Source organism: Pipistrellus kuhlii, unplaced genomic scaffold (genome assembly GCF_014108245.1).
Source record: "Pipistrellus kuhlii isolate mPipKuh1 unplaced genomic scaffold, mPipKuh1.p scaffold_m20_p_14, whole genome shotgun sequence".
NCBI lineage: Eukaryota > Metazoa > Chordata > Mammalia > Chiroptera > Vespertilionidae > Pipistrellus > Pipistrellus kuhlii.
The window spans coordinates 6094122-6166210 of NW_023425449.1; the positions used below are offsets into that span (position 1 = coordinate 6094122).

Sequence of the window (72089 nt, forward strand, 5' to 3'; positions counted from 1 at the left end):
CTAACATACCCCAATGAATATTCAATAAATGCAAGACTGGGCTAAGTGGAAGCTATATATACAGAAAACCCCCTATTTATGCTATCACAATTTTGCATTTTCTCATTTCCCAAGCCATGAATTTGTCTGTGTTGCTAATGTACAGATTTCCTCCCATTTGCTATCATTTTCAGAAACTGTAAAAATATAATCCCATGTTTGCTGTGAAATTACCCTTGAAATGAAAGCTGCTGAAGAGTACATAGCACCTTCTTGAGTAGCATACACCTCCCCGATTCCTCCTGCCTTCCCATTTGGGTAGAAAAATATACTTTTCCTAATCAGCGAACAAGCAGGCATTAATAACACACTCTATTCTAGGCCCTGTGCTGGAGACAGGTACCAGGATTCCCGAGGCAACAGCTTCCCCCAGAAGGCCATTCAGAGGAGGATTGTTCTGACTCAGGTTGTGAAAGGGTTGCTCTCACTGCTGTATGACTGTGCCCCGGGTGGGTGAGCCAGAGGAGGGAGCGAGAGGGAGGACAGAGAATCCTGTCTATGGCTCTTGTGGCAATCCAGTGTTAGGACAGTGGCTTTGGTTAAGCCATTATTAGTGAATATTGTGAGAAGTAGTCAGATTTAAGAAATACCTTAGAGGGGGAAATCTATGTGAGAAAAGGATCAACCACGGTAATATGTTTTTTTTCTCTGTCTGAAAATGAATGGTGAGGTCATTTACTGAGATGGGGAACATTACGAAAGAGGACTGTTGGGGAGGAACATTAAGAGGTTTGTATTGGAGGTGTCTCTTAGATACCCACATGGAGATGGTAGGTAGGCAGGGAAGAGGTGGGAGCTGGACATCAGCTTTAAATATCATTAGCACATTAAAAGTATTTAAAGCCCGAGACAGGATGAGATCACCAAATGAGTAAGTTATATGGAGAAGAGAAGATAGAATGACAAATTGTCTCACTCCCCACTAGCTCATACCCAACCCTGAGTGATGGTGGCCGCCGGTCACTCCTGGAGCTCACAGAGAACCCCAGTTTTTCCTTACATGGATACCGCTAGCATCATGCTAGTCTGGGTGTGAGCTCTGCTGCTGTCCCTGCACTGGCCTTTTCTGAGCAAGTGTGGAAACTCCTTCCTTCATTCTCTCAACTGGAGGTGCTGGTCCCATAGTGTTGGTGTGTTAGGAAGACTGGCAAAAACCACAGTTTATCACAGGAAATTATGTTACAGAGAAGGAAACCTTTCCTCTTCTATTTCTACAGCCCAAACTGTGCCTCTCATAACCCCACAAGGCTACCTTTTTCTTTTTTTAGATCACGCAATTTAATTTTGCTTTTTCTTAACTTCCCCATTCCATACAGATTCTTGACACTGTCAGGCTGTGCTTAAAGTTCTAGTAAAATGTTTTCCAAACAAACAAAAACACACACACCCAGTTTTCATTCTATAATAAATTCTGCTTATCCCTAGAATTTGAAAAGTAATTTGTTTTTTTTAAAAAAGTGGCATCTTTCATTTGTCTTTTTTCTAATTATATTCACTCCAGAGGCCTGGTGCACGAATTTATGCATGGGTGGGGTCCCTTGGCCTGGCCAGTGATTGGGGCCAATCAGGGCCATCCTGCCCAGCCCAGGGGAGGGGGGGACTGCTGGAGTTTGGCTGGCCACAGGAGGTGGGTTGTGGGAGCACACTGACCACCAAGGGGTAGCTCCTGCATTGAGTGTCTGCCCCCTGGTGGTCAGTGTGATCACAGTGACTGGTCGACCAATATTTCAAGTTCAGTCGACCTGTTGTAACTGCCACTTAAGCTATATATATATATATCTCCTACAAATGACATATCACACTTCTAAGGGTATTCCTAAATATATTCCTATTCATGCTGTAGTTCAGGTACTTGAAAAAGTTCTGCCAGTTACCTGAGGTAAGTCAAGTTTAAAAAAAGTAAAGTTGTCCTACTTAAACATGTAATAAATATGTAATAGCAGAGGTGAGCATATGTTCACCTTTGTAATTGATTGTTTTCCTTTATCATTTATTCCTATTGATATCAGTCCCTCCCCTTCACAACAAAAAGTGAACTAGAAATAATTGACCGAGTTGTAGGTAGAAACAGAAAATTGCTGAGAAACCAGCAACAGAATCTGGAAGCAACCCAGATTGGGGATGGGGCACCCTGTATCTGATCTGAGCTCTTCTCACTCTGAGCCATGCAGCCCTGAGATGCTCCTCCACCTGACCCTCCGTGCTTCACCTCAGAACAATGACCGTTACCCTGGAGAGTCCTTCTGAGGACAGAGCAAATATCGGTAAATACCTGCTACATGACAGGCACTGAGTCCTGGTGATTTCCTGCCTCCACCTTCTTGTTAGGACTGGGGGAGATGACGGCCTAGCCACTGGGTGGCCAGGCAGAGCCACAGCGCTTCCATGGACACTCTGACCCAGGAAGATGCAGCCGGACACTCCCTGGGTTGCCCATCTCACTTGTCAGCTCTTAGACTTGACTCCCGTCTGCCATATCCAAGGCACAGGACACCTGCGCTTGGCAGGGCGCCCTGCCCTGTCAGCAGTTCCTGATATTGAGACCCCCGGGCCCACGATCAGAAAGCTTGCTTGCTTTGCAGACGGACCCGCCTCACCTGTCAGCTGTCACAGTCACTCTGTTTACACTGCTCTGCTCCAGGAGAGGTGGGACCTCAGCCTGGAGTTCTGAGCACAGATGAAGTGTTTGCTGTTGTTCATGGGACTGTGTGTGGCGTTTCTTAGAACGGGTTTGCTCTCCATAGATACGTGGAGGAATGGCTTCTCCCGTGGCACGTTAGGGTCACACCTGAAGGTTGTGAAGCTGACTGCCTCACTGCAAAAGTGGGGTTTGTTGCTTAAAAGATCCCCAAATTCATCCGTCTATTCCAGGTGACAGGACAGTCTCAGGGTACGGCTGCTGGGAGAACACGGGGGGCTCCACCTGTCAGCTGTGTTCCTGGCAGTCTATCTTAGTGCAGAGACATGGTTCTAACCAGGAAATACTGAGCTGTGTGCCATCAGTGGTCTGCTCTCAGCCTCCGACTGACAGAGAACATCCTTAGGAAACAGACAATATTGTTCAAGGGCACAACCTGCCTCCTCAGTACTCAGTAAGTACAAGCACCGTCCAAATCCTACCAGAACTGTAGGCTGTAAGAACGATGGCAATGGTATCTCTTCTGCTACTGACATGCATAGACACACACACAAGGCATGCCCTCCACACACATGAACATGTGTGCATGCATGTACATGCACATGCACACCCAAAGTTTTTTTTTATGTTGGGTCCAAAAAAAAAAAATCTACTCTCTCAGAAAAGGTCTTTCAAATATCAACTACCTAAAATTAGAAATAAAATAATATCCCCAAATATTAGAGTCACGCAGTCAGAAAGACAGAAACAACAAAAGGAGAAACAATAACCATTTTAAAATGCACAATTTTTGTTGCACCAGTAATTCAAAAATTGGAGTGCAGAAAATAGAACACTGAAGTATCTTCTTCCCTCAGCTACTTCCAGATATCCCCATGGCAAAGCTTTTTATTTGTGTTTTTTTTCCAAATATTTTATTGATTTTTTACAGAGAGGAAGGAAGAGGGATAGTTAGAAACATCAATCAGCTGCCTCCTGCACACCCCCTACTGGGGATGTGCTTGCAACCAAGGTACATGCCCTTGACCAGAATCAAACCTGGGACCTTTCAGTCTGTAGGCCGACACTCTATCCACTGAGAAAATTAGTCAGGGCCCCATGACATAGCTTTTTAAGCGGCTTTTTAACTCACACACTGACTCATTGCGTCTTCCCTCAGGGAGATTTCACCTCAACCAGAGTTGACTGTCTAGCTCACCATCATTTCACCGGTGTTGAGCTCAATGTCTGGCATGATGGAGGGACAATGGTGCCTGGGATACATGAGATGTGATCTACTGACCTCCAGGTTCTCAACCATCATATGACCTACTGGTCCCCCTTGGGAAGAAGGAAGTATGGAGCAGAGACTGTAAAGTCAGAAATGGTCCCTTCAAAACTCCCCAAACTGGCCCCTTGTATGGGATATAAAGATAAAGGATCCTCCTTAAAAAACTTACCTGGCAGGACTGGTAAAATGAGTAAATGAAGTATACATGGAAAGCTCCTCAATATAACCAACCACATAATAGGTTTTACATAACATTAGTCTAAACCACATGTGTCAAACACAAGGCCCGCGGGCCAAATCCGTCCCGCCAGGCCTTGCAATGTGGCCCGCACCGCGCTGTCATCACTGCACTCCGCTGCATTTCCATCACAATGACAGTTTATGACTGTTCAGTAAACCATTTGGCCCGCGATTTAGGCTGGATTTTAGATTTTGGCCCCTTCTCTGATTGAGTTCGATACCCCTAGTCTAAACGTAAGGCTAATCCTTTAACTACTGTGTCTGGACTCCAATAGAAAGAAGTTGCCAGTAATAACTAATTACTAATAATGACTAATTTTTCAATAAGTGCTTTAATCAATCCTTATATATCATTGCTATCATTAAGTACCTAACAAGGTTGGTTGGCATAGAACAATGAATTCCTTGAATTAAAAAACAGGCAGTACTTCAATAGAGAAATTGATAGGCAGTGTAGAACCCTTTAAATTGAATTAGATTCTTACAATAGTACTTATAGTTTTCTTGATGTAAGCTTTGTTAAAGCATTAGGGGAGTTAAACAAAGTCTGTATTTTTGCATAGCGAGTTTTATGTTCAATGCTGAATATTTATGTTTGGAAAATATAGGCTGTGCATCTTTTATTCGCTACTCTGTGTGTCTTTTGTTTGCTTAGTTAGACTCAGTGATAGTTCAGGGGCAATCAGGCAGGCAGGCAGGCTAGTGGTTGGGAGCCAGCAGTCCTGGATTGTAAGAGGGATGTCCGATTGCCCATTTTGGCCCGATCCCGGTGGGGTCCCAGATTGGAAAGCATGTAGACTGGGCTGAGGGACACCCCCACCCAATGCGCAAGCATTTCATGCACCAGGCCTCTGGTTTTCTTAACAAGTCTTTAGTGTGTCCTATTAGTTGGAATCTTCCCACTAATATCAACCCTTCTTTCTAGCCCTGCCCTTAACCACCCAAAATGTTAAACTTGTTGACTTTTTTTCTTATCTCCAAGTTGTCAAGAAACCAAATATTAAAGTAAATCATGTCCAAACTTAAAGTAGCAATTATTATGACAATATCCCTGAACAAAGGCCATTTCACTTCGCCTGAATAGTTAGTTATGCTAATGCTTTTATTGCATAATTAATTAAGAAAAAGGAATCCAGGTCAGATGTGAAGTACAGTGTGGTATTCTTCCCTAAAAGCAATTAGCCACTTGGTTTTTAACATTTATATTCCTTTAAAACATTATGTTTATTTACATGTGCTCCCCCTCTCCATCTCCCCAATTCATGTGTAAACAGTGATAGAGTGTTAGCCATTTCTGGTACATCTGTTAGGAGAATATTTGCTTCTAACAGCTGAAGATGACTGGACCTTCACCTCTACTCAATTTCCTGAAAACAACAGTTGTCAGATACATAAATATGTCTATATAAATAAAACCTTGGAAATAAGCATATGCAGAGAATCATATGCTCATAATAAAATATCTTACCACAACTCAATTAATTGAGGTTTTAGCTTTTTCAAGTTCAAGTAATTGTCAAAGATCTATTCTGAGGCAGGTTGGTAGAGTCAAACACATGCAAACACAAGATAACTGGGAGCTCCTGAGTGTTGGGTATGCTAGAATGAAATAAAATCGTTCTTCTAGGCTGGGAGCAGGAGCTACAAACTCAAAAGCCTACAGGGGCCTGGCAGATGGCGGAAAGCAGTGGAGTAGTGAAGAACAGTGGTCAGCTAAGGAGCCTGAAGTCCTACCCAAAGGCAGTCTGGTCACTAGGCATGAGCAAAGCTTTTCTATCAAAAGATGCAATCTCAGCTTTCTAGCTTTTGCTATTTTTTTAAGAGAAGCCAGACAGCTTTTTCTTTCTTTCTTTCTTTTTTAAGAAAATCTCTTATTTTTAAATGTTGGACACTAGCTCAATGAATAAATAACAAAAACTCAAGCAAAATCCTGGCCAAACAAAATATCCAGGCAGGCCCCGGTGTCTCCGTTTAGGTAAACTTGTTTTAGGCAGCTAGGCCAGTTTCAGCTTCTTCCCTAGTCATTTATTTATATACTTACTCGTAAGCAAATTATTTTTTTCTAATGTTTTCAAAGTGCTGAAATTAAATTAGGTAGGAAATTCCTTCGAGCTAAATCATCTTAGATCAGGGCCCGCTAGTTAAGGTACCGACAATTCTGTTAGGTTGTGGAAGAGGGAGGGAAGCAGAAAAAAATGTTTCCTTGTAGAAATTTTTGTTAAGCAGCACTAGGGTCACCGTTCCTTAGAAATATCTGCAATGTGAGTATGTGAAGCACAGAGCTTATTCTTGTATTATTCTTTATTAATTATTGTATTATTTTTCATATGAACAACTGTAGACCTACTTTTGCCCCACCCTGTATATCTTCTTGATTCAAACAGTTGAAGGATTTCAGAAGGACAAATTAGTGTTATAAGATAGTCACAAAGATGTGAAGTTCAGCATAGAGAATACAGTCAATAATCTATAATAATAAAAGTGTAATATGCTAATTAGACCAGACACCCTTCCAGACAACCTTCTGGACGCAGCCAGGGTTGCAAGGGAAGCCCAGTTCCGGGTGCCAGAGGGAAGCCAATCCCGGCCCCCAGGGGGAAGGAAGGCCTGCTCTTGCACGAATTTCATGCACCGGGCCTCTAGTGTTGTAATGACTATGTATGGTGACAGGTGGGTCCTTGAAATACCAGGGGAAAGGCTTTGTAAAGTTTATGACTATCTATCCACTATGCTGTAAACCTGAAACTAAAACAAAATATTTTTATGTAAATTGTAATAAAAACATAAATTAGAAAAAAAAGGGAATTCCTAGATTGAGGAAGGGCCCAGAGACTTGCTTTTTAATGAAGCAGCCCATGTGACTCTTGTTCTTTTCAAAACACAAGAAGGCATTATGTAGTTGAACCCCGTGAAAAGAGCCTGGGAGCCCCAAAAGCTTGGGCTTTTGTCACTTGCAGGAGTCAAATACACTGCGAGCAGATCTGGGCTGAGACTTGGACTCCTCTGAAAGGCCATAGCTATTCCGAGCCTGAGCTTTTAAGACAGAAAGACTTGAACTCTGATCCAACCTTTGCCACTTACTTGCTGTTGAATCTTGAGGTTACTAAATCACTGTGAGCCTCAGTTTCCTCCTGTGTAAGATGTGGGTACAATGATAGCTACCTCAGAGGGTTTGGGGGTGCTTAAAGGAGATCCTGATGCAGGTAAAGTGCAAAGTGTGACACCTGGACTAGAAGGATTGCCCAATAAATGGCTGCCATTTGCATCAATCACTGCTGTCCTCTGCTCTCGGGAAAGCACTGGAAGTATTCGACTAATAAAGCATTTCTTGAAAACATCCAGCAGTGAAGCTGTGGAAGGGTGAGTTGCTCGGTGGGACAATAACTAGAAAATAGATTTGGACCTAAAATTGGGGTGCCATAAAATGTGCTACCCAACCGGGCCTTGTTTGTCCAAGACAAATGCCAAAACCAGAGGACTGCCTAGACAATAGATGAACTTTGGAATCTTCCCAGGAAAAACAGACTATACGACTCACCCTGTTTACAGCCCAACCTCCATCCTGCAAAGAGCCTGCCTTTGACATGGAAAATCCCAGCATAGCACAGTCTGTCATCTTCTGCTGGTATCTAAAAACAACAATCCCTGTATTTCCCCCCAATTGGAGACTAAACCAGGGCCAATAATATTCTTTTCAATTTCGCATTAAATAAACTATTCCACTGTTGAGCAGATCGTATGTGCCAGGTGAAGTTACGTTATAGATTTGTCAGCTCGGCCTAACAGCTAGGACAATGGATAAAAATTACAAAAAATGATGGCTAGCAGGTCATAACCTAATTCCTCTTGTTGCAGGGTGACGTACAATGCAACAGAGAACCGTAAATAAGGATGGTTCAATTGCCCGGATGCTCAGCCTGGTGCCGTCACCAGCTGGCTGTGTGATCGCAGGCAAATCACTAAGCTCGGCTGTGTCACCTGGCTCCATCGGCTGCAGAATGAGAACATGCCACCTGCCCTCAGCTCCTCGGAGACGGGTAATAAGATCAGATGAGACTGCCAGAGCACGTGCTTTGGAAAAAAAATAAGACAGAAGAACGCGTTTTCAGTAAAAGATGGGGCCTCCCTCCTGAAGCAGAAAGCACCCCTATCTCTTCGTCAGCTAACAAATGGCATTGGAAGAGGACAGGCATAATTATAACAAAGCTCCAAAGATCTGGTCTCGGGGGCTTCATTTTCCTCGTGGCAGACGATTAATCACCAGGTTTCTGACTTCCCCCTTCTCTGGCTGGCCACCCCGGGGTCTGATCCACTTTTCAGATCCATCTCTGGGCTTTGCAGCGAGTCAGAGCCAAAAGCCCTCCCTGGCGTTAGGTCATGCCGGAGCGAAACCCAGAACTCGCATTAGCCTAATTGACGGCGTGCCTCTCCCCTGGGGAGCAGGGTAATCATCGAGCTATTTATCTTGTCTGTGGGGCGACCACCACGGTGCTGAGGCAGGGACGTTTGCACAGAGAGACGGGGTGAGGCACAGGTGCCGGGAGAGGGGACATGAAAGCCGGGCTGGGGGTCAGAAGGATGAAAGGGGAGCATCTGGGTTCGTGGTCCACTCTGTGGCCGTTTCATGTCTCAAGTGGCCTTGGAGAGCGTGGCCGCTCGGGGGGCCACTGAGGAGCATCTCTCTGTAATTGGGAGCAGGCCGGGGCTGCTGGCCAGAGGCTGCCAGGCTGCTGCTTTCCTGCGAGGCCCATTAGCATGGCGAAGGGGTGGTTTCATTCTGCAACGAGATGTGTACAAATGTCTGCCTCCTGTGCAGACCCATGCAACGGCTTCCAAAGTTAATTAAAAGCTCATTTCCTAATGAGGTGGCAACACTGGCAACATGTCATCGGGGCGACAGTGGCAGCCAGCAGCCGGCGAGGGACCAGGCAACCTCCCTCCCTCTTCCATTATGGAACCATCCTACCTGCCCCTATTCATTAGCCTCCAGCAGCATCGCCTTAGCATTAGACTCCGGTATAGACTGTCACAGAAATCAGAAATTGCTTTCAACGGTGTTGCCAAAATATTGTTGCTACTTGTTTTGCGGCGAGACTCTTTCCAGCTATAACCTCACAGGCAATCAGATGCGTTCCGGGAAGTGTTAAATCCAGGCGGCAGTGCCATGTGACGCGAGGGTTTGCCGACCACTGTTCTGGAGCAAAATACAACACAACTTTACAGAGGTTCAATATGAAAACTGGAAACGTAAATGGAAGTGGTGTCACCTACCCAAATCATGTCCTGCTGAAAGCAAACCGATTTAGAAGCGAAACGGTTCCAAGACTGGCTCTGGGGTCAGACATTTTCGTTTTTGGAAACCAGGATCTATCATTTCTAGACTATGGCCTTGAAAAATCACTTTACTTTTCTAAGCCTCAGTTTTGATGTAAAAATGGGAAAAACAGTACCATCTATCATACCTCCAGGGATTCTGTGAGAAAGAAAGTGATATACCTAAACGGTTCACCAGTGAGCCTAGGCTGGCACAGTGCTCAGAAAATGGTAGCTTTTGTTGCTTTTATTATTCCTAGCTAATTAAATGTAATGGTTTTTGGTAGCTGCAAGCCCAAGGGATGCTCAAGGGAAAGGGGCCAATATAATGGCATAATAAATTTTAAAACTGTTAAAGGAATTATCATATGAGGAATATTAGTAATCAGTCTAATAAGCTCTAATCTCACATGTTAATATTAATGCTCCATTAAAATATAATTAATAATCATTAATGTTAATTTTATTTCAGAGTGAGGTTTGCCAAGATACTCAGAGAACTGTGGAGTCATGCATAATAAATGTCTAAAACATTATAAAAATGTGAAATAACAGTATTGATATACATATAAATGGCTCGGTGAAAGTGACTAAAGATAACTACTGTGATCTGCATGTTTGTAATTGTGTTTCCATACGTTAGCATCCAGTTATCAAGAGCTGTGAGAAGATGTCTACTTATATGTGAAATTGTGCCATACCCGTCACTCACTGAGATGCTTTGTTAAGCCCAGTATTTAAAACAGGCAAGGAACTTGTTTGCTCAGTCCTTAATTTGGGAGTGTGCTAGGCAATTCTGGAAGTTGCTAACTAAATGACCTTTTCATAGTGACTATACTGTCATTGTAATATCAGTACATTCTTCTTTATTTATTGTCCATTCAGTTCATTTCTTGACTTTCAGCTATATGATCTATGTAGAGCTTTGGTGCTTGTGAAAGGTACAGCTGAAGTCCTCTGGGAGGGAAGGAAAATGCTACACTCCACTTGAGTCTTGAGCCCCCCAGTGCTATAGATCTTGAAGAGAGTTAGAAAGAATCTGGAGAATAGGGACAGCTTATTAAAGAACAAGAAGAAAGACGCAAGTGAACACTGGGGAATGAATGAGTTTAATTAGATTGGAACAAGGGCTTCATGCAGATTAAAGACCAAGCAGTACTAAGAGAACTATGAACTCCAAGGAACACCCAACCCAGGAGGCTGCGAAGAATCGGAAGTGAAGGAGGATAATATGGTGTGACTGAGCCACGAGAATAAAGGGTCTCAAGCAGAAAATAGCTTCCAACAGTGCCAAATGCTACCAATAGGCAAACTCAAAACTGAAAATTGTCCATTGCATTGGTAATGGAGTATTAGTAAGCTCAGCTAGATCAGAGCTTACAGGAAGCCAACCATTGTCTTCACTAGCAGAGAGATGTGGACAAGGAACCCAGAAGGCTGGAGGCTTTGAGCTCTAGCAAAGGTCAGAGCCATACACCCACTGTGTAGTTGAGACAGAGGGAGCTAAAGCAACTTACACCTTTTAGTCTTACTTAAATCCTTGCTGAAAGGCTATTACTGGAATTGCCTGCCTAAGGGATATGGGTGTGTCCTAAGCCTTAATAAAAGGGATAGCAAGGCCAGAGCAAAGCAGGGTTCTTCCTTGGGCTTCCTTCTGGCCCCCAATTTCCAAATTAGCATTTCTTGTATGTCGCTTTCACTTGCAAACCCAATCCCTGAACCATATGGGATATGGGACATTCGCAAGAGCCGGTGGTGATGTGAGGACACAAGTCAAATGCAATAAAGGAGTAAAGAAATGGAAGTGAAAAGGAGAGTGAGTGAATACAGATGAACCTTAAGAGAGATGCACTGGGTTATGAAGAGAAAACAGAAAGGGTACCAGACAGGGCCTGGAAGGCATCCACAGAAGGCAAGTGGAAGTGCAGAGGTGAAGAGGCCAGGATGCGAAGCCAACAGCCAGTCCCTTGGCTAGCAGGGAGGGAAGAGGAATGGTGTGGGACAGCCAGGCTTCTACATAAAGATGTGCCATTGACCAGAGCAGAAAACACCGGAGAACAAAGATAATGGACAAAGCGGGTATTGAACTCCTCGTTAGACCGTCTCCACCTGAGGTCCCGTTGACTCTTGTAGATCAATGGTCTCCAAAGTGAGGTTGTACATCTTAAGACTTTAGAGATTGTTGTTCACTGACTGGGATACCCTGCAGTTTCTGTCCATGTGTTGCATGTGGCTAATTGTATGACAATGAGAATACTTGGTAATAAGATTAGAATGACAATAAAAACGTATTTACAACTTAGAAATACAGAGGTTATCTTGCAGTGTAGTATCAAAAGAGGAACAAACAAAAAAAAATGATTCCATATTTGCTCACATTTCACTGAAACATTTCCTTCGCTTGGATTATAAGAAGCTCTGCTGCTAATTTTCCTCTCCCTATCTGCTTTCCTAAGCCTCTTCCCTAGAGGCTCCTCTTCTTGTAGATATCCTAACATGGGCATGCCCCAAGAGTTTTCCGAAGACCTCTCCTTTCCTCTATTTTCACTCATTCCTAGATCTCTTCAAGTTTTCTGACTGAAAATGTCACTCCATATCACTCCAAAATGAAATATGATAGCAGTCATACTTGGGTAAAAACTGCTGTTTGAATTTTAACCTTGTTATCTGACTTCGAACTTCGATTACTTGCTTAAACAATAGGGTAGTTACAGGAGATTGACTCCCACTGACTCAGTAGCTTCAGGGGTAGAAACTATAGATAACCTTTAGTTCTGCTTTTGTATTATGGGCAAGATAGGGCCACATTCCAATGTTCAGCAGTGTGTGACTGGGAACGAACCCTGCGGGCTGCCCCCAGTCTTTATTTTTTTATTTATTGTTTTAAATCGAATTTATTTAAACAATACAACAAAATTAAATCAACAATATAGTTGCCGTTGTTTTCCTTTTTTTTCATTTATTTATTTATTTATTTTAATATATTTTATTGATTTTTTTTTGCCCCCCTCCCTCCCTCCCTCACATCCCCTCCCTCCTCAGAGTTTTGTGTCCATTGGTTGTACTTATATGCATGTATAAAAGTCCTTCGGTTGATCTATTATCTCCCCCAGATCTTCCTCCCCTCCCCGCTGTAATTTGACAGTCTACTTGTTGATATACTGTCTCTATATCTATCTTTTGGTTCATCAGTTTATAATGCTCTTTATTATCCACAAATGAGTGAGGTCATATGGTGTTTCTCTTTCATTGATTGGCTTATATCACTCAGCATGATGTTCTCCAATTCCATCCAGGTTGCTGCAAATGATGAGAATTCCTTCTTTTTTATGGCAGCATAGTATTCCATTGTGTAGATGTACCATAGTTTTTGGATCCAATCATCTGCTGACGGACACTTAGGCTGTTTCCAAATTCTGGCTTGCCCCCAGTCTTTAGAATTTAGTCTTTAGGAACAGATATGGACGGCCAGTTCTTTGTCCTGAGGGGCCAATCAGGGTTAGCTGAGGCAGTGACATCACCACCGACCTGAGTAAAACCCCTGGACTGGGCGAAATTCGCTCTCTTCCGCCATGCTGCCGGCGTGAGTGGGACAGCCCATGCTAGCATGGAGTTGGCTCTTTTGTTTATTGCATTGGACTCGGCTCCCTGGTGGTCCTTGGGGATCACGAATTCGTCTGGGATCCCCAGCCAGGACCATGAGGGACCCCCATTCTGGAGAGCCTGACTGGCCGCGGTAGGTGTGTGTTTGTCTGTGTTTTTGTGTGAGCGCTCTGGAGGGACTGCCCCTCCATCGGGGCTCTCACCTGGGTGTTTGCCGGCTGCTGCGTCAGCCAAGGTTTGAGCCCGGATTCGAATCTGTAATAAATTCTAGCATGCTTAATCAAATTGGCTCCGGTGGTCCATCTCTTGGGGACTCGCTCCGTAACACAAAATTTGTATTTTTAGCATGAACTTTTCCTCCTAAACTCAAACCTTAGGTATTTAACCACGTATTCAACATTTCCACCTTAATCATATATATAATTATCTCAGAGAGGAAGGGAGAGGGAGAGAGGGGTAGAAACATCAATGATGAGAGGGGGTCATTGATCGGCTGTCTCCTGTATGGCCCCTATAGGGGATCAAGCCTGCAACCCGGGCATGTGGCCTGACTGGGAATCAAACCCTGACCTCCTGGTTCATAGGTCAACACTCAACCACTGAGCCATGCCAGCTGGGCCCACAAATATATATTTTTTAACTTATACATGCCACGTACTAGGTTTAACATTTGTGATACATTACAAAGCAAAAATCTCTGCTCTTTTGAACCCCATATTCAAAAGTAGAGGCAGGTTGAAAATAGATAGTATGCATAACAGCTAAGTAAAATACATATGCACAATGTTCAAAAGTAAAAAGTGTTAAGTATTATAGTGAATTAAGACTATAGCAAGTGGCTTGTGAGTGCTGGGGTAGGACAGTGGCATCAGGTTGCAATTTTAAATTGAGGTGACTTCTGAGTAAAGATTAGGAAGTGAAAGTGTGAGTCACAGAGGTAGTCAGGGCACAAGTCAAGCAGGTCTGAAGAAATGGAAAATAGTCTGAATTGTGCTGTGGTTGAGCAACCAGGATGAGTGGGAACTCTTAATTCTCTGCCTCCCTCCCTTCCTTTTCTTCAGTAGCACTCCTCACCATCTGACATACTATGTGTATATATCTGCGTTATTTTCATGTTTATGTCATGTCTGCTTACTTATTCCTTCAGAATGTGAGCTCTGTGTTGACAGATATTTTTAGTTTTAACTCACTACTATATTTCCAGGTGCTAAAAAGTACCTAGTATAGTAGGAGTGCAATAAATATTTGTTGAGTGAATGAATAAATAAGAATATGGTAATTTCTATATGTAAGCGTTTTTTGGTTAAAACAGCAAAATTTGGGTATTACTGCAGTCACAAGCCATTGTGGCCTAAGGACAAATAAATTGCATGTTTTTATAATATGAATGTATCATAAAGTTTAGAAGGCTAAAAGCAAAATAACAAATATGTAAACATTATTAGGGAATATTTCTGGATACCATGACTTGGATTGAATTTTTAATTATTTTTTTTTAATCCTCACCTGAGAATATGCTTTTATTGATTTGAGAAAGAAGTAAAAGGGAGAGAGGGAAAGGGGAAGGGGGGGGGCGGGGAGAGAGAGAGAGAACGAACACTAATGTGAGAAAAACCAATAGGTGGCTGCAATAGGGATTGAATCTGAAAACCTGGGCATGTGCCCTGCCTGGAAATTGAACTTACAACCTTTTGGTGTATGGGACAACACTCCAACCAACTGAGTCACCCAGCCAGAACTTACAGTTTGTATTTTTTCTATAATACCCAAACATATAATTATATGTTAAAACTACATTTGAGCATTTGAACACTTTTTGAAACAGAGAGCGGGTAAGTGCATTGTTAAAGCTTTGCATTGGAATCGTTATCATTGTGGTTCAGTAAAATAAAATGTGGTGTACCTCCAAGAGCTGCAACTTAATGAACCTGGGGCCTCATTTGGAGGACCAAAGAAGTCTGAGGAACATGGAGCTCAATAATGCCGTTTTGTTTCATTAAATGTCCTCCCGGCCTGTATGGCCATGGATGTGACTTGTCCCTGACAGATGATAAAAGGCCGCAGACATCATTAGTGTCCATCACAGGACTCCTGACGCCTACTGGAGAGGCCTCTGCTTGCCCATGATCAGAGGTAAAATCTTTCCAGATTGATCTGAAATTACTTCTTTAGTGTTCAGATCTAGCCATGAAGCCAAGCATGGCTTTCCATTTCAACCTTAAAAACCTGCTTGTGAGGTTTTGAAATCATGTCAGCTCTGCTTTTCACAATGTTTTTAGGGGGTCACCATGTCCCCAGAAGAGGGCTCATGGGACAGTTTATTAGAATTTCAAAAAAAGTGCCACCTCTTGATCCGCTCATTACTAGGCACAACCTGACGCCAGGCCATTTGTGATTATGAGAACATGAAAAAGCTACAGGTGGTAGCTTTTTGAGCGGCTACTCCATACAGTTAGATGTTAAGGTGTCTGCTGTTAGACGTTTCTAAATATTGAATAGTTTCTTTACTTTCTTGACTTGTGTATGGTGGCACAGCGAACTCATAGGAATTAGTAGTGATGGTACATGCTGGGTTTTCAAGACTTGCATTTTTTAAATTTTTGTAATAAAATTATGTATATTAAAAAACAAGTAGATGGCTGAAATCTAAGAGACTTTTTTGAATGTGTTTAATCATTTAAACACATTTAAGAGACTTTTGAATGTGTTTAATCATGTTAATCACTTTATAAATGTGACGACGGAAAAAGAGCCCTCTGAATTTCACGTGATCCTAGTGTGTGCAGGTTAGCACACCAACGCACAATTTGTTACAAGCAGACAGACAGTGGAACACTAACATGGACGGTAAACTAGAATGAAATTAGATATTGAAATGTATTTCTTTCAGGCTTCCCATGAAATTTCAAATTTACACAAACGATCGCATTGAAAGAAGTCAGCGGGGAAAGGCCGTGCGAAGACGGGTGTCGTAGAGACGGAACTCGCCACACGCGATAGCCTGCATAGTCACCATTCCCTCGGTTGGTCCAAACATTTACAGTTCATTGTTATGACTGCCAACACTGGCAACTACGGGATTGTTGTCTCAATTAGGACAGTAAACAGACTGTCTCTTTTTTCTTTAATGAAAAAAAACCTAAAATGTAATACTTCACAGTTTAGCATGTTTATTCATTCCAACGAGCTCAAAAATAATGGTGTGACATCTGTTCGAGAGGCACTGGTACCTCAGATTTTGGCTGCCTCCCCACCAAATTGTTTTGTGTTTTTTTTTGGTTTTTTTTTTTAAATGAAGAATAGAGGGAGGTGCTGTCATCAAAAAATCTTCTGGCATTTAAAGTATCTAATTTTTCTAGAAATAAGGATCTCAAGTCTGTTGCTGGTGATAAAAAAAAAAAAAATTAACAAGGAGACAAATGCAGAACACAGCAGCAGTTCCATGTTTTTTGCATGAATTGACTGACTCGCTGGATGTGTTTCCACACTGGTATCATTATTTAGGTGGCTCCCCTGTCCCCTCTATATTTACCTGGATAAGCTGAACCCTGTATAAAGCAGTAAGAACGTTTATGTAGGTGCTGAGTGCATCTGTTACAGCCTCAGATAAGCGTCAACTAATGGTAAAGAGAAAACAAACTTTACATAGGCTCTGGTTTGACAACCTTCTATCGATATTATGAAAGAAAAAAAAAACGCATTAAAATTTAAAATAAACCTGGATAGAAGTTTACTTTGGAAGTTTATTTATCTAAAGCATAATTTGCACTACTGAATTATCATTCACTATATATTTTAGAATCTGGAAAATATAGTTCTTTTGCATTCATATAAATATAGCCATCACAAGGGAAATGTAGCTTTACTTTCATTAGAAATGAAGATGCGTACTAAGTTATATTGAAAACATTTGAGAATGGTTTTTAATGATACTGAGATTTAAAAAACACAGTGTATTTGTTTTTCTAGAAAAGAACAATGTGACATTTCCACAGTAAATGTAATGCTGGTTTCTTGATATTAAAGAGAACTAGGATGAAACACATATACTGTATATGACCCAATTCAACCAATGACCATAAATGCTAAGTGTTAAGAGTTGATGAATATTGTGATTTTTAAGTTTTATTTATTAGGTGCAAATAAGTTTGATCATCCAATACATACAAAAACTGTGCCAGACTCTGAGAGGACTAGAAAATATTAACTGAAATTTTAACATGCATTTACTAAATACATGTAGATCATTATATTGTTGAAATTATAGAAACGAATAATAACATATAATCGGTATCTTACAATCATTGGTTGGGATGGGAGTACTCTTTCCATCTTTATGAAATATTGAAAAGATAGAAAATCTTCAAGTGTTTTACCACCTTAAAAAACAGTAACAAACCCCATGCTGTTACTACTAGTAAGGTAGGCTTTTTTGTTCATTTGTTTTTAAAGAAATTCTAGATGAGATTATCTTTTTACAATATTTCTTCTCAAATGAATTTTATAGTCTTTCTTTTATATGCAAACTTCATTCATGCGGGCGATCCGTTAAGTCTGCTGCAGTAGTTGCAATTTATTCTGCAGAATATGTGAACAGACTCAAACATTCTGAAAAGCCATTATCATTTTTCTGTTTTTGTCTTCTGAGTTACTCTGTGCAGTCGATTATTGGAGGGGGGAAACCCGTGCTTCAAGTGAGTATCCGGTGCCAGTGGCAGACGTGTGCCAAACACCACTTACTACGTGTGGTCCCTGAACCGCAGGCTGCCTGCCACCTCTGCAGAGAGTGAAACCAGACTGTGACCTGGGATTTCTCTGCAGAGGACTGGCTGCTTCCCAGTGAGTGGAGTATGGAATATTTGCCCTTCACAAAAACAGTATTATATAAGCATACTAGTATACTGTCTCACATCAGCTGCTATTTATTAAAATCAGAGTTTAGCCTTCAGGACGTACGGCTGTCTGGGGCTATCATAAGTCAATCAGTCATACAAATGGACTAGCCACAGGCTCAGGGTATCAGAAAACTAGGTAATGAAACTTTAGGATTACCTAGTGGGGTGGTTTTGGTTCCCCCTCCCCCAACCCCCACGATAATATTCAAACATTTCCAAGAATATAATCATCTATTTTATATACTATGAATTCTGATATTTGTCACTTGGATTGGTATTTAATAAACAATTACTACATAGCCTCTCATTTAAATTATCACCGAAATCAGCAATAACTTTAGTAAGACTGTGTTGAATGCCATATGGGAGGGGAAATAACGAAATGAAAACTGTTCACGTAAATGGAGCAGGAGTGGGGGGAAAGTATTTCTTGACATGTGGCCTGTCACTTGGGAAAGGAAAAGGCCCATCGGATCCAAAATGCCAGCTTGGATATTCCCTTGCCACCCACTCCGCAGACAGACACACCACATGGCATTAAATGCTGTAACCTTTCCTGAAAAATGCCATTTGGCTGGGTCTGCGGTGGCGAGTGTGTAAGAACTCTTGGTCTCTCTGGAGTTTGTGATTTCAAGGGGAGGAATCTAGTAAGTAACTTGGTCTGAATTTTGCCCTTCGATGTTTGGCATACATGATTGGTGAGAATATTGGAAATTTTGGCTGTTTTCACGCTGATGAATAATTATGCAACTCGAAAACATTCTGCAGAACATAATGCTATAGTCACATCCACTATTTGCAAAAGTCTCAAAGAATATGTAGGGTATTTATGAAAGCTTTCTTCCCTTGGCAAGTAGGAAAACAATCTTAACATTTTATTTATTCTTCACAAATAGAATGCATATCCTATAAAACATTTTGTGCGCATGTTTCAAACTATTCCTTTTCTACAAATCTTTATATAACAGTAAACACATATTCTTCCATCTTCTAAACTTTTTGTATTCATGCGTTCTAAAAATATGAAGAAATTGTATTATCGGTAAAAATATTGGATGTATTTGTCATTATAGTGTAACAAATGCAAAATACTTGAAAAAAATGTTATAAACAAAAAACTGTATATGCCAGTAACGAGACATATATTTCCTACTTGTTTTTCATAAAAAGAGTTCTAACTGGTTATCTGTCAAGAGAAAAACAATGTAATTTTGAAAAATACTTCGTATCGTTCAGCTTTAAAAGATAACCATAACCCACGAAAATTACTCTGAATAGGTAGGACTTCTCCTACTGCCTACCGTTATGTGAAAAAGACTGCACCATCACATGACAGACTGCCGCATGAAGCCCTCGCAAGAGAAGCAAACTGATACCGCAAGCAGCCAGAACAACATAATTAAAATAGAATTCCAAGTTTATATTAATAGGCTCATAAGTTAATTAAATTCAAGATCAGCTGAACTTTCTATTTACACCAGCTTAGGCGGCCTCGGAGGGAAGGAACTCTATTTCAGAGACATATGTGGCTCGTTGCGCTTCTGCCATCCAGGTGCCGTTTCTGAGGGAGCACATGTGCACGGAACAGTTGGCAAAGGAGGAGAGAGATTGCTGTAGCTGTCTGCGCAGAGTCTCTCTCTAACGATACAAAATATGTCTGGAAAGAAAGCGAGACCTCTTTGTAAGATGACAAATTCCCCATGACTTTTCGTTTCTTCTTCGGCGCTGGATGTGAGCTAAGCATGTTTCTGTAAATAAGGATGTACACTTTGGCTTCTGATGTACGCATGGAACAAAAGCAGGTTCAGTAATCTGCACGTGATGGAGTTATCCGCGTAGACGGGTGAGACATCTGAAGGATTTGGGATCTGTTTCCCATTTTATCTGAACGCACCATGAACAGGTTGCCTGTGTAAGTAGAAGGATTTGTGAAAGCATTCGGTGGCATACATTACACTGCATTGCTAGGTTAAGGTTCTTTTCTTGATATACGACCAACTATTTAAAAAATCTCTCTCCAAAAGGAAAATACTAGCAGGAAGAACTCAAGATGTAAAAAAGCATTGCTCCCGAAAGGTCCTTTTATAAAATGTTTTCTTATAACGCATTGATGGCTGCTCGGCTAATTTTCATCAGGCTCCAGATGAGGGTCCACGTCTGTGGACAGTCTGAGATAAAAGAAAGCATAGAAAGCCAGGAGGAGGGCCAACAGAGCTGCGAGGACAAGGCCAACTTCCTGAGGGAGAAAGAGAAAGACTTGAAATTGATAAAATGAGATTGGCTGATGTTATCAGTTTCATCAGATAAAATAACCACACAGTTCCAGTCTCAAATGAACATTTTGAAACTAATAATCACATTCATTTGAACACTTTTGCCGTTAAGAAGTACCGTATTTTTCGGACCATAAGACGCTCCGGACCATAAGACGCACCAGTTTTTAGAGAAGGGAAATGAAGAAAAAAAGATTCTGAAACAAATAGTGTCCTAAAATATTTTATGTGCATTAAAACCCAACATCACAGTCATAAACACATGTAATCAACCCTGTAAAGTAAACAGCAGCATTTAGAACCATTTTAGAGCCAGGCAAGCACACAGAGACCACACAGAGCCGGGCAAGTAAAAAAACTTTTTTTTTAAAGTATATGTGTAGGCTATATTTGGACCATAAGACGCAGGGACCTTTTCCCCCCACTTCTGGGGGGAAAAAGTGCGTCTTATGGTCCGAAAAATACGGGTATATTTTGACAATATCCATTTCAATGGCAAGTACATCAGTGGGTGTGTCATTCTGTATTATTTTTATTTTTTGTTTCATTAATAGTAAAATTAACATTTATACTTTTGAATATATTTTCATAGCTTGGATATCAAAATGTCAGGGACAAGAAGTGCTGTGTGTGCCTACAAAGTTTATCTGTTCTCTATTTGGTTATGTTTAATTTTATTTCTTGTTTCAATAAATGTATTAGTTATAACACTTAATCACAGATCTAAAAAAAACAAAGTGATCATTTCTTTTCTAATGGGAAGAAACCATTGCAACAGTATCTAGATTATGCCTCTTTAAGATCTTTATTGAATACTAGAGGCCCGGAGCACGAATGATGGGGTCCCTCGGCCTGGCCTGTGCCCGCTCACAATCCAGGACCTCTCTGGTTTCAGCCAGATCCCTGCAGGCCTGGCCAAGGGAACCCAAGGGAATCCATGCACGAGGCCTCTAGTGTGCATATAAGATCCTTGGTTAATCTCTTCCCGCTCTCCCCCTTCACCCTATCCTCTGAGATTGATCAGTCTGTGCATTAAGCATCCACCCCTGGTGGTCAGTGCGTGTCTTAGCTACCAGTCAAATGGTCAAATGGTCTCTTAGATTTATATACTGTATTTTCCGGTGTATAAGACAACCAGGCGTATAAGACGACCCCCTAGTTTTACAGTTAAAACATAGGTTTAGGCCCATATTCGCTGTATAAGACTACCCCCCACTTCCGAGGCAACACCAGTTCTTTTTTTAATAGACCGCCTCTTTGACTCTGGCCAATCTGAGCAGGCTTTTTTTTCATTTCAAAAGTCGTCTTATATGCCGGAAAATACAGTGTGTGAGTGTGTGTGTGTGTGTGTGTGTGTGTGTGTGTGTGTATCGTAATAGTAGAGGCCCGATGCATAAAATTAGTGCAAAGGGCTCGGCCCTCGCAGCTCTGACTGCCTCAGCTGTCTCAGTCCTCGAAGCCCCAGCTGCCTTGTGGCCACAGCCCAGCCCACTGGTTGTTCCGGGAGGTCATTTGGAAGGTTGTTCTGTCGTACAGTCTAATTAGTATATTAGCTCTTTATTATATAGGACTAGAGGCCCAGTGCATGAGATTCATGCACTTATTTGGGGTCCCTCGGCCTGGCCTGTGCCCTCTCACAGCCCAGGAGCCCTCGGGGGCAGTCGGACATCCTTAATGCTGCTGCGGAGGTGGGAGAGTCTCCCGCCACCAACCCTGTGCTTGCCAGCCTGGAGCCCGGCTCGGGGCTTCTGGCTGAGTGGCACTCCTCCTGTGAAAGTGCACTGACCACCAGGGGGCAGCTCCTGCATTGAGTGTCTGCTTCATGGTGGTCAGTGTGTGTCATAGTGACCGGTTGTTCCACCATTCGGTTGATTTGCATGTTAGCCTTTTATTATATAGGATACATGATTTTGTTGAACCTCTAATTTTTATACTCTAAATTCTATAGCTTATATAATGAACACTCAGCTCATGAAGCATGATACAGTATAATTTATCACAACTGTGAAGAATGGCCCTGGATTTTTCCTTGGTGATTGAATGTGGGTCATATTAATCAATTATGTTGAAATAGTAGTAAAAAAAAATATTACATATAAATGGCAATATTCATACTATGTCTCAAAAAGCCTATAAAAATTTAAAATATATATACACACCTCAACAGTAACAGATCACGTGGCTAAATACAAAGAAGAGCAAATAGTGCCAGCTCAGAATCCTAAAGGGCCTGCCACTGCCTTCTAATTTTCACTCATTTCTCACACCCCTTCCTGGCATTATTTTACGAAGCAGTAATTTATTTGCACTCACATGAGTGCACTTTCCACTTCATTAGAATGCAAGAGCAATAATTCAGCATGTGCCAACTAATAAATGTTAAAAACACTAAAATGAGTATGTTGCTGGTGAGAAGGGGTCATGAGAAAAGCATTTTGGGAACTACAGGTCGGCGGGTGGATAAGGTGCAGTGTCAAGATTTACTGAGGCAAAAACAAACGGTGCCCGGTGTCGGTGTTTCACCCTCAGCTCCGTTCTGTGCGAGTCCCGCCGCTGGGGTCTCAGACCCGCACCTGTGCTCCCCAAGCCCGGGAGGGCCGGGGCTCAGCAATGCCGAATTCTCTAGGTCTCATTTCTCCATCTGCTCACCCCCACCAGTGCTGCTCTCACGTGAGAGCCAGAGAGAGCAAGCACATGAACAAGGGAAGGCACTGTGCTACTCCCAACAGCCTGTTACATTGCTTTTGGGAGAGGACAGGCTTTCTTTCAAACTCACCAATCTCCTTCCTAATCCCTCCTGGGTTTATGCTGGGTCCTCCCCTAACCAATCCTTCTATGGATCTTCTGGGTTTCCTGCCCCTTATCCAATCAGATCCTCTTCTGAGGTTTCCCAGGTTACACTCTGCCTTTTATGTGGCTATTCTGGCTACTCAGAGTTTTGCCTCCTCATCTGGTTCCTGCTTCCTCCCCTGTGCCATCTTGGTTTCTACTGCCCATGTGCCCAGCAAAGAACTTCCCAGGAGGAAACTGGTCGTCCCCCAGGAGACTGGAAAGCCAGTCCCTCCCCACCTACCCTTTGGGGTATGGGCGGATGTGCAGGAAGAGTAGTATAGGGGAGGGAAGGTGTTAATCCTCTTGGCAGAGATTCAGCAATCCCCAGGGTATCTGAAGCTGTAACTTCCAGACTTAACCAGGCTTAAGCATGGCCACTTTTGTGCCCTTTTCTTTCATTCATATCTAACTAGCTGCCTATGCTAACAAATGTGATTTATCATCAACATGTAATGTTTGCCTGATTGTCGAAATTATAAATCGACACCTTATACAGACTGTTAACGTCATAATTACATTTACTTAGATTTCCAAACTATAAGAATAAATACTAATAAAAGCCATGGGGTTGGAAGGTTCAGTGTTAACTATTTTTCTAAGATTTGATTTCTTTGCTCTGATATATAATGTCAAATGAAAGTGAATTTTTCTTTGCTATAGTTTGGAACATTTTGGCATCTCCAAAGGGCATGGTAGCATCAGACAGGTTTCATTTATTTTCTTACAGCCACAGCTGTGCTCCCAGACCCATCTGGTTACTCAGCGACCAATTCCAAAAGGGTGTATAAACAAGTGGCACACAGCTGCAAAGCCTATCTGTTCCCTAGAGTGGACAACAAAAATACCCAACAGCAGTGCTGACTATTCACACGTATTTAACGCAAGAATAACTTTTGTGCTCTTGATTGGGGGCCATGATTCTCATCTCATTGATAACTGCCTCTAATTGGTGTTTTTTTAAATCTCATCTTGTCTTTCCAAATAACTCTATATCAACTTACTGTACATTTTCAGAATATCCAGAGGCATGAAAAAAAGGTCTTAAGGGAAGGAAGCAGAGAACATTCACAGGAAACAAGATCAGAGGACCCATTAATTCAATTAAGTCTATTCAATATATGGTGTGGGAGGTGGGGGTTAAAAAGTATTGGATAGGGAGGTATAGCAAATAATTTTTTTCATAATGTCCTATTCTTTTAAGAAGATATGCAATATAGGAACTGCATGTTTAGAGGGTTAAAACACAGTAAAGTTAGAAAATACTTCTTTCAGGAGGCTGGTGACACAACCATAACTTAGAAACCTATAGGCATTTATGGCTCCACCCCCCTGGCCATTTTTAGTTTTAAATCAGCAATACAAAAAAGAAAAAATAATAATAAAATGTTTCCAGCTGGCTCATCTGAAAGGGTTGTTAGAAGGATCTGGTTGACACTTGAATATTTTTGTTTATATAAAAGAGAAGTTTTTGATACTAATTTTTTTTTATTCTTTAATTATGATTACTAGTAGCCCGGTGCATGAATTTGTATACATTGAAAGAAATTTAACTAAAAGAAATATTTTAATATCACCTTTTGCCCTTTATTTGGTGATTTTGTAATTTTTGAAATATAATCTTTTAATTGGACAGCAGCCATGTAGCACATATATATTATGATGCAGATATATTTTAGATGGTACTCATTGCATTAGTGGGTCATATACTAGGACATTTTGTTTACATTGATAAGACATAAAGATAGCTTCTCAATAGAAATTAATCCTAAATTCTGACTTCCATATCACATCTTATTCTAAATCATGACTGTTTCCTCAAAACGTTTTCTATTTCTAAACATACACTTACAGAAAGTGCTAGAGCCTCTGAAGTTAAGGACCCTATTGTAAAATTCTTTATATTTCCAGTTCATGATTTCTCAATAAATACTGATGACTTTACATGGTACTAAAATCTGGAAATGATTTTTTGTATATGTTCCTGTAAGATAATCACGTTCTAATAATCTTTTCACAGGTTCTACATCATGGTACTTATAGTAATTTTTAAGTTAATAACAAAGAATTAAGATTTATACAATTTATATGTAAAGTATATTAACATTATGCAGTGCTTTGGAAACTTTACAACAGTAATAATAATATCACATAACTCTATTACCACAGCAAAACTGGGAACATTTTGTCATCTATAATGTAGTCACACAATGCAGACTTAGTTGAAATAGATCATCAGGCCAATGACAAACATCCAAGGGAAGTCTTATTTATACAAACCAGTAATAACTAACACAAACACTTTTTCAATCTGCTAACGATTCATAAATGACTTCGATGGGCTAGGTTCAATGTTAAGTATTTTCCTTTTGACATTAACCTCTCCTAACAACACCGGGAAATAAATGGCATAATCTGTACTTAACAGTGGGCCAGCTTGAATTCAGCTGGACCATGGGAAGAGCAAGAGGCAAGAGGGATCTGGTCCTGGGCCTCTTTATTTTGTGTTCACAGTTGCCATTTCTGTGATTTTTCTATGCCATGCAGCTATTCATAGTTTCTGTAGATTTAAATTATCTTAAGACCATAACGATAATTCATTTTCAAAAATAAGTCGTGAAGGGGTAAACTATTGTTAAGATTATGGCCATCCTGTATCAACCAGATAAGAGTCAAACATGTTTGACGTTCATTAGTCCCTAGTTGCTTCTCTGACATTATCAATATGGATAAAATGACTCACTGGGGAAATTAATAGCATTAAATAGCAATGGCTAAAAGAAACTTTGCTATTTAAAACCCTATGCTAAAATGACAATGTAATCAAACTTTGACAGGGCAAACTAATTGGTATGCCATATTTGAAATGTAAAATACCTCCACGGTTTTGATTCTAGAAAGTTTCATATTATTTAATGAGCTCTTTACATAAATTTGCAAGCAAAGTAAACAATGTTTAAAGTTAAGGCTTTTCTCCCATATGCTCATAAACCAATATGACATGCTAGCTTATTTTTAAAAAGTTATGTTCTGATGTCAGAAACTCTTATGCACATACTTCAAATTGTAAATGAAATCCAAGAAAAATTTTTCTCATAAATAGATAAACAAATTCCACATTGCTTTTTAAAAAGACAAGTAATTGCACTATAAGGTAGACTCATCTCACACTGGGAACATAGTTATTTCCTTAAGCTAAAACAACAACAAAAGTTATAAGAACAGCCCAGCCTGGCGGCCCAATTGGTTGGAACATCTTCCCATACAATAAGATTGGGGTTTCATTCCCAGTCAGGGCACATACCTAGGTTTCAGGTTTGATCCCCATTGGGGTGCATACAGGAGGCAACAGATCAATGTCTGTCTGTCTGTCTGTCTGTCTGTCTCTCTCTCTCTCTCTCTCTCTCTCTCTCTCTCTCTCTCTCTCTCTTTCTCACTGTCTTCCCCTCTCTCTAAAATCAGTAAACATATACTTGGGTGAGGACTAAAAAAAATTATAAGAGCAAATACAAAGAAGGCTGTGTTTGAGAAAGTGGCATATATTTGTAGATAAATGGCTGCAGTATTTCTCAAATTTTACGTTACAGTTGTTCATTGTATTGTGCCACAAGTGGAGTGAGCTGCCCAATATTTTCTAAAAATAAAAATGACTTTTGTAATGTACTCATTACAAAAGACAACCATCAGGTAACTAATTGTAAAAGAAAAACTAAGCACTACTTTTAGAAAGGTTATGTTATGGAAATAATTTAAAAAATTAAAGAAATTTCTAATCAAATTAGAAGAAAACTTCAAAAGATGCATCATCTCTCTTTTACACAAAAAGGCAATCCACTCTTTTATTTTCATTAAAGACGGACACAGCACTAACTGAGGAGACTGTATTATAAAAACATATCGCATCACACGGCAATGCTTGATCAAAATCAGCAATCAGGAGTAAAAAGCAGCAATGTTTCATCATCATAGCAAATTCTGGAAGACAACCAAATATATCATCTGGCAGTTCAACAGCTGTTCCAGCTTGGTAGTAATACCTTGGCATTTGCTATAAGCTATAACTTTGAAAAATTGATTTTTCATCTGCCAGATAAAACCCAAAATCTCCTTTTAACATTTTAACATTTAAATAAAATATATGTACTAGTGATTCTAATTTGACACACTCGACAGTAAAGCCACCAAATTAATTTTTCTATTAATAGTTTAATTTGAGTATAAATACTTGGCAAAGAATTGACATGGGTAATAATGGAAATGTAATTTTGCTGAATTTCATTGTGCTAGCACAATGGATTAATATCTCCTAATATCATTCCCAGTCGCTTTTTTTGAGAGATCAAGTTTGGGAACATGATTAGAATTCCATCATAGAGAGTACTGACAACAATAACAATTCAAAGGGTAAATTTATATATATTAACAATCTAAGAATATAGAATTAAAACTGAAATTTAAACAACTGTCAAATGAAATTTACTGAAAATGAGAATTTTTTATTTAGGCCACAAATCACTGAAATGTGTAGTTAGTAGTTGGAAAAATAAATTGCAACTTTAAGTATAACTGGTTCTTGCAAGTGACACAGTGTTTTATTTTAAGACTGGTAAAATCTCAGGATAAGAAGGATGTTTCCCATTAAGTAAATTCTTTATAAAAACCTTCGATTCTGGCATTCGACTTCGATTTTGAAATGTCATAAAACATTTAGAACTCAACATTTATGCAATCCAGTGTTAGAAAATAAAGTGGCACGAATATACCACATTTTAAAGTAATCAAATATAGGTACCTTAATGCCTAGCGCTGTTTTCTTTGCTTCTGCTTTTAATTTGGTTGCTCGTAAAATAGGTTTGGTTTTTTTATAATCCTGTTTACCTAAAAAGAAATAATTCAGACAATGAGTTATGCTTATATATACTTCAAGTTTAACAGCCATCTGAAATGTCAAAGAATGTTTAAATAGAGTAAAATTGGGACACAGTTGCAAAGTAGTTCCCAGTTATGGAAACCATAAACTTGTCTCCCTAAGATCAACTTTTCCCCCTCCTTTACTTTTTCAGGAAGAAGATTTGACAGGCATCTTTGATTTGCTGAGCAGTGATTACAAAAAAAGACAAAACCTTCTTTTAGAGAATAAGATGTTTAAAGCACAGAGAATAAACCTGGTGGAAACATTTGGAAACAAATGTGTAAATAAATGAGTATACATAAGGTCCCATTAAGAGGTAAAGCTAACTTTTGACTTCATAACTGAAGAATAACATTCACTATAAATTTACTATTTATATTATATATTTGATATTCTTAATTATCTTATTATGGATGTTTTATGTATTGAAGTAATTAACTTAAGAAATATTGTCAAGGTTTTCTAAGTAAGAAACTCAAAAAGATAAATAGCTTTTAGTCACTGGATCTTTTAGAGAATAAAACATATGAATTTAACTTTTGGTTCTTTGAATAGAAGACAGAATAAATATGGCCAGATAAAATATATGGGATAGCTACATTTAGATATTAGTTTCAATTTTCTCTACCACACATTTCACAGCCAAAAATGAAAACTTAGTGCCACTAAATATCTTTTTTTTTGTACCATCTCATGAGCCCACTGAATAATAAAAGCTATCAGTCTGTAAAGAAAATAGATTTAACAACAGCAACAACAACAAAAGCACTGACTAGAATAATATGTATTTTTGTTAACCACACTCTTAACTGTGTCAAATGAGTCTCAAACATCTTAGTATGTTATTCTGAGTGGGACTTAACATTTGACCATATAATCCCTTCAGCTCTTTTATATTGTTATTCGGCCTTATTGTTTCCATCTTAGTACTCTCTTCCCTTTCTGTGATCAGTTCTTTCCAAAAATCACTTCTTTTTTTTCCTTTAATTTCCACATCTTCCACACACTAAAATAAATTTGAAAGCAGTTGATCTCTAAAATACATCATGAACATGCAATGCATAATATATTTCTTAAAGTATCTGTGTGGGAGAGTAGAAAGGATGAGCAAAAAAAAAAAAAAAAAAAAAAACTCAACGATACTAGTATGGACAACAGCATGGTGACTGCAGGGGAAAGGGGTGAGAGTGGGGGATGGAGGAGGGCACAGGGGAGAGAGTGGTGATGGATGGAGACTTGACTTGGGGTGATGAACACACAACACAGTGTAGAGATGATGTGGAACTGTGCACCTGAAACCGCATGACTTTGCTAGCTAGTGTCCTTCCCAATAAATTCAATAAAAAGGAAAAAAATAAACATGTAACTAAATAACATTTTAAAAAATTAGCAATGGCAGAAGGGAGTCCAATGGATGGGAGCGCTGAAGAAATGCTCTAGTTGTGTCCATTAGACACATTAATGGGTTTGTTTGGCTGGAGGCCTGTTTTTCAAAAAGAATAATATTCACTCTGATTTCACATCTCGATGGTCAAACTGTTCAGGCCATCATTCCTGCTCAGATATGAAGCTTTCCAGAACAATGAAAATGGTGACACATCAACTGTCTCTGACACTCACGGTTACAAAGCAAGTTTCTAATGAGAATCTTCAAATAAGTTTAACAGATTATAGATTTGAGGTTAAGCAGGCATTCTGTTCTATCTCATATTGCCCTATAATACGTAATCTCTAGGTGCAAGGGGGGAAAATAAGCAAATGAAAAAAGATTATCTTATATTAACCGGCACACCTTTCATACACATATGCAATATTCTGGATGGTGTGTCTGCCATAAAGCACATTCAAATATACCTCAAAGAGTAAATGTTAAAGTGAGAATTTATCACTCTACTTCACATCCCATATAACCATTGGTTAAATGTGTTCTATTCCGATTCAAATTCTATAATCTCAGAGAATAATATTGCAGATGTATGTTACATTTAACATGAACATTTGAGACTGTATTATAAGTAGATGATTTTTAAAATGATTGTACATCTGGCACTGCTCCACATAGTGAATCTGTCATGAATTCAGTATTCTCCTTGCTGACTACGAAATCCAAAAGTATATACTGCAACACATGGTTTCAGTCTGCTCAGGGAAAACATTTACAGCAGCCATCTATTAAGTTATTTATAACTAAAACCAGATCTTTCCATTATATCCAAAGAGGTTTTCAACATGTTATTTTTGTTATGGCTTCAAGAAGGAAACCACCTGGCCCCTATGGCTCCGTTGGTTGGAGCGTTGTCCTGTGCACAGAAAGGTCATGGGTTCAATGCCTGGTTTGGGCACATATGGGAGGCAACTGATCAATGTTCCAATGTTTCTCTCTCACACTGATGTCTGTCTGTCTCTGTCTCCCTTCCTCTCTCCTTACCTCCCTCCATTTCTCTTCTCTTTCTCCTTCCTCCTTCCTCTCTTTCTAAAATCAATAAAAATATATATCCTCATGAGGATTAAAAAAAATAAAGGATGCGATATGTTCACGATTGTAAAATATATATCATACAGAAGGTCCCACCTTCTCCTAAGTACATTTAGAAAATATGCACTTACACAATCTAGATTTTAGCTATAGATGGTTTCTTGATTACATTGTGTCTCATTTTGGTTATATTAATAATGCAACAACCAAACTAGCTATTGAGCAATTGTTCATTACATTTTATCTGAGGGAAAACCTAGATAATCCAAGCCAATGAAGCCCATTGGAGCAACTCTGCAAATCACATCTCCCTAAATTTTTTTCTTGCTGCTATTAATCTAATTTGTTGGTGTTAGTGTTTATTTATTTAATTACTTTTATGGTCTGATTCTGTAACGTTTATATTCTTTGTCATATACAGGCTCGTAGTTTAATTTTCATCTGATGGACCGATAGTTTTCAAAAATGCCTTGGAATAGTAAGTCTTCTGGCTTCACTGAGGGGCTGTGTGTGTGGTGGGGCATGGGGGATGGGTATACATTTCCTGGATCTGATGGGAGTTTATAGATCTGCCTTAGCCTTCACTTCCCGCTTGCTTCCTCAAGATCATCAAGAGAGGAGATTATAGCCCTTTATCTTTCTTGGACAAGGTATAGCTGTGCATAGCCTTCTGACTTTCTATGATTCCCAGGAATGTCTGTCAAAGATTTTTAAAGACTCTATGGACATCTTATTACCCAGTTTTTGTTTGTTTGTTTGTTTTAGGTTTTTTAGGTCAGTCACAGACTAGCCCCAACTACTAATGCTGACTCAGGTACCGTGTTTCCCCGAAAATAAGACCTAGCGCATGGAAAGATAAGACATCCCCTGAAAATAAGACCTAGCACAACTTTGGGAGAAAAAATTAATATAAGACACTGTCTTATTTTCGGGGAAACAGGGTAGTTGTAATGTTAAATACCCACACTCATTGTTTTGCTCAAATGACATGGGAAAAGGGCTTTTCACAAAGACTGAGCTCTAAATCAGCTCAAATAAAGACATTCTGAGAATGGGCTTCTCAGGGGCTGCCAGGCAGGTCAGACAGTGCCAGTCCTCAGAGGATTTCTGCCTTCTCCAGCGCCTGCAGGATGTGGTTTTTCACAACCACTACAGTTGCAAGAGGAAGGAGAGGAAAATGGAATTACAACAAGTTAAACGAAACAAAGCACAGTATTCTTATTGAAATTCAGCTGTTTTTCTTGAATAAACATTCTATGGATTGTTATAAGACTTTTGTTAATTTCCAAATATCTGAAAAAGTTGTTTTTAAGAATTAGCTGCCACTGTTCGTTTTGCTTTTATAAAGCACAGCGTTCAGAAATAAAGATTTGGATTACTCACTAAAGGCAAAAGGCTCATCAAACCAAGATCCTTAATAGAGACAAGATCTGGAATGAGTATTGGAGGAGACAGGTATAAATTACAACCACGATGACCAACCAGAGAACTGATGATAACCTGAACCTATATTTATTTGCTTGCTCCTAGAGTGTAAAACCAGTTTCCCCACACAGCCCATTATTTTGTAAAACCAGCATTATCAAATTTTAAAAAATATTTCTTCTTCTTCCTTTAGGCTGGGTCATTGGAAAAAAGAAAAGGAGGGAAGAAGGAAGGGAGGGAAGGAGAAAAGGAAGGAAAGTGGGGAGGGAGGGAGGAAGAGTATCACTAAGTGTCATTCCAGATCCTGAACTTATAGAACAGCAATCCCAGGACTGGTTGGGAAACACTGGTAATTGTTGAGGTTCCTCTTAGATCCTCTTCGGGTTTATCCTATATATTAAAATGTTAATATGCAAATTGACCAAACAGGGGAACAACCAGTCACTATGGCATGCACTGACCACCAGGGGGCAAACACTCAACGCAGGAGCTGCCCCCTGGTGCTCAGCCAGAAGCCAGTCTGACAGCAAGTGAGTGCAGTGGTGGCGGCAGAGCAGCGCTAAGGATGTCCCACTGCAGGCTTAGGCCTGCCCCCCCTAAGCCATCAGTTAACACCCCCCAAGGGCTTCTGGACTGCAAAAAGGCACAGGCCGGGCTGAGGGAACACCCCCTCCCCCGCCCTGAGTGCACAAATGTCGTGCACCAGGCCTCTAGTTTTCATGATAAAAGAAAGACAAAAATCCAAATTGAGATAACATGAAAATGAGGGAGAGGAAGGGAAAAGAGGAGAGAGAGATGTAGATTAACTGATTACTGACTGATTCCAGGAGTTAAGCATAGGAGTTTAGTTGCGATTGACATGAATTCAAGTCTTGACTGACTATGCAGAATTTTCTCTTTCCACCACCAGCTTCTATTTCTTGCTTCACTCTGGAATCATGGCTATATCCAGCTTTGGCTCACACCCCTTTAAAACTAAGACCAAAGTGTAATGGATACTTTTCCTTGGAATCATTTTAATTATTCTTATACCCAAAACAATTATCAAATTTCTTCCAATTACAGAAGCCTAAGATAATGTGTCTAATTCCCACTGCAACCAACTTTAACAAATCAAAGTAGTCTGTCTCTAATTGTTCCTGTTAAACATAGATTGAAAAGATATACTTGAAAACTCATTGTACATAATCAACAGAATTTTCAGCTTCAAGTCCTAAACAGGGAGTATGAGAATCAACTAAAAGCAAAATCATAACTAAAAAGAAAACACTGATGCATAAGAATTTTCAAATTATGCCTGAATTTTTTTATAGCAAAGATGATACTACCCATGTTCATATTTTTTATATATATATACTTTGCAGACATTCATGAAGTATCTGCTTTTCAAAAAATATTTTAACATGCCATTTTCAGTAATAATTTCTAATAAGTAGGTATTATCTGTGTTAAAAGTCCTTTCTGATTCAGTATAATTAATATATTTAACTTTAGCATAGGCACTGTTTCTATAAAGAACCACAAGTAGCTATAAAAACATACGGTTAATAAAGATCATAAATAAGTTTCTACCTTAATATTATCATTTACTATCTGTATGTTACACTTAGAAAAGGACAGAATAATTTATATGGTCCATTTGATGCAAATTAAAAACCTATGCTTACGTCATTATTTGATATTTAATGCAATACTCACTTACACCTATGCCACTGCTTACTTGCTTTTTGTATTTGCTTCTCAGTTCCTTAGCTTTGCCCACATATAAGACTGCCTCTTTGCCCTTGATTGGTATTGCTACCTAAGTTCATTATCATGTGAGTATCTGGTTATTGTTCTATAAATGTTCATCTTTCAGAAGGCCAGTTTTTTTTTCCTTCTTGTCAGTGGACTTTATGCTAACCACACTCATTATCATCCTGTGGCAGGAGTGCTCTTCCTCTGCCTTAGCTGCTTTAAAAATTAATGCACGGTTATTTTCTGAATACTACATAAGCTGCTTATGAGTACATTATGCTATCAAGCAAGCAAATGCAGAAAAGCTTCCTAAACTGTTATTCTTTCAATGAAAATACAGCTGGTTCTGCTTCACAGGCACATCTTTTCACCTGCAAATGGACTGCTCCTACGCTTATTCCTCAATTCATTGTCTTTTATTTGTGTCTGGAAATCTTTAATTGCCTTTAATTAGGAAAAAGTAAACTCAGTGCCTTCATCTTGCAAATACATTCAATCATAATTCTTCTTGGGGTGAATACCAAGTTCTATTCACTGCCTGATCCATATAACAAAGATATATAATTTATTGTCCATTTATATAGACCACACCAATTAAGATACAATAGAAAAGCAGAGATGAGTCAAAATATTTGAAAAAAATGCAGTCTAAATTCAATTGCTCAAAGAAATTACTGGAAGATGAGTTATTTACAGGATGCCATAAATATTGAGAAAAAAATAAAATTTGGTAATCAACAGTAAAAACTTTTCTATTTCCTTCAACATTTTTAGAATAGTTTCCCATCAACTGCTCCAAATCCCTACCCCCTTCTTGAAAAAGCAAAAACACTATTTGGCATCTAATTTTTTCATGTTACCAAAATTACTTATGAAAGGGCAGTACAATTTGGCATATAAAGTAATTTCTCAACTGCCATATGAACACAATTTTAGTTACTACATTAAAAACTACAAATAGCCCAGCCGTTGTGGCTCAGTGGTTGAGTATCAACCTATGAACCAGAATGTTAGGGTTCAATCCGGTCAGGGCACATGGCGGGATTGTGGGCTCGATCCCCAGTAGGGGGCGTGCAGGAGGCAGCCTACCAATGATTCTCTCTCATCATTGATGTTTCTATCTCTCTCTACCTTTCCCTTCCTCTCTGAAATCAATAAAATTATATTAAAATAAATAAGCATTAAAAATAACTGTAGAAAACTCATTACAAAAGCAAGGGTCAATAGTCTTTCTTACGGAGTCCTATAGCAAACTCGGTAGCTATGTCAATAAACAAAGGGTCTGCTTTTTAATAGCTACAAGATGAATAAAATCATAAATGGCATGGTCACAGGCAAAAAATAATGAAAATGTTAGTCAAGTTGATAAAAATAATAAAACCAGAAACACAATAAAAAATTCATAGTATACTTTTATTGTCAGCAAGCCATACAAAATGATGCCACATAGTCACTTAAAATAAAAGGGGGGGGGGGGGGGGGGGGAATGTTACCTATAGAGGTAAAACCTGCAAAAATTATTTTTCTCAAAATTATTTAGAAATACCTAGGCAGATGAGAGGAAGCTGATAAATTAACATTTATAAATAAAAATCTCATGCAAACTTTTTAATATTATATTATAGAGGCAAATCAAATTAGTAATTTTTCAATGCTTGGTCAGAACAGCTTAATATTAGTCATGCATTGCAAAGGATACACCCTCACTTAATACCACATTAAGTACTAAGAAACAAGTGCCATGCTTTAGTTTGCTACTAAGGTAAAGCAACAAGTTGCTCATGAGATATAAATTATTTTCCAAAATAACCACATTAAAAATGCTAACCAAGCAACAACCTATTATGTACACAGGGAAATGTAACTAAGTGGAAGATGGTATAAAATATATCAACATTTACTTGGCACTTAGCCAAAACATGTTCACACTGCAACCTCTCGTTTATCCTTCAGTTATTTAGAAGGTTTTTTATTAACTTTTTTTAATTAAAAAAAAAAAAAAAAGAGCGGAATAGAAAGAAATGTGAAAGAGGGAGGGGATTAGGTAAGAAATTACCTTTTTTTGCTTCTGACTACTATCAATAGTTCATCACAATTTGTTCAGAGTTGTGGTTGTAGTATATTGATTCTTTAAAATTAGGGGTCTTGTTTGTAACTAGTATGTAATTTTTTATAAATACTCCACACATCCTTGAAAAGAATGGGTAGAAAAATCCTACATAGAGTATAGTCTAAAACAGATAAGCTTCTTATCTTCCTATGCTGATGAGTGGCAGTCCACCATTTTACTAAGGTAAAGGTTTAATGGAGAATTTGGAGGTTATCAAATTATTACTGTTAATAAACAAGAGAATTACAAGTTGTTACATGGATAAAAACAATTTAATAGATGATAACATTAAAAACACTGCCTATATAAAAAGCTTCTAGCCTTAAGAATAAACATATTTTTTGCTTTTATTAAATTAATAAAAACTATAAAAGCTTTGAAAAAAATTATAGTTACACAAAATGTATTTCTCCATTGGTAGGCAGGACTGCACATTTTTGCTCCTTAAAAACTCTCTATGGTCTTTTATTAACCATATTCTGTATGTTATATGTATTAGGGAAAAGTTATTTTCTTAATACAACATATAATTGCTTTTTTTCTTTATCTTAATTTGCAGAAATGTATCAAAGGGAAATTTACTGCTTACCAATTTGCTTTCTGTACTGATCAACAGGAAGCTTTATAGTGGAGGCATCTTTTCTACCCATCTTTGATCTCCAAAATGCCTTCTGCAAAGAAAAAAATAAATTATAATGAAATCCCAAAAAATCAAAAGCACTGGAATAATTTATTCCATAAAATTCATTTTTAAAGCAATGGGTAAAAGTGCCTTTGACTTATTCCCATTAGATATTAATAAGGAACCCAAAATTATTTCAAATACAGTATCAAGGATACAAATGCTGATAATTAAATTTCCCAATCATTTGTTCTTAGAACACTCATTTTATCAAGAACTATCAATGCTCAATTAAACCACACAGAGAGGGCACTGTCTGTAAAGGTGAAAATAAAGTAGTACTGTATTTATTCACATGCTTTGCAGCTGTAGGTATGCGCTGGACAGTGTGATTCTTTCAAATTACCTACTACACACCAAGGCTAACGTTTGAATCCCAGGTTCTTAAATTTTGTTTTATAAAACATGACGTAGGTAACAAAAGTTCATGAATTTGAACGCTAGTTCTGCCTCTCTTCAGTAAACAGTTTAAACTACAACCGTTTACTAACATTCTTATCCATACTACATTCTAAGCCCTGTTTGATTCAAATCTTTCAAATCCTATTATTTTTATTGAGTTTAAATATTGTGGCAGAGACAAGCTACTCTCCAAAATCCACATTCTCCTTTTCTTCCTGGCACAGAGCTAACTGTATTCCTCACCTCAGTTCAAACATGCGACTGAGTTGTTGTTAACGGAGTGTGAATGGAAGTGATGTGTCACTTGCAGACCTGAGCATTCAAGATCTCCCTTGTAGAGTCTTGAGATTTTCTTCCCCGTCTAATTAGCTAGAATGGAAATGATCCCCAGACAAATCCTAAGGGCACACTTACAGGAGCACAGAGCCTGGGCCAGCCTGGGCTGGAGGGCAGTTCTAACTTGCTCACCATCACAGTGCTCTACTGGAAACGGAGTGAACTTCTGTTCTGGTTGAGCACATGACGTACATTGGCGGGGTCTTATTACAGACCTAACAGTTCCCGAGTGGCCTGTAGGCTGTTCTTCTGCTTCTAGTAAGGATGCTGCTAGATAAAAAGGAGGTCTGACAACAACTGACCTGTATTTAGGCAAGGGAATCCAGAGCCAAATAATTTGGAGAATAACGAGGCTGAAAAAGCCAACTTCTAACAGCCAAATACTAGGAAATAAAAGTGAAAAAGCTGTTGAAGAACAAAGGCCTATTAAGACTTCTTAGTTAAAAAAGAAAGAGACAGAGAGACAAAGAGTGGGTTATGGATATTCCTGTCTCACCTTATCCTATCCTTTCAGATCACCTGGAAGCAGCCGCTACTAGGCAGAAGAAGGAAAGAACGGAAGTGCTGAAGTGCAGAAAGGAGGAAGACAAGAGAACCATGTCTAGGACGGAAGTTGCAGTGTGACTACTGGTACATGGAACTAAGCAGAAAGGCCAAGAAGGTTTTTAAAATTTGAGGAAACTGTATTTACAAGGAAAGCAGAGATTCTGTCTAAAATAAGCTGTGAGTGAAAAACCAAGCCTCGCTCAAACAAGGCAAACATTGCACATCTGTAGCATCCACTTCACACCAGACCGGGAAGGAGAACCGTTCAGAAGGCAGAGCCATGGAGAACAACAGACAAGAAAATTTTCCTTAAAAAAAAAAAAACCAGAATTAGGGTCTAAGTGTAAACACCAGCTCAAAATGGTCCTCTTACTTAACAAGACACTGAGTAGCTTTTCAGACAACAGACCCAAACCACAGGTCATGCAGTCGACGCATGCAAAGAGGAGAGAACTCTGACCTCCAGCTGCACGGGGAACCCAAGTTCCCCCGATCTCCTCCCCACCCCCCAACACTGAACCCTTTCAGAAGCAAAGGGCCCCTTTTCCAGGAAGACGGGTGCTGATGCGCCTTTACCATAAATGGCTCAGCTCCAAGGTCCTCCCCATTACAGCCTGTCCCACCAGCCCTGTCCAGCTGACCCGTTGGAGCGTCGTCCCCTATACCAAAAGGTTGTGGGTTCGATTCCCAGTCTGGGCACAAGCCTAGATTGCAGATTCAATTCTAGGTCAGGGCACATACAGCAAGCAACCAGTGGATATTTCTCTCTCACATCGATTCTCTCTCTCTCCCCCCCACTCCTTTCTATAAAATCAATAAAAGCATATCTTGGGGTGAGGACAAAAACAAAACAAGCTACCCCGCCAGCATTTCCACACACCTGCTCCACTTAGCCCCCTAGAGTAGGGGTGTCAAACTCAATCAGAGAAGGGGCCAAAATCTAAAATCCAGCCTAAATCGCGGGCCAAATGGTTTACTGAACAGTCATAAACTGTCATTGTGATGGAAACGCAGCGGAGTGCAGTGATGACAGCGCGGTGCGGGCCACATTGCAAGGCCTGGCGGGACGGATTTGGCCCGCGGGCCTTGTGTTTGACACATGTGCCCTAGAGACTCTCTCGAATGCCTGACTGGGAAGCTCAGGCTTTTGAACCCCAGCTCTCCCGTTCTCCTTGCTTAGAGCTCTGCAGATAAAGTGACTAATTTCTCCACTGAAATTCGCCATGTTAAGTGTTTGGCTCTTGCAGTGCTGAGTAGACAAACTCTCTGTTCCGTAACACAAGCAAATAACTTCTACTGTCAGGATAATGGGCCTTCTTGGTGGTCTCCTGCGCAGCAGGTGTCGGCATCAGGATGGATCAAGGACTCCTGTGCATTTCCATTCTTCTCTTTCAAAACAGCAGTAATTATTGGAGGGAAGATGCAGTTATCCTCTGCTTTACCGTTATTTATTAGGGACTAGTGGCCTGGTGCATGGATTCATGCACGTTGCCAGGAAATTAATTAGAAGAAATATTTTAATACTGCTACTCGCCCTTTCTTTATAATAGAAGTCTCAACCAAATTCACCACCAACAATCACAGATCAAAACACTGGCACCAGTGAGAGCTTTACATGTGTCACACATGCACGAGTCTATATCTATATATATAATAAACTTGCTTAATTAGACATGCTTTCTGATGTAGCTAAACTTATTCCAGCCCAGTGAAGCACCCCAACTTGTCTTTCAGGTAATTGTCAACAACACAGCAGTAAATATTAACACAAAGCATATTATTATTGTAGATCACGCAGGGAGAACAAAGGGTAAAATATTTAACTGCAGCAGTGTTTAACTATATTCTGGGCAGTGAGAAAACCTGAAGTCATTTTCAAGGTCCACCATTTCTTAATTCTTCTCAGTCAGGTCAAGTTTCTAAGCTTTTTAAATCTCCGTTTTCCAGCTAATGAAAAGAAAATAGGATTCCACTGAGTCTCCTATCTACCTACTCCAGGACTTCTGTGAGGATCAAATGAGATGAGGTATGGAAAATGCTTCACGGACATTTGGTTCAAGTGTGAAATGTTTGCACTTGGCTGTGAAGAAACTGCGAGGAGGATAGTTGTTGCGAGGGAGAGGAAGCCGGGCATTGCTATGTGATGTCACTACCTGGATGGAGGAAAGGACACTTAGCATATTAGCCTTTTATATATATAGATTGGTGAGACTGGAAAAGAGCAGGTAAATTTCATAGTCTGTAAACCTCAATGAAGCGCATTCCATTTTGAGAGGGGAGACTGCATTGGCTTTAGATCCTTGACTTTATCCTGGATGCGACAGGTGAGAACTTTAGGATTTCCCTTCTGGGAAGGCAGGAAGGAGGATGTGCTATTTCATGACAAGAAAGATAGATTACAGGGAAAACTGTTGGCTTCTCAATGAAGTGCAATTTAGTTTTGCTTTTCACCTTGATAGAATAACTTAAATTTTTACTAAGTATTCAGGTTCTCTCTTTTGTTTATTGAGCACACTGGACCACATTTTCCAGCCTCTTTTGATGCTAGCTGTGGGCATGTGACTGAGTTTCAGCCAATGAAATATGAGTAAACTGTTGCAACCGGTTTGGCTCAGTGGATAGAGTGTCGGTCTGCAGACTGAAGGGTCCCAGGTTCAATTCCCGTCAAGGGCATGTATAATACATTGGTTGCGGGCACATCCCCGTGGGGGGTGTGCAGGAGGCAGCTGGTGGATGTTTCTCTCTCATCGATGTTTCTAGCTCTCTATCCCTCTCCCTTCCTCTCTGTAAAAAAAAAAAAAATCAATAAAATATATCTTTTTTTAAAAAAGAAAGAAATATGAGTAAACTAATGTCTGCAACTTCTAGAACTAACCTATAAGAACTTTCCATATGTTACTCATTCATCTGGCTAAAATGGAGGTAGCCTCCAGAGTGACAAATGTGATGAAGATGGCAGACATTACGTCCTGGCTCCAGAGTGTCTGCAAAGAAAAGGGCTATTCAATCAACTTGTTTTCCTCTTTCATGCTGACATGAGAACAAGAAATAAATTGTAGCACATGGGCCTCTGTCCTTTTTTGTATCCATTAATTATAGTAAGTAGTATCACCCTAATTAAAACAATTACATTTAAATGTCTCCATATAAACAGATGTAACTGTGAAGGTATAGTTCTACTAATAAGTATTAAGGTTCTCAAATGCCAAATGAATTTGAATACGCTCAGACCAAACGGTACTGTTCACATATGTATATGGTCACACAGAGCAATGTTAGCAATGATCCCACCTGGCACAGTAACAGGCATCCCCAAATTAATAACGTTTACATGTGTGTTTAGAAAATTATAAACTCAGCAAAAATCCATTTTCTTTTCATAAAATCTTCAGATTTGATATTATGGTAATATTTAAGAATACACAAAGGAAGACAAAAGTCAAATAAATTACATTTTCATTCCTCATAAACCATGTAGTTATTAAAATACAAGCTAATACATCCTTAAAGTTCCAGAAATGAAACCAGGACATCACCTAACCCTATAGTCTCACTTTTAATAATTCAGAACATTAAAAATTAATACTGTTAATATAAAAACCATAAAAATGCCAAAATATATATTTATTCATACAGAAACTATTTGCATAGTGTTTTGTATTTCTTAATTGTAAAGAGGAGTCAAGTTATTTTTATTTTAATTGTATGGGGCTAAAAAATATATCACTTCATTTTAAAAGTTAGGATAAATTAATAAAACACAGAAAATATTACTTCCTCTTCAATTTAGTTTTGCTTTTCACCTTTATAGAATAACTTAAATTTTTTAAAAAATTACTCACACTATCTACTAAAACAGTCACTCACTATTCTTCCTCCGATTCCTTCCTGGTCATTCAAACGATCATTCCTACCAGAGATAACATTCAGAGGCCAGTATTTTATTGATTCATTACTCACAATAAACAATAAAATGAAGGATCCACAGACAATATCTTTTCATCAAAGTAAATTGAGTTTTATTTATTTTAAAATTCTTTAAATAGCCAAGACCGGTTTGGCTCAATGGATAGAGCGTCGGCTTGGGGACTGAAGGATCCCGGGTTCGATTCCGGTCAAGGGCATGTACCTTGGTTGCGGGCATATCCCCAGCGGGGGGTGTGCAAGAGGCAGCTGATCGATGACTCTCTCTCATCGATGTTTCTAACTCTCTATCTCCCTTCCTCTCTGTACAAAATCAATAAAAATATAAAATTCTTTAAATAAAAAATTATAGCCAAAAAATCTTAAGAACCTAAATTTGTATAAGGACATATTATTTATCAACAAACACATTTTATATTATGTGAATATTAAAACTTTAAAAGAATTTCAAGCTAGGAAATTATTTAGGAGAAACGAATTTTAAACTTTTGTTCCTATTTTTTTAGTGGTTGGTAACCCCTAATCAAAATGTAAAATCTTCATCTTGTCTTTGAAATTATTATAGTCTACCAGGGTGGAAGAAATTCATGCACGAGAAGGGGGGCAGGGCGTGTCCCTTCAGCCCAACCTGCACCCTCTCACAATCTGGGACCGCTGGCTGCCTGCCTGCCTACCTCATTGCCCTTAACAACTCGCCTGCCTGCCTCATTGCCCCTAACCACTCGCCTGCCTGCCTTATTGCCCCTATCCATTTTGCCTGCCTGCCTGGTCATCCCTAACTGCTCCCCTGCCTGTCTGATCACCTCTAACCACCTCTGCCTTAGCCCCTGCCGCTGTGGCTTTATCCAGAAGGACGTCCGAAGTGACGTCCAGAAGGTGGTTTGGCTGTCCAGTCTAATTAGCATATTATGCTTTTATTATTATGGATTCTTTGAGCAAAATGATATTCTACCAAATTTTAAGATGAAAGTGCCTAGAGAACGCAGGCATGCACAAAGGATTCACAATTTATTAGCTACAACCAACACAGGAAGTTAGGAAATACTTTACTTTCCTAATAAAAACACCGAGGCTATTTTAAATGATCTAAAGAGATACCCATTTGTGTGTACCGTGACAACTGTCAGTGCCTCAGCCATCTACAGCAGCTAAAATATTCTGACTTTCCTTTGTTCTTCAGAGCCTTACAGTAATCACTATTCTTTTCCGTTGCTTTGATGGTGAGATAGCAAACGCCAGAGAAATCCAGGGAGACCTTAGCACACACAGCCCCTGTTTCTAATAAGACATCTATTTGCATACAGCACCAGTGCCATTTAAAATGTGCTCTGATGGATGCGGAGAGGGAATCACAGATTTATATTAGCATGTACAATACCGAGATTGTTCTCCCGATCTGATTCCTGGGAGAGGGCATCTCACCACCTTCTTTTACAAAGAACATTCCCTGAGGAACTGACTTGCTCTGATGCCTAAGATGACTAAAATATGGATAAGAAAGTATTTATTATTTATGGACTTTGCTGTAGGAATAATTTGATTAAATCATCAGAGATTTTAACATTTTTGAAACTTAGCACATACTTAAGGAAGGAGATACTAATTTTATTTAATATCTAAAATTGCATGTTAAAATGCAATAATAATTTCTTATTTAATTGAAACTTTCTACTCTTTAGAACTTTTAAGATTAAAAAGTTTTTGTTTAGCCCTGGCTGGGTGGTTCAATTTTTTAGGGCATCATTTAGATGTTCAGTTTTTTGGAGTATCATCCCAAACACCAAGAAGTTGATAGGGCAAATATGGGAGACAATTGATATTTCTCTCTTGCATCAATGTTTATCTCTCTTCCCCAAAATAAACCAATAAACATGTGCTCAGTTGAGGAATTAAAAAAAAAAAAAAGTTTTTGTTTTTAATACCCTTTCTTAAGCTGGTTTTGCACATTAAAAAGTTGTTAAAACCATTGGTAATCAGCAAAAAGCAAATTAAAATTAAAATTTAGGTAACACTACACACCCACTAGAATAAAGATTAACTATACACAAAATAACTGGAAGGATGCAAAACAACTGAAACTCTGATACATTATTTAAAAAATTAAAAAATTAAAAAATTAAATTTCCTTATGAAGCAGAGATTCCATTTCTGGGAATATATCCAAAGAAACCAGAAGCATTGATCAAAAAAACATACGCACCCCTATGTTCACTGTAGCATTATTTACAATAGCCAAAATTTGGAAGCAGCCCAAGTGCCCATCAGATGAGTTGATAAAAAAAAAAAAAAAAAAAAAAAAAAAAGCTGTGATATATTTAGAGAACAGAATTCTACTCGGCCATCAAAAAGAAGAAAATCTTACCTTTTGCAATAGCCTCGATGGACCTGTAGGGTATTATACTAAGTGAGATAAGCCATTCAGAGAAAGACAAATACTTATATGTGGCATCTACTGAGCAAAATAAACAAACAAAATAGAAACAGACTCATAAATACAGAGAATAGTCTGACAGCTTTCAGAAGGGAGTTTGGGGGGTTGGGTGAAAAGGTAAAGAGATTAAGAAGAAAAAAAAATCCTCCTAGACATAGACAATGGTACAGTGATTACCAGAGGGAAAGGTGGTAAGGAGGTAGCAGAGGATTAAGGGGATGTAAATAGTGATGGAAGGAGACTTGACTTTGGGTGGTGAATACACAATACAATCTATATCTATATATATAAAACCCTAATATGCAAATAGACTGAACAGAGGAACAACCAAACAACTGGTTGCTATGATGTGTACTGACCACCAGGGACACATGCGGAACATGGTGGGCGTTGACCACAGCAGGATGGTGGAGCAGGTGAGGGGGGGGGGGGGGGGCACCAGACCAAGGCAGGGTGCTGGTCACTGTTATCGGGGCAAGCTGCTGTTTGTAACTGAAAGTTCTCCCACACGCCGAGGTCCTGCCCAGCGCTCACACCTGCTGCCAGCACTGCTCCCTGATTGCTCAGGGCCACCTGTGGGTGCAAGTGGTGGCTGCTGGCCCCATCGCCTCTCAGGGCTTCTTCGCCTCCCCCTGCTCCTGAGGGGCGATTTGGGCAACAGCCACTGCTTGCACCTGCTGCCAACAACATCCCTGCTCCACTTGCTAATGGAGTCCACCCCAATCACACCTGCTGCCAGCAGACGGGACTGGGGGCCATAGGGAGGGGGGTGCAGAGGATGGGCCAAGACCCACCCCTGTGCCCACTGCAGCCTTGTGGCCCACAGTTTCTTTAAAGGTACACAAATTCATGCACTGGGCGCCTAGTATACACATAATGTATTATAGAACTGCACACCTGAAACCTACATAATTTTATTTACCAATGTTACCCCAATAAATCCAATAAAATTTTTAAGAAATTAAGCAATAGTAAGTGTGGGAAAGAGAACATATTTAAAGAAATAAAATAAAATAGGGATATTATCCAAGTGGGACTAATCTAATATCAGCACTTTAAATCTAGAGGTCAGAGAAGTCAGAGAAATTCAAAGTCCAAGGGATACGATGCACAAGAAAGTCTCTACTGCTGATTGGGGCCACTCTGCCAGAAATGTGTGTGGCCCGGAAAAGGTTAGTCAGACAAGGAGGAAATGAGGACACCAGTCGTACAACCACAAGGAAATAAATCCAGCCATCAACCTACATGAGCTTAGAAGTGGGTTTTTCCAGAGAGCCTTGAACTGCCTGGTTGGCATTTGATTTCAGGTCTGGAAGACGCTGAGCAGAAGACATTATGTTGGCCTGCTGATCTATAAAACTGTGAGCTTGATAAGTGGTTGCTGTTGTAAGCCACGTGGTTTATGGTAATTGGTTACGTGGCAATAGGAGCTAATACAAACGTGAAACCTAATGGTAGGTTTCACAGATTTAAGCAATATTCTGGTCTTCATGATGATTCTGTAAATAATTTAGATGTGAATGCTAAAAAGTAATATAAACTTTTAAATAATAGTTTTTTTGGTTTCAATTATTAAAAAGGAAAAATATTTAAGTCTGACATAATCATATTTCATATTCAGGAAGGTAATGTCTATGTAAATAGTGAAACTTTATTTGACAAGCAAGGTATACAAGTTATCTCTACATAAATCCATAATCACATTTATTCACAATAAATCAATATATTTATTATAAAAATACTCTGGAAAATTTTTTATGTGTAAGTACATATACAGAACGTATAAGTACAAAGATAGTGATATCTATCCTAGTTATCTTGTGCCCAAAGAAATAGCTCCGTGTATTAAGTTTAGAGCATAAAGTATAATTAATTTTCAGTTAAATAATAAAATAAAGTTTCTAAAATAAAACCAGAGAAAAATAGCATCATTTGTGATTTAAAAAAAAAATAGAGGCAAAGAATAGAAAATAAAAAGAAGAAAATTATATCTTATAGTAAATAATGTAATTATATAAGAGAACAGAAAAAGTTAATTTCTCAATGAAACAGACGCTCAGGGAAGAATGAGAATGACTAAATTATCAAAACAGAAATTAGAAGGTGGTTTATTTAATAACATAGGCTGACTCTTAATGAAAATCTCCTGCAATACCTAGAATACACTGGTAAAATGAAAATGATGAGTAAATTATTTCTCAAGTGTGATATATCTAGGAAATAGCTCAGTGAGAAAACAGCACACAAACAGAAAAATTCACATACAGAAGCAAAAGGAAAAACTGTTTACACTGGATTCACATTAAAAATCAAACATCACTCTTTCACATTCTGACAATCCCCACCTCCCCAACTTCAGAAAGAAAACAAGCCATGGCTTTAATGCAATATTTCTTTCCAACCTAAAACAGCTGCAAAAAAATAAATCTTGTTGGAGATAAGCCTGTTATAAATATCAACACTCCCTTTAAATAAGGGAGTCCAGTTCTCATGCCATCTGCCTCCTTTTAAAAGGGAAAACATATGAAAATCATAAACCAGAACATGTTTGAAAGAAGGCATTTAAAAATGAGTGCAGTAAAAAGGCTACGGATGACTCTGAGGCCCCGTCTTTAAAACTGTCCTGTTTACCTCCAATCAGAAAATGGGTTTCATGAAAGTAAACAACTCTTACTCCATGAAAAACCTGCCTGAAGTAATGAACAAAGACTATAAAGTCCTGTTCTGTGCCATACACACCACTGTTGATGTTTTAGCTACAATTTTCTTATATCTACTTTTTCTAAAACTTTATTACAGCCTATTCAAATAGGTTCATGTCACTGTGCTTAAGTACAAAAAAAGTGTTACTAACAGAACTGGACTCTCCCATTAATACAGATTCTATCCTCTGCAAAAATCATGCCTCACTCGACAAAGTGGGTTCTAATACTCGAGTGTGGATTTTATCTTAAAACCTTCTTTCTTCTTTTGCCCTTAATTATTTTCCATTCTTTGTTAACGACCTTGTGATGGAACATTTTAATTTTTTCCCTCCCACATCACTACTTCAATAATTAAGTCCAAAACCATATTCATTATTTAACTCCTAAAAGTATTCACACACACACACACACACACACACACACACACACACACACACAGGATTAATACGAGATGGGTTATCCAAGAAGAGGTGTTCCGACTAGTATGCTAGATATGCCTACATAAAGGAATAGCCAGTATGGAAACATTTGGACAGCTTAGAGAAAGTAGAAGAAGCATAAGGTAGAGAAAAATAACATCCTCTATCTTTAAAATAGATGAAACTGTTCAGTCCGCGTTCTCAATTCCAGGGCAGGGCTCTGAGAAGCTCCTGAGACAAAGGCCCATAGGGAGCCCGGGCATATTTCCTCCTCCTCCTCCCCCTGCCGCCCTCCTCACGCCCACGCAGACACACCTCTATATCACACACTAACCAACACAACAAAATAATCAAATCTCTTAATCACGAGCACTTGCAGTCATTTTAAAGTGCTAAGACTGCACTTAAGTGTGTCCTTCATAGGAAAAATATGTCCTCAGACATTTTTTTAAATTCAATTTCATTCTGTTTTAACTATGAACCACCTAGGCCTGTAATTATATATATGTTATTTTACAAAAGATAAATGACATTTCATTGCTTTCTTGGAATGCTGAACTTCATGGTATGAGGGAGGAAAGAAGGAGATTTCTTCAGTGTAATGATCAATAATATTTAATCTCAAGTTAATTATTTAAAATAGCCATTTTACAATAATCAATATTTCATATATTTTGTAATTTGATGTAGGCACTGCAAATGACTGAACAGTTAAGATTATTGTTGTTGCAATAGAAAAACTATTTTACCATAGACCTATCAACTATTAGTTTGAAAGTAAAAGGCTTTTTTTCGTATCACATTAAGTCTACTGTTTATTTTCCAACTTCCCTCCACTAGAATGTAGTAACACAAGAGTGGGGCTCTTTGTTTTATTCACTGAAGAATCCAAGCAATATGGCATAGAGTAGATACTCAACTTTAAGAAAATATTCTCCATAAGACAGTTATGTTAACTTTAACATCCATGTTACACTTAATTATTATCTTATATAATAAAAGAGTAATGTGCAAATTGATCCTAACAGTGGAACGACCATTCGCTATGACTCACACTGACCACCAGGGGGCAGATGCTCAATGCAGGAGCTCCCCCCTGGTGGTCAGTGCACTTCCACAAGGGGAGTGCCACTCAGCCAGAAGCCAAATTATGGCTGGCCAGCACAGCAACAGTGGTGGGAGCCTCTCCTGCCTCCGAGGCAGCACTAAGGATGTCCGACTAACAGCTTAGGCCCGCTCCCTAAAAGCCATTAGTCAGACATCCCCCCAGGGCTCCTAGGCTGCCAGGGGGATGGCTGACTGCCAGCTTTGGCCCGATCCCCCGGGGAGTGGGCCTAAGCCATCAGTTGGACATCCCCCAACGGGTCTCGGACTGCAAGAGGACGCAGGCTGGGCTGAGAGACCCCTCAGAAGTCATGAATTTTCGTGCACCGGGCCTCTAGTAAAAACTAAAAACAATATGAGTTATAATATATTACCACAAACTTGCTTTTATGAGAATATGGGCGTAATTAACTCTTTTCCTCTCTGGTCTTATCATTTTTTTTTTTTTAATTAAATGTATTGGGGTAGCACTGGTTAATAAGATTATATAGGTTTCTATAATACATTTCTGATAACAATATGCATACTGCACTGTGTGCACACCACCCAAAGTCCAATCATCCTCTGTTATATATTCGACCCCCTTCACCCTTTACTACACCCACTTCCCTTCCCCTTGGCAACCACCATACCGTCCGTGTCCGTGAGCTTTTGTTTGTGTTTCTTGTTTACTCATTTTCAGGTTTCTATCCACAGGAGTGAAATTTGATGGTTCTGACATTTTTGTTCTGATTTATTTTGCTTAGCATGCTATTCTCAAGATCCATCTATGCTGTCACAAATGGCAGTATTTCATCTCTTCTTATGGCCAAAGACCACAAAATAATACAAGTAAAATCATTTTTACGTTGTTATACTGCTTTTCATAAGAAAATAACAACATTCTGAACCTGGGTTCACTGCCAGAGGCAAATAAACCAAAACAAGAAAAACGAAGTCAAATAAAACAAACCCCAAGTCCAAAGGCCTTTTGCCAAACGTAGAGCAAACGAACACACCTTGCGTCGTGCTGCGGACACTGCCAGGTCTGGGCTGCGGACACTGCCAGGTCTGGGCTGTGGGAGCTGCCAGGGGAAGGTGTGTCCAGAGGCAGGATCTCTACGGAGGAAGCTGCACTCCCATTCCTCACAAGTTCACTCCCAGATCCAATAACACTACTCTTAGCTGCCTTCTCCTACTGGAATCAAAATACAACAGGAGCATTAAACAGATCATCTGCAGTTCCCCAACTGTCCACAAAATAAAGTCACTGGGTAGCATTTTCCAAAAGCTCCTTTAAGGTGTGCTAATTCTGATCCATGGTCAATTGAATTGAGTTACTATGGCCAAATATACTTAGAAATGCTGTGTAATATGCCCCTTTTTTCACAAGATACACTTTCATAAAAAGGCTTTGAGAAGTGCAAGAAGAGAAAACCCTAAATGGGGTTGGTTGCTCATGCTAAGCCCCACATCACCAAACCAAGACAAATACCATTTCAGCTCTCCTGGAAATGGAAACTTAAACCACCCTTATCAGGAATCACCTGATCAGCTCTAACTAGTTAATCTGCCTCATAGACCCTGCCATCTCCTAGGCAGTGGTTCTTAACCTTCCCAATGCCTCGACCCTGTGAAAGGGGTCACGACCCACAGGTTGAAAAGCGCTAGCAGGATCGCCTATGTCCATTGGAAAACACAGATATTTACATTATGATTCATTAATGGCAAAATCACAGTTATGAAGAAACAACGAAAATAGTTTTATGGTTGGGGGTCACCACAACATGAGGAGCTGTATTAAAGGGTCACAGCATTAGGAAGGTTGAGAACCACTGTCCTAGAGGAAAGTAACTTGCAATAACCAATCCATGTTTTGGCCTGGATAAATTCCTTGTTCCCACTCCCTTCTACTTAGAAGCTTCTCATTTGTACAGCCCCTCAGAGCAGCTAGACTGACTGCTGCCCAAGTCAAACCAATTTTTGCTCAAATAAATTCTCAAAGTTTTCAATATTTATCAGTTTATCTTTTAACGAACTAAACAGTTTGAATAAAATTACGTGTTAAAGAAACAATATTTAATGACATGTTTACTGATGCCCACTTTTATTGATAAAGCTGGATAAAGGAACTTGGAGCAAAGAAAAAATTATTTTTAGCCTTATATTTTAAAACAGACATCAGGACAAGAGCCACAATGGAACCATCCCTGATATGTGTTTAGGCACAGGAAGTTAAAATGTTATCGAAGATTGCTCACTTAAATTTAAGAAGAGAGTTTTAGGAGTCCGGTAATGATATTTCAGTGGCAAATACTAAATGTAACCAACTTGCCTTTGTCCAGAATGGACTTTGATTAAAGAGAAAATTTATGTATTTAATGTTTACTTCAAAAATGCAATTTAATCTTTTCCCAAAATATTTGATAAATTCTCTCTTCACTTCCTTAAATATAGATATATGGTTTAAGAGAATAATCAAAGAACTTTTGGGATAAAATACAGCTGACATGGTTTTGAAAGACAATAACAATTTATGGAACATTGGTAATTCCTGTTTGGTAAACGTTTTTTTGTTGTTGTTGTTTGTTTATTTGTTTTTTAGTCCTCATCGGAGTATATTTTTCCATTCATTTTTAAATATATTTTATTGATTTTGTACAGAGAGGAAGGGAGAGATAGAGACATCAATGAGATAGAATCATCGATCAGCTGCCTCTTGCACACCCCCCACTGGGGATATGCCCGCAACCAAGGCACATGCCCTTGACCGGAATCGAACCTGGGACCCTTCAGTCCCCAAGCCGACGCTCTATCCATTGAGCCAAACCGGTTTCGGCTTTCCATTCATTTTTAGAGAGAGTGGAAGAGAGAGGGAGAGATAGAAATATCGATGTGAGAGAAATACATTGATTGGTTGCCTTCTGACCAGGGCCTGGGCCGGGGAGGAGCCTAAACTCTATCCACTGAGCCAAACGTTTTAAAAAAAAGAAAAAGAAAACAGACTGGGGATTGGCTGAAGACCTTGAACTAAAATAGAGAAAAAAAATACCCAATTCTGCTCCTGGCTTGTAGCTTTGGATATAAGTTACCCAGTGTCCCTGTGGGGTTAAGGAAAGAGTAATTTCCTTATGTTTTAAGAAGTTGATAGAAAACACATGTTCTTAATCTAGCTTCCACTTACTGTTCACATTGTGTCTTTTTCTAAGAGGACTGTGTCTCTTTCTAAGAGCAGAGTCAATAGCTTTCCTTGGCATCTCCGAGTGGTACAGGATACTAAAAAGATCACTCGTCATTGGGTTACAAAGTACTCTGCTCCAGTACTTCCAGGGTCTGTATATTCTCAATAAAAAACCAGCGATGTCAAGCGGGGGAAAGGTATCATGCAGAACATTTCTGGTGCTACCGACCCAGAACTAATCAACCACGGAGGGACGGATGGGTTTCTTTCCCATTTCTAAGGAACTTAAAGAAGAAGTTTGAAAAATACTATAAGCAGATGGGTCATAATCACGTGTGTCTGCAAACTCAGATCATACAGACCCGTGGTCAGCAAACTGCGGCCCTCAAGCCATATGTCCATCTTTGGCCCCTTGAGGGTGGCTCTTCCACAACATACCACGGCCTGGGCGAGTCTATGTTGAAGAAGTGGCATTAGAAGAAGGTTAAGTTTAAACAATGTGGCTCTCCAAAGAAATTTCAATCGTCGTACTGTTGATATTTGGCTCTGCTGACTAAAGAGTTTGCCGACCACAGGTATAGACAAAAGGAGAGGTTAAAAGTGTAATCAGTAACACTTGACATCTGTGTAGATGATTGCTTTAAAACTACATTCACACCCAATTATTCTCCTTACAGGGAACAAAGGGCACATCAGCATCCTCACTGGATAGATAACCATCATGTGGTTTATGGCTCAAAGACCAACATTCTCCAACCCTGGACATGCAGACAGTGAGCCTCGCAGAAGGAAGTAGAAGCAGACTTTCAGCTCCTTTTCTCTGGGGAATGTTTATTCTGCCGAATCACGTGGGGCCAGGTGATGTGGCAAAGAAGAGATAGTTATTTGTGGTTACCCCCTCAGAGTTCGTTACTTACCATGGGCCAATGAAGCAAAAAAAGGGGAGTCCAATGCTACTCTTATCCCCTGCCCACAGTAGGAACTGAAAGGGGGAGATCACACATCTCCTGTCCAAGAATGCACTGCCTCAACTTCCTGGAAAGCTCTCTGAGCCAAAGGGGCAGCAGCAAGAAAAAGAATCCGGGCGAGGAGAAACCAGAGGTCCTCTGCTCCTATTCCTGGTCACCCACAGGGACACCACCAACACCTGGTGGGCGCAGGAGTTCATCCAGCACCAGGAACAAACCCTCCCCCCTTAGCACCACCCCCACCCCCAACAAAACCACCCCACGCTTCTTCTCTGCACCTGCCTTGTCTGCAGATACTTGTTGATTAAGAAAGGAAGGGGGAAGAAGGTGGAGGGGCGTAAAATGGCAAAAACAGAAAAGAAGGCCTGAGCTGGACCTCCAGAACGCAGGGAGCTGAAAAACAGAAATAAGCCAAGGCCAATCACCAGCACAAAGGAGCCAGCCGGCCTGGCTGCCCGGGCAGGTGGGCGGGGCCAGGTCCCAGGGCCCGGCAGGCCCCGCCCCTCCACGCAGGCAGGCAGAGCGGAAGCCGCGCGTTCCTTAGCAACCGCGGCGGCCACGCCCACCGCAGCCCCGGTCCGCGCAGCTCATTCCCACCCTAAGCGGCCGGCCCCCGAGTCGCTGCCGGACCCACGGGGTGTCCACAGGCCCGGGCCCCTCCCCTCCGAGCCCCCCTCCGCCCAGCCCGCCCCGGGAGCGGGGAGACGGTCTCTCTCAGAGACGCCGAGGAGGAGGAGGCGCGCCCGCCAGCGGTCCCGGACCCCGGGCTTCCGGGCCGGGCCTCCCCGCCGCCCAGCGTCGCCCGCGCCGGACACACACACACACACACCTCCGCTCGGCCGAGGCGAGGGCCCACGGGCTTCGGCACCGCTGCGCGCGGCGCCCCGGGCCCCGTCACTGAGGCGGAGGCCGGACGAGCGGGCGGGCGGGCGGCCGGCACACTTGCCCTCCCGGAGCGCGGGGCGGAAGGGGGCGGGGCTCCGGGAAAGAGGCGGGGCTCTGGGGAGAGGGGCGGGGCCAGGCCTCACCCCGCGTTCCGATTGGCCGGCCTCTCTCCCGCCTCCGGGCCGTCCTGGAGGAAGCCAGTGCATCTTCCCTGAGGTCTGACCTTAACCTTGGACGTGAACCCTAGGTTCAGACACCGACCTGGAAAGGAGACTGTGGACGTTTAAAATAAGGGCGCCGCCCACCCCGTGTTGCTCAGTGGTTAGGCATCGGCCTATGAGCCAGGCGGTCCCGTTAGATAACTGGTCAGGACACATGCCTGGGTTGAGGGCTTCATCCATTCCCAGTGTGTGGCGTGCAGGAGGCAGCCAATCCATGATTCTCTCTCATCATTGATGTTTCTCTCTCACTCTCACTCTCCCTTCCTCTCTGAAATCAATAGAAATATAATTTATAAAATGAAATAAGGACGCCTACTTGTTTTATAAATATAAAACACGAAAGTGAGTTCCTTCAATTTATTGAATATCACCACACACTGAATCCATCCACTTTGACGACAAATACATACCTACCAATAAGTGAATCTAAAAATTAAGTGAGTAATAAATCTGATGAACAGAATGGACTGGTGAACATAATAGAATCGGGGACATAGAAAGGGAGTGGTCTGGCAATTCTCAGGGGCAAGGGGGTGTGAGGGGTGCAGGAAGAGATTGGACAAAAATTTCACACCTATAGATGAGGACAATGGAGGGGGGAAAGGGCATGGGGTAAGGTGAGGAATCAGGTGGAGGGGAGCTATAGGAGGGAAAAAAATGAACAATTGTAATAATCTGAACGATAAAGATTTATTTTTTAAAAAAATCCATCCACTGTCTCCAGGGAGCATCCTGGATGCAAGTATGCACCCTCTCAGGAAACAATGTTGTTTGCCAGTTCCAGCCATAAGGATGCGTCACCGCCAAAACCTGTTTGGCTCAGTGGATAGAGCATCAGCCTGAGGACTGAAAGGTCCCAGGTTCTATTCTGGTCAAGGGCATGTACCCTGGTTGTGGGCACATCCTCAGTATGGGGTGTGCAGGAGGCAGCTGGTCAATGTTTCTAACTCTCTATCCCTCTCCCTTTCTCTCTGTAAAAAAAATCAATAAAATATATTTAAAAGAAAAAAAAGATGCGTCACCATAGGAAAGGTGATTCCTGAAACATGACCAACAACTGAGGCTTGCAGGAAGGTCCAGGAATCCAGTTTGACATTTAAAAAATCAGTTGGGAAGCATGTGACAATGGAATAATTTATATGTTGTACTCATGTCATCCTCACAACACCCAGCGAGATATATTATTACACACAGGCTATAAATGATGAAACTAAGGTTCAGAAAAGTTACTTATATTCAATAATTTAACTAATGAAAAAGTGCCTGCAGACATTATTTTTATACTTGTGGTACATTGAATTTAAATTTATTTCAAAAACTTATACAACTTCCAGTTTAATTTTTCTCTTGCTCAAATGTCACTTTCCTTTAGGCCAGTCCAGTATAGCTTTATATATATATATATATATATATATATATATATATATATATATATATATATATATATATATATAATTGCTTTTTTACAGAGAGGAAAGGAGAGGGATAGAGTTAGAAATATCAATGAGAGAAAAACATTAATCAGCTGCCTCCTACACCCCCCCCACAGGGGATGTGCCTAAAACCAAGGTACATGTCCTTGACTGGAATCGAACCTGGGTCCTTTCAGTTCACAAGCCAACGCTCTGTCCACTGAGCCAAACCAGTCAGGGCAGTCCAATATAGATTTTTAAAAAATGCCTTAAGGAAATACTATACGAAAGAACAGATAGACGAACTAGAAGGTTCTCTGAAATAAAGGCCAGGAATTGAATCCAAGTAAGAGGTTTATCTTCTCTTCTCCTAAATCATTTGCTGGTCTCCAGTTCCTCTCACAGAAACAAAGGTACAGTTAAATGAGGTTATCTTCATGATCACCAGATTGTTGGGTGTGGAGTTAAAATAGTAAAACCCTTTTCCAACTATATTAAACCAATACCCAGAAGTGCTTACCTTGTTAGATACAGTGGTAGTAAGAAAGAAAGAAAGAAAAACAAAAATACCTTTGGAAAATTGCTTTGAGATTTAAATATTAACTATATTATAAAATTATTGGCGTAAAAGAAACACTCTAAATTCTTCTGAAAGCTTGCTAACTATGAATACTTCTGAAATTTTTTTATTGATATGATTTGTAACCCCATTGTTTCTTTAAAAAATATATTTGGCTTTAGGCTAAAAGTAAAGAGCTATGATATATATTAAGTAGTACATTATATAAATACTGTAAGATTAAATAAAAGTGGTGAATTATTTATTTGAATTATTTTCAATTGCATATTAAATAAGGACAGCAAATACATTTGTTTGAATATTCTCACATATATGAGATTATACATTTAAATAAATGTATTATAGTCATGTAAATGCGTAATCATTGAAATAAACACAGCTGTACATCCCCATATGTATAGCTCCAGATGTTTGAAGCATACATTCAGAATTCTGGAACTCGACACCTTGGTATCTGGCTAATCATCCAGTAGAAAATACTGTGCTGAATATGCACAGGAATACATCCTAAAACTCCATCAAGAGTGGAAAAAAAAAAAAAAGCTGAAAACAGTGAATAATGGATTTCTGCCACTGAACAGATCCTTATAAAATAGCTTGTCCTAGCAAGTTGTTCTGAAAACAGTTTACTGATCTGTAAAATGGACACCAGCCAGCTAGTCATAGGAATAGGAGAATTGCAAAGTAGTTTTCCTGCATCTTTCTAAAAATACACTTCAAAAAATAATGTTTAACATAGGTTAAAAACAGAAGAATATTGGTATAACAATATCTGTCAGAATGTGGCAGAATATGGTAAGATTGAAACAATGCTGGAATCACTGAAGAACCCACATATTATGCTTTTTACATTGCTTATTAAAACAACAAAATGAAATATATTTCATAAAGATTTTCTCAATCCAGGATTCCTGAATTATTCATGTGGTTGAAAGTCTAAAGAGTAGGTACACAGACTGGCTTCCCGTGAACAGGTGATGCGTAACCATCAACTGTGAGAGAGCGCCAGAAGGAGGTTCTCCAATCCATGTTCAGTTCACAGTCTCAATGCAATCCCAGGCTTGGGCATAAGAATGATCTTAGTTCATCTGTGTGTCTTTCTTCGCAGAACTTCTGGGCCCGGGAAGATCCTGAATTGTTGTAGCCCTAACCCCACCTGTAAGGTTTCACTTATTTCCTCCTCCAGAAGTTTTGAACATGCGCTTGAACAGGTACATAGTGTTCCCGCTCTGTTGAGCTACTACTTGTCCTGTTTCCTGGATTTTAGAAAATGTTTAGTTGGTAGGATATTGGGAATGTGGGTGTCCTGAACTTGAGTCCAGGACGTCATTTTCCAAGAATCTCCCTGAAGGAGCTTCTAACAATATAAATCAGATTATATCATTTCCCTGATTAAAATGGTTCAGCGATTCTCCATTGCACTTGGAACTAAATGTGAAGTTCTTCCCATAGTCTGCAGAGTTTGCCTGATCCAGGTGCTGTCTGCTTCTCCAGCCTTCGCATGAACCATGCCTGTACTTTGTCTTTCTGTTCTATTTTTCTACCAGAGGCCCAGTGCATGAAATTCATGCACAGGTGTGGTCCCAAGGCTTGGCTGGTGATTAAAGTGTGAGTGTCTGTTGTGGAAGGGCAGGTCCCAGCTGACCTCTGGGCCCTGGGAGCACATGGGCCCTAGGCCCCTACCTGCCCCCCATTCGCCTGAGTCATCGGCCCCCACCCATCTCCCTCAGTGCCTGGGAGCTGGGGGGCAGGGCCCCATACCACCACTGGTCACAGAGTGATTAGTGAGGAGATTGGGCCCCACTTGGCCTGGTGCTACCTGCTCATTTGGTCCACCATCCTGCCATGGTCCCACTCTTATAAGGGCCCAACGCCGCAGCCAGCAGCACCTCCAACTGCCACCTGCTGCCAGTGCCACATCACCAACACCTGCCAGGTCCCGCAATGCCCCCTGGTGGTCAGTGCATGTCATAGTGGAGTGGTTGAGCTCCTGGGCGAGGGGACACTTTGCAGATTAGGCTTTTATTATATAGGATTCTTCCAAAATTCGTTAAAATTCCTGGTCCATTAATTATACCCTATATTATTTCCTTACTAGGGGCCCAGTGCATGAATTTGTCCACCTTGAAAGGAACTGTGGGCCACGAGACTGTGGTGGGTATAGAGGTGGGTCTTGGCCCATCCTCCACACTACTGCCTGGCCCCTCCCTCCATGGCCACAGGGCCCAGTCTGCCAGCAGCCTCACTCCCGCTACTGCTGCTCCCATGTGCTGATGGCACCGGCCCCACTCTCACCCCCTGATGGTGTGAAGTGATTGGGGCCAGCTCCAGCAGCAGGTGTGAATGGGACCATCACTGGCAGTGGGTACAAGAGGCAGTTGCCAGCCCCGATTGGCCCTCAGGAGCAGGAGGAAGTGGAGAAGGTTGTTTGGTTGTTCTACCCTTCAGTCTATTTGCATATTAGCCTTTTATTATATAGGATAGCCAAGATATGGAAGCAACCTATGTGCCCATCAATAGATAGATGGTTAAAGAAGAAGTGGTGCATATATATACAATGGAATATGACTCAGCCATCAAAAAGATGAAATCTTGCCATGTACAACAACATAGATGGACCTAGAGGGTATTGTACTTAGTGAAATAAGGAGAGAAAGACAAGTACTTAGTTCACTTATTTATGAAATCTATAAACTAAAATAAATAAAACAGAAACAACCATAGACACAGAGAACATTTTGATGTTTACTACATGAGAGGGGGAGTTGAGGGGCTGGGTAAAAAAAGTGGAATGGATTAAGAAGTACAAATTGGCAGTTACAAAATGGTCATGGAGATGTAAAATATAACATATAGAATATATAGCCAATATTATTGTAATAACTTCGTATGGTGTCAGATGGGTAACAGATTTATTAGGGTAGTCACTTCATAAGTTATATAAATGTCTAATCACAATGATGTACACCTAAAATAATATAAAATTGAATATTAACTCTAATTTAAAAATAAACATTTCTTTTAACAAAGGATAGTACTCTTGATTTTATAATAGTCTTTTTGATTTTTGAACATTGTGTTATCATCCCTACCCTCTCTCCTGACCAACTATCTTGTATATGTCACCACAAGGAAGATATGATGGAAAATAATTTACAAAAAAAAAAGTGTAACATGCTAATTGGACAAGATGTCTGAAGCCAGGGCTGCAAGGGAAGCCCGGGTCCCGGGTGCCAGAGGGAAGCCAGTGCTGGCAGCCGGGGGGAGGAAGGCCTGCTCTGGCACGAATTCCGTGCACTGGGCCTCTGGTTATAAATAAGAACAATTGAAAACAAATCTTTGGTGGGTCCATCTATTATTATCTTTTGTCATATTTAAAGAACGTATCACAGCAATATATTTCAATATAGAAACCAGAAGACTAGTTTCCTTTTTGCCTCAGATATGCTTTGAGACTGAATAAAGCTCTTCAACACAGTTAAAAATTGGAGTTTGTAAGATAAAGAATGAATGATTAATAATTACATCCTATAATCAAATATTAAATATTTATCCTACTTAATACTGATATATTATCATTCCCCTTCCGTATTAACTTTAATCTCTCTATTAATGTTTTAGTGTTATAATAAAAATGTTGTGAGAAAGAGAAATAGTTTTAAGCTTCATTGTGAGTATTTATATGTAGCTTAAGAAAGACAATTGGTGAATAAGGCTGTTGGATAAGAATGCTTTCTACTGATAGAGATTGGGAAATAGTAAGGAGATAGTATTAGCACAGTAAAAAGGTAGAAAATAAAACTAAATCAATACTGTTTAAACTCTGTATTTGACAATTCATCAAAGACAATTCGTCAAGAAATTTGAAAACTACCATAATAACATTAAAACATCTTTATTTTGTGAAATGGGTATTTTATGTGTAACATAAGGTGAGTTGTAAGTAAGTATATAAGTACAGTGGAAGGGATGGGGTAGTACAGATTCTAGCAATGTAGGTCTAGTATGGACACAAGTTGTGGGAGAGAAGAGAAGAAGAAAGAGCAACATAATCAATTAAGCATTTACTATGGTAAATAAGACACTGAGCTGTACTTTACAAACACGGATCATTGAACCATTATCCCAAAACTGTATGGTGGGAAATAACCCTATGTATAGATGAAGCAACTGAAAACTGAGAGGTTAGAAAACTTGACTCAAGTAGCACACCACTAATTAGAAGGGATAGGATTCAAATTCAATCTGAATTGAAAGCCATTCTCTTCCAACTATCCTTTTACTCAAAACTGCAAATACATCCAAACCAAATACAAGCAAATGCTAAGAGCAGAAGAGAAAAGTGTAGATGGAAAGTTGAGGGGAGAAATAGGAAGTATTTGTAAGCCTTCAGAAAAGTATCTGGAGAGGGATGGAGTAAATATCGACTGCAGAACTATTATTAAGGCAAGAATTTTATTCTAAGCCAGGGGAATGAGATAGGAATCAGAAATGAGCGGGAGGGCCCCAGCCAGGTAGCTCAGTTGTTGGAGTATCATCTGGATATGCCAAGTTGGTGGGTTCAATCCCCGGTCAGGGCACATATAAGAATCAACCAATGGATGCATAAATAAATGGGTTAACAAATTGACCTCTCTCTCTCTCTCTCTCTCTCTCTCTCTCTCTCTCTCTCTCTCTCTCTCAAATCAATTAAAAAGGAGAAAGAAATGAGTGGGAAGAAATACAGACTGATTTTGGACTCTTGCAATGGGATGTATCGATCATACCCTTACATCATAAGCCAAGAATTTTGGTGAGAGGGCAAAGATCACTTGAACTTTATGCATTAAAATGATTACCATCTGTGTGTGTGTGTGTGTGTGTGTGTGTGTGTGTGTGTGTGAGAGTGTGTGTGTGTGTGCACCACAACACATCCTAATTAAAGCTTTATTCAGTAACTTAAAAATAACGGACATTTTGTGTATGTGTCTTCCTCGTTAGATGGTGAGCTTCTTGTGGTTAGGGACCATGTCTTATTGATCTTTGAACTGCCTTTGTCAGCTTACAGAGCCTGGAACACAGTAGAGTATGTGGTCAATACATGCTGATGAAAGGAAGAAGGATGGAAGGAAGAGAGATGGGGAAGGGGAGAGAAAAAGAGGAACCAATTGGAATGAGATAAAGGAATTAACAGAGGGTTTTCAGACAAGCAAATTCAATAAACATTTTACTCTGTTACATGAATTTTATTCTCCAATCGTGTGTGGTCCATGAAATTAAACATCCCTCAAATTACTCAACATATAATAAAACTACAGAATATTAATATGCAGTTAAGCAGATGCTGTCAGTGTGTGTAGGTGCCAGTTTTTACATATCCTTTCGTAACAGCATTCATGCAGTTTTCCTGTGTGTTTTCCCCCCACAAAACAATCCATTTTTCTTTAATAATAATAATTGCCAGCAGCCCGGCTCTAATAAACAGCCTTACAATAATAAGTTAGTATGTGCCCATATAGAGGAAAGAGAAAGGATTACTTCAGAAAACAGATGTCAGCTTCAAGCTTCCAAGGATTTATTATAAACAGAAATGAGCAAAGAACATGAAAAATACTTTGGCAGTGCTGTTTGAACACAGAGCTAATGAAAGGCTATATTCACCACCAAATGCATGCTAACAGCCAAATTGCCAGGTCCTCTACTGTTTTGGAAGGTCTATGCCAAAACGCAGACTACAATTATCCATAAAAAATGGTTAAACAAAATGTGAAACAGCACTATTAACTTTCTACTGGGAAATCTCCTTCAGCATAATTGCGTTCTGTTGTGACAAATAGGAAATACATACAAATAATAAATTAAAAATCAATTTTGGATAACTGGTGCTATAGAAAAAAAAAGTCTGAGTAACATTTATAAATGAGCAATTCTTCGGAACCACTTCTTCCTTTTTCATGTTCATTTCAATAAGCACTTTAACCATGGAAGCCCATGTATAGCTAACTCTGAAAATGATTTTATCACTTTTCATCCTAGTCACTGTGCTACATAAACAAACCAGTAAAAAGTCTTCACATTTTTATTGGTAAAATTCAATATTTTTAAAGACATGAGTCTATTAATATAAAAACAATGTTTTACATTTTTCAATGTTGCGGAACTCACTAGCTATTTTTTTATTATTTATTTGTTTGTTTATTTATTTGTGTATTTATTTATTGGTGATTCTATTGCTCTTTTGAGCACCAATCAACTGATGCCATGAAAAGTAGTTTAATAATTTTAATCCCATATATTTCAAATATCAAATAGACTACTCGGACAATGCACTGCTTAGAAGATCCTATTATAATGCACAATGGTGTGGGGTGAGGAGATGCCACGTTTATTTGGAGAGGAAGAAAAATCTGTGTTTCATTTGTTACACTGCTAACTTCACTTTAGGTAATTGCATTCAGCTTTATTATTGCCCAGAGCAATAACTGATGGTTAGTTATTGAAGTCTGAAGTGATTTTCTCATTTCCCAGGGGAGTCTAGAGATTTACATGGTACACAGCAGTAACTAATAGATATAATCTGGTCATAATGTAGCCATATAATGTGTTATTTACTTGTGGAGAACATAGATGCTTAACACTTTAACATGTCCTCAAAGAAGAATGAGATATTTCACTCAAGGTACATAAATATTAACTGAATACTGTTCTACCCAAAATTGACCAGAAATATTTTGTTAGAATTTATGAAAATTATTCATATATGTATATGCAGTAATACATAAAGTTGGTTGTAATATTTTAAATTTTATTTAGAGATTCCAAAAAGTACTTAATATTGTTTGAAGATTCTTTTCATATTGATAAAATTTTAGCTAAGTCACATTTAACATATAATGAAAATCATACTGCAAAATAAATTGAGTGTGTGGTTATCCTGTGAGTGTTTATTTACGTTTTCCCCATTATGAATTTTTAGTTTTATAGTTTTACTTCCCCCGCACTCAGAAAATTAAATAAAAATAAGCTTTTTCTCTCCTTCTTTATCATGTTCATTGGAGATTCACAGAACCCACACTAGAAATGGCATACACATAAACCAGGACAATGGAGAAACATGCAAGTTTTTACCAAAACCCTCACTTACATTGTGCGGAGGCAAATTTTCTTTAACATGAAGTTATTGGTGTGCTCTCACTGTTTGCAAAATGTACATGTGATGTAAATGTATTGTGTGATTCTTCAGTAAAATGATCATGGCAGCATAGTGTAATAGGGGCAAATGTTTTATTAAAGGAGGTTTCTCTGTTCTTCTTCTTCTTTCTTTTTTTTTTTATCCAAATGATATAAATGTTTTATGAAGGTTTCAGAGTATTCCTCCTGGAAATATTATGGGGCCTGCTCTCCTCACAAAGCAGGAGAGATTTTTGCATCCTAATGCCATTAACCCTAATGAGTGCTATCCACAAAACACCTTGTGCGTCAGAAAACAAAAACATCGTTTCTCACAGAATAAAATAACAAAATAAAACAAAAGTTCCCTGGGCTACGCAGAGAAATTCATATTCCTTAGCACTGAATTCGGTATATATAATGTATGCTAAAAGCATGCTAATTCTTTCACTTATTCTGGAAAGCCTCTCTGATCACGGTGATCACGAATGCTTCTTAGCAAAGAGTTAATAGCAAAGAACATCAGCGAGGCCCCCTTTTATTCAGACTATAAAATCAGGTATAAAGCATCACCATGAATAATTTAAACTAGAGTTTAAATAAACAGAGTGCACAACAAACGAACAAAATACACTTTACAAAGCAATGTCCCTTCTTTAAGACAAAATCCTTTCCACTTGCTCATTCAAAAGGACAAATGTCTTGCTTTTCACTGTATCCTGCAGTATTGATTTCATCGAGAGGTTTTAAATCAGCACACATAATTCTATCCTAATGAAAACTTCTTCAGTGTGACTTGCTTTATTTTTCTTTAGGTTTAGAATGTATCTGTACAAAAAGCATGAAGCTAGACGTAATCTTAGCGGTGAAGGTAAGTTAGGAACAGATCTCAGACACTGGAATACCTTGTAGGTGGTACAATGTAGGTGGGACACATGACAAAAATTGATGGAAGACACACTGCTTTTGAACTTGATGAGCCTGAAGTCCATTTCCAGGATGAGAAATCATTTGGGACAGGAGAGAGAAGAAAGAGAAAGAAATCTGATAAAGAAAAAATTACGGCAGAAATGAAGGTGCTATTTTTGTATCCTTCCAGCTTTTTTGGGGGGTACATTTAGGGAAAAACCCCTCACATTTAGAGAAAACCCCTTCTCTTTTGTATCCTTCCAGCTTTGTTTTTTGGGGTGCATTTCGGGAAAGTCCCTTCCATGAAAACAATGAGTGGAGAAAGATTTCACCCCTCAGAGCATCGGATTTCAAAAAGGTGTTGGGACAAAATACCAGGCTCAAGTAGCCATATTCTTACTGAAAACAGTTGGTTAGTTGGTTGGTTGGTTGGCTTTCCTTGAGGATTGGCTAAAATTCTAGTTTTTTCTTATTTTTACACGATTCCATGTAAGAGGAAACCTGAATAAATCTCTGTTCCTTACAAATAAATAAATAAATAACCTACATAAGAACGAACATAACACTAAAAGTGGTTAACTTTGGGACTTAAAATATGTACCATACTAGTGAGATTTATTTGTGTACCTACGATCAATTATGGAAAACAATTCACTTACAATATTTTAATACTTTACATAGTATATTGAAATTTTTTTGTTTGCTTTTCATGACTACTCTATGGAGGAATTTCTGAGTATATTTCCTAATTAGTCCATATTTTAAGCATTTATATAAGATAATAGCAAATTAGCCACTTATATTCATTTCATTTAGCAATATTACAATCATTATTATAGTCATACTAGAGGCCCAGTGCACCACATTCATGCACTGGGACTGGGGGCGGGGGAGGGGAGAGAGGAAGGGTGTCCCTCAGCCTGGCCTGTATCCTCTTGCGGGCAGTCGGACATCCCCTGAGAGGTACTTAGCGCTGCCGTGAGCCCAGCTTCTGACTGAGCAGCACTCCCCCTGTTGGAGAGCAATGACCACCAGAGGCAGCTCCTGCGTAGAGCATCTGTCCTCTGGTGGTCAGTACACGTCATAGCAACTGGTCATTCCATTGTTTAGCTGATTTGCATATTAGGGTTTTATTATATAGGATTTTAAAATATGACTATTTTATTTGCATTGTTCATATTATAGAATTTTAAGGATATAAAATTTCTTGGGGAAAAATCTATTGTGCTTTAAAACTTATAAAAAATTGATTAGTCTCCTCAGCTATTATAAAATACATACACTGAGTGGCCAGATTATTATGATTCCTGAACACATAATAATCAGGCCACTCAGTGTATTTGTATCCCAAATGGGTACCAAGAGTATTCTAGACTTTTGCTGGAGGTCAACCACCTATTTGCCCTGAGCTTTCTATCAGCCAGTGCAAAGGGGAAAACTGATCAGGTGCAGAATTTATAGTATCTTTGATATCAAATAGTTTTGTTCATTTACTTAAAATTATTTGTTTTCCTATATGGAGAGTTTGCAAACATTTTATTTTTAAATATCAAAATAAGCCACTATAATACTGGGTTGTCCTTCCACAAGCATCCCATGAATTTCTACCTATTGAATTCTTGCCTGCTTGCCAGTGTCCCTTGCTAACTGATAAACTTCTAGAAAAGAACTGTACCTTCTGTGTCTTATAGCTCCATCATCAGGCATATAGCAGTCATTCAATAAATATTTGTTCAATTACATAAGTAGAAAAAAAATCCCACCTTTTAAAGGACTACAAATGATACATTTCCTTCTAAGCTTATGGCAGAAACCAAATACCGCCATTGAATATCTATCTAGAGAAAACCCCTTCTCTTTTGTATCCTTCCAGCTCTGTTTTTTGGGGTGCATTTTGGGAAAGTCCCTTCCATGAAAACAATGAGTGGAGAAAGATGTCACCCCTCAGAGCATCGGATTATGAGACTTATAAGACCATTATGCTCCAAAGATGGTGAAAGCAGACAGGATATTTTGCAGTTTAACCCACAGAAGGAGAAAGAAGTTGATCAAAATTTGTCACCAGAGAACAAGTTAATAAAGCATTAAAACATCATTTGGAACCTAACATGGTATACACTTCCTGTGGCTATTAGCAATTTAATTATTCATGATAGTTTTTGTATTAGAGACCTTTACTACTGAAGATTGAAACCATAGCAACACCTGTCTCTGCATGCACATTTTTGTGTGTATATTTAAATATGGAAGCACTTGCCAAAATCGATTTGGCTCAGTGGATGGAGCGTTAGCCTGTGGACCAAACGGTCTCGGGTTCGATTCGGGTCAAGGGCATGTACCTTGGTTGCGGGCACATCCCCAGTGGAGGGTGTTCAAGAGGCAGCTGATCGATGATTTTATCCCATCGATGTTTCTAACTCTCTGTCCCTCTCTCTTCCTCTCTGTAAAAAATCAATAAAATATATTTAAACAAACAAACAAACAAACAAATATGGAGCACAAGGCTCAAGCTACTTTATGCGGATGGAGGTGGGAGGGGAGACCGTGGTGGAAGCCTGCCACTGAACTTGAATTATGGAGGGAGGGCAGCCGCGCTGTACTGTACTCTCATGTCAATATCTCCATCCAGCTGGTGCTGACATAATTAAGCACATCAAGCACAGAAGACGACATTTGAAATTCCAAGAGCTGTGAGCAGCTATGAAAGGTGCCTACGGTGATCAATTAACACATGGTAAGGTACGCAGTTCTAGCAGCTTCTCTCTCCATTTTGGATCTGTTACAAAACACAAAGAACTAGAGAAAAGCCAAGATCAGTAACTCCATAAAGAGTGGCCTTGTTTACGGAGTTTGACCTATCAGAGTGTATTTATTTTTAAAAGTATACTTAGGATGGGACCTTTCAGCACCAGCATAAAGCAAAGAAGTGAAACTCCCTGAGACCACGAAGGTCAACTTCCGTTGTTCTCGACTATACCACAGACTCTGACGTGGTGTGTATCCACCAGGAAGCTGTCAATAAGTATTTGCCTGATGGAATGAATACTCTGTCCGTAAAGTGGAATATCCTGTGCATTACAGAAGATTTACGTGGATTAGAAACAAAATAGATAAAAGCATCTACACATCTGTAGCAACAACAGATGCTCCATAAAGTGGGAGCAATACATAGTTATAATATACGTGGGGCCCAGTGCACAAATTCGTGCACCTTGAAAGGAACTGTGGGCACAGCTGTGGGTCTCTGCCCATCCTCTGTACCCCTGTCCCCGCTGCCACTCCCAGGCACTGATGGTGCCAACTCCACTCATACCTGCTGCCAACGCAGAGCAATTGGGGCCGGCGCCAACAGTGGATGCAAGTGGTGGCTGCTGCCCCTCAGGAGCAGGGGAGGTGGAGAAGCCCTGAGGAGTGATGGGGGCTGGCAGCCGCCGCTCACACCCACCGATGGCACTGAGTGATCGGGGCTGGCACCAGGCACCAGGGGGTGTGAGCAGCAGCTCCAGCGCCAGCAGTGGGCATGAGCACCAGGTGGACCATCGCACATGGGAACAAAGAATTTTCAGCCACTGCCTGAGGCTCACCCCGATGCCAGTGACCGGCGCCCTGACTTGGTCTGGTGCCCAGGCTCACCTGCTCCCCCATCCCGCCACAGCTAACGCCTGCCATGTTCCACACACACGGCCCCTGGTGGTCAGCGTGTATCATAGCGACCAGTTTTTCAGTTGTTCGATTGTTCCAGTTGTTCTGCAGCTCAGTCTATTTGCATATTAACATTTTACTATATAGGATAATTTGAATTATAATGGGATATATGTCGTAGCTGGTTTGGCTCAATAGATAGAGCCTGCAGACTGAAGGGTCTTGGGTCTGATTCTAGTCAAGGGCACCTACAGATGTAGGCTCAATCCCTGGTCCTGGTTAGGGCATTTGAAAAGCAACCAGTTGATCTGCCTCTCTCACATCAATGTTTCTCTGTCTTTCCCCCTTCCCTTCACACTTTCTAAAAAATCAATGGAAAAATATCATCAGGTGAGGATTAACAAATAATAAATTATAATGGGATATAGTTATACATTTTGGCTTTTAAAAATATAACTTAGGAGTTTGTCCCTGACTGTCTTGCCTGACTCTCATTGCTCCTCACCCCGGATCCCTCTATTCTTCCATTTCATTCTTTTCCAGCCCTCTGTTTCCTGCACATTTGTTCAGCGGAGCAGTTTAGTTATCGTTTTAAAATGTGTCTTCAAAGCTCATGACTGGAAGGTCTCAGGTGCAGCTCTAAAAGGCATACCTAAGCATTGTGCTAAACAAGGACGATTATCTCCCAGGAAGAATGTTGGCGCCAGCTGAGATGGATTTTTCACCTGCTTCCGCTATGTAATTTTCCCTGTCATTCACAGAAAGTTCTGTCGCAGTTGGGAAAAAAAATCAAAAAGACACCATATGGAACAAGGTCTGTGACTACCTTCCTAAAGCTTGCGGGGCTGTAAATTTAGCCTGTGATCCCAGAGATTGGAATAATCTGCATGACAGTTTTCAAAATTCAAGGTAGAATTCTAGGAGTCTCTGGGGAAGAGAGGTTCAACAGTTGGGCCTCTGGGCCCTCATACACTGAGTGGCCAGATGATGATGATCTCTGAACGCATAAGAATCTGGCCTCTCAGTGTATATCCTATATCCTATATAATAAAAGGCTAATATGCAAATTGTCCCCTCGACCAGGAGTTCGACCAACAGGCAGGCCAGCCAACCGCCATGTTCCCTTCCCCCTGGCCAAGTTGGCCAGGCCCCACCCATGCAATGCACCAGATTATCCGGCCACTCAGTGTATACTAACATTGTTATTTGCTTAATGGATAAGTATTTGTTGTTATGCTTTTGATCCACACTTAGAAAGGTTTGAAAATCGCTGGACTAAAGCATTAGCAGAATATAAGTCAGAGTTTACTGAGAATTAACATTCATCTGTTTACCAGCATTCTGCAAGATGAATTTAAGGAATACTTTAAGGCATAATCTGCACCACAGACTGCGCAAGAGTACATGGTTTGACAACATGGCATCTATGCTATGTGTATTATCCATCCATAACCTGAAACCAAGCCACAGAGTCGAAGCTCTTGACGAGACGCAAGCTCTTAATTTACAGGTTGCTTATAGTAAAAAATGCCTTGCACCAATAAAAATGGGATACAAAGATCTAAGGTAGGCCTTTTTAAAAGATTCTACATGTTTGAAGAGAGAAGAGCCATCATTAAGACTGTAACCTTCCAGTAGCAGCTAATACTCTTTCAAATAAAATAAGTGCCCGGTTTCCTGTCATAAATGTTAAAAGAGCTTGCAAGGATTACCGAGCACATTGTCTTTGTCTGGGCCCTCTGAGGAGGAGAAGCCAGGGAAGGACTGGATGTACAGAGATTTAATGAGGGGAGCTGGTGTGAAGGATGAGGGCAGGAAGCAGGACTAGGAAGGGAGAGCCTGACCACCACAGAGCTAGAAAAGAGACGGGTAGCCCCAGCTGGTTTTGCTCAGTGGATGGAACATTGTAGTTCTGTGGACTGAAAGGTCCCGGGTTCCATTCCGGTCAAGGACACATGCCTTGGTTGCAGGCTCCATTCCCAGTAGGTGACTGTAGGAAGCAGCCGATCAATGATTCTCTCACATCATGGATGTTTCTCTCTCTCTCTCTCTCCCTCTCCTTTCCTCTCTGAAATCAATTAAAAATATATATATATTAAATAACTTAAAAAAAATAAAAGGAGACAGGTAGAAAGTCCTCAGACTGTGATGCAATCTGAAGAAAACTGTGGCCAGTCCCATGGAGTGCCTAAGCCAAAGATGCCCGCCGGTGGAGTCCTGTTCCCCGCCAATCCCATAACCACCTGGGACGGCCTGGGGGAAGAGGGACCGGGGTGTGCCAGGGGTACAGGTTCCAGGGGCAGCAGCTGGGGCTGTCAGTCAGCTCTGCTCCCTCAGCAGCAGACAGGAGCAGCGTGTATCCCAGTTGCCACACTTTCCAAACAGGGAAACCCTTCATTGGGGGAGAGCTCTTAACAATCCTACGCTGGCTGACAATACGTTCACTTATGCCTTTGCACCAACCTGAAAAAAAAAAAATGCGTCTTTCTCTTTGCTGTCACAGCATCATCTCTCCCTGTTAAGGAATCTGTCCTGAACAGAGAGCCCTCCATTGAGGCACTTCGGACTGCACTTTGCAACATTGGTCATTCTGGTATTATGTTTATCTAGCTGATGATCACAAAGTAATGAAGGAAGTGCTTACTGAATGCAAGGCAACGCAGACATGATTTCTCCCCAATCCTGAAAGTATTCTCACGCACGGAATATGGGCTCAGCAAATTAATTTCAAAATCCTATCCTCTAGAAAATGCTCCACAAGTATTGGGTGACTGAGTGTGTGCAATGCAATTCAGTCACCTTGAGAAGGCATATTGTACCAGAACGGTTTTTCAGAGATCTCATGCTCCCTTTTCAATACAATGGCCTATAATTGCATCCTTATTTAAAATCATGTATTTTAAGTTTATAACCAACTGGGAACTGAAATAGTTATGAACAGTGAATCAGTCATGTTACATTTCCCCTCCCCCACCCCCAAAAAAGATCTACCCTGGGAAGAAACGTTTGGTTGCATTTTTATGAATTTTCAAGTTTGATTCTAAGGCTCTGTTTTCTATGGTTTAATCTTTGAGGATCATCTAAAACCCAGAATACAAACCACTCACTTCATAATGAGATTTCCTTGAACCCCAAAATGAAGTATTTTTAAAGCACAGGGGCTTTTTTAGCTTGACTGAAACACATCTGATTTTTCTGTTTCCAGCTACCTGTATGATTTTATAAACTCGGTTTCCAGTAAGATCATATTATATGAAGTTTACTAAGAAAAATTCATAAAACAAAACCATAACGTGAGAACCAGATGGCACTGGCCCTCCTTTCCAGTCATGACATATAATACAAAGGCGTTTTATGGTAGTAACCCAAGCAGGAAACTACAGTGATGCTGTGGTTTAAAAAAATTGTATTTCTTTCAATTCTACAGACTTTTAAGAGACTGAGTGTCTGTAATCACAATGTAAAAAAAGCCAGGAGTGCTAAAATCGAGCTCTACGTTTACACATAACTTCCTGAAATCTTATAAATCCCGCCATGGTACCTTTTTTCACACCTCCACTGAGGAATCAACTCCAGGGTTTTAAACGCTGAAGGCTCTGCGGGATTTGTGCAAACCATCAGATGCTACCCAGGCTTGGCAGATGGACATTTATTATGTACTTGAGGCTTGGTGCATGAAAATTCATGCCCTGGAGGGGGGATCCCTCAGCCTGACCTGCCCCTTCTCATAGTCTGAGAGCCCTTAGGAGGGGGAGGTGACCCAGAAATCAGGGGAAGGCAACACCCCAATCACACTTCTGCTGCTACCACTGCTGGCAGTGCAAGCCTCGGCTGGCCCTGGTTACCTGAGTCTCAGGAGGCCCTGGGCAGCTGGGCAGCCATCTTGCCTGTGCCTCAGGCTGGCCCTGGGTCGCTGGGGGTTTGAGGGCGGGTCCAGTCACACCAGGTGTCTGCCACCAAACCCCTTTCCCCCAGCAGGGCTGAAAGGACTGGGGGACTCCAGTGGGGCTGTGGGGACTGGGCGCCACCATCTTGTGGCTTTGGGCGCCGGCATTTTTGTGTTGGTGTGATGGTGAATTTGCATATTCCCTATTTATTAGGATTTGTTAGGTCTTGCTATATAAGCTCTATACTTTTTCAATAATAGAAAATCATTGCAGGTAATGATTATAAGAGGCCTTGATTTGATGGACCGATTTGGGAATTAAGCCTAAAGTGTTTTTAATTGTTATTTTGTAAGCTTTTAGAGTTCCCAGCTACCCACGGTCAATTCCAAAGAAATAACAAAATGCATTTCATGGTGAAAGTGAGACTATTTCCCTAACAAAAATTGCTTGTTTTTATTATTGCAAGAATTGGCTCACCGAACTTAGCTCAGGCTCCAAGGTCTCAGTGAGAACGCCGTGATTAATGAGGTAGCCATTAATGTCAGTAGACTGAACAACCAAAATCTGATTATATTAAAGTGCTTCCCAAACATTAGGGTCACATTAACAGTTTATTGAAACAAGCTGATAAAATTTAAAATGGTCATCTAATTCCCTTGGGTTCCTAATTGTTGCATGATAAATCACTCTGCAGAGAAATCTTTTACAATGTTCCAAATGAGAAAATGTAATTTACTGTACCATTACTAGGGTGCTTGAAGCACTTCAGGTCTTTAACTGGAGGATTTTGCTAGAATGGGGAGTTGGGGGGGGGGGGAGGGAATTCCATTTTTTTTTTTTTTTTAAGAGTCTAGCCTTGAATAAAACATCTTAATGATAAATCTTCCACTGGGCGAGAAAAATGATGCGTTTTATGAGCCTGCATTATATAAGAACAAATTACATTTAAGCTCCTTATGAGTCAATT

At 39.9% G+C, this 72089-nt stretch overlaps 1 protein-coding gene across 3 annotated transcripts; it reads right to left on the reverse strand.

Moving 5' to 3' along the window:
• Positions 1-18191: 18191 nt before the first annotated feature.
• TRIQK (triple QxxK/R motif containing) lies at positions 18192-53406 on the reverse strand. 3 transcript variants are annotated; one of them, XM_045581309.1, is made up of 5 exons: positions 53267-53406; positions 49308-49483; positions 36350-36431; positions 27893-27978; positions 18192-20234 (listed from the first exon to the last, which is right to left on the reverse strand). In XM_045581309.1, the coding sequence occupies exons 3-5, from the start codon at positions 36408-36410 to the stop codon at positions 20121-20123; spliced, it is 261 nt and encodes an 86-aa protein (XP_045437265.1). In that variant the 5' UTR covers positions 36411-36431; positions 49308-49483; positions 53267-53406; the 3' UTR covers positions 18192-20120. The 3 variants fall into 3 exon arrangements, with proteins under 3 accessions (XP_045437265.1, XP_045437264.1, XP_036292396.1); XM_045581308.1 differs by having other exon boundaries at positions 49308-49486; XM_036436503.2 differs by lacking the exon at positions 49308-49483.
• Positions 53407-72089: the final 18683 nt, after the last annotated feature.

Bases quoted from the DNA above. Each gene is read 5' to 3' on its own strand.
- TRIQK (XM_036436503.2), bottom strand. From the start codon at position 36,410: ATGGGTAGAAAAGATGCCTCCACTATAAAGCTTCCTGTTGATCAGTAC. The intron at 27,979-36,349 runs GTAAGCAGTAAA...ATTTCTTTTTAG, and splicing joins TCAGTACAGAAAGCAAATTG to GTAAACAGGATTATAAAAAA. The intron at 20,235-27,892 runs GTACCTATATTT...TTTCTCCCTCAG, and splicing joins AAACAGCGCTAGGCATTAAG to GAAGTTGGCCTTGTCCTCGC.